At 34.2% G+C, this 60,671-nt stretch overlaps 5 protein-coding genes and 1 pseudogene across 25 annotated transcripts in view; 4 read left to right on the top strand and 2 right to left on the bottom strand.

Moving 5' to 3' along the window:
• The first annotated feature begins 13,122 nt into the window (after window positions 1-13,122).
• LOC149987370 (uncharacterized) lies at window positions 13,123-13,842 on the top strand. 2 transcript variants are annotated; one of them, XM_090244701.1, is made up of 3 exons: window positions 13,123-13,341; window positions 13,471-13,591; window positions 13,702-13,842. In XM_090244701.1, exons 1-3 carry the CDS (start codon window positions 13,209-13,211, stop codon window positions 13,706-13,708), a joined length of 261 nt encoding a protein of 86 aa, XP_090100827.1. In that variant the 5' UTR covers window positions 13,123-13,208; the 3' UTR covers window positions 13,709-13,842. The 2 variants fall into 2 exon arrangements, with proteins under 2 accessions (XP_090100827.1, XP_090100826.1); XM_090244700.1 differs by having other exon boundaries at window positions 13,471-13,568; window positions 13,702-13,841.
• Window positions 13,641-16,527, top strand: LOC112272808 (WD repeat-containing protein LWD1). Of its 6 annotated transcripts, XM_090244698.1 has the most exons (4): window positions 13,641-13,994; window positions 14,154-14,427; window positions 14,725-15,578; window positions 15,725-16,527. In XM_090244698.1, exons 3-4 carry the CDS (start codon window positions 14,736-14,738, stop codon window positions 15,884-15,886), a joined length of 1,005 nt encoding a protein of 334 aa, XP_090100824.1. In that variant the 5' UTR covers window positions 13,641-13,994; window positions 14,154-14,427; window positions 14,725-14,735; the 3' UTR covers window positions 15,887-16,527. The 6 variants fall into 6 exon arrangements, with proteins under 6 accessions (XP_090100824.1, XP_024356698.1, XP_024356702.1 ...); XM_024500930.3 differs by having other exon boundaries at window positions 13,650-14,427; window positions 14,717-15,578; XM_024500934.3 differs by having other exon boundaries at window positions 13,813-14,427.
• Window positions 16,528-19,228: 2,701 nt separating this feature from the next.
• Window positions 19,229-22,136, top strand: LOC112295862 (uncharacterized). 4 transcript variants are annotated; one of them, XM_024547879.3, is made up of 6 exons: window positions 19,229-19,331; window positions 20,197-20,246; window positions 20,587-20,692; window positions 21,132-21,190; window positions 21,368-21,453; window positions 21,696-22,136. In XM_024547879.3, exons 1-5 carry the CDS (start codon window positions 19,233-19,235, stop codon window positions 21,414-21,416), a joined length of 363 nt encoding a protein of 120 aa, XP_024403647.1. In that variant the 5' UTR covers window positions 19,229-19,232; the 3' UTR covers window positions 21,417-21,453; window positions 21,696-22,136. The 4 variants fall into 4 exon arrangements, with proteins under 4 accessions (XP_024403647.1, XP_024403646.1, XP_090100900.1 ...); XM_090244774.1 differs by lacking the exon at window positions 19,229-19,331 and adding an exon at window positions 19,336-19,489; XM_024547878.3 differs by lacking the exon at window positions 21,696-22,136 and having other exon boundaries at window positions 21,368-21,582.
• Window positions 22,137-24,521: 2,385 nt separating this feature from the next.
• LOC112295990 (pre-mRNA-processing protein 40A) lies at window positions 24,522-35,285 on the top strand. Of its 10 annotated transcripts, none has more exons than XR_016498432.1 (29): window positions 24,522-24,814; window positions 25,572-25,657; window positions 25,802-25,870; window positions 26,011-26,379; window positions 26,594-26,779; window positions 26,909-26,979; window positions 27,110-27,179; window positions 27,499-27,551; window positions 27,715-27,772; window positions 28,104-28,291; window positions 28,448-28,517; window positions 28,737-28,844; window positions 28,981-29,049; window positions 29,226-29,303; window positions 29,595-29,681; window positions 29,823-29,857; window positions 30,044-30,149; window positions 30,325-30,405; window positions 30,524-30,616; window positions 30,788-30,841; window positions 30,975-31,091; window positions 31,535-31,633; window positions 32,073-32,120; window positions 32,380-32,437; window positions 33,197-33,304; window positions 33,536-33,600; window positions 33,688-33,793; window positions 34,013-34,409; window positions 34,947-35,285. XR_016498432.1 is itself a non-coding variant. In XM_073529059.2 (29 exons), exons 1-29 carry the CDS (start codon window positions 24,736-24,738, stop codon window positions 35,067-35,069), a joined length of 3,132 nt encoding a protein of 1,043 aa, XP_073385160.1. In that variant the 5' UTR covers window positions 24,529-24,735; the 3' UTR covers window positions 35,070-35,285. The 10 variants fall into 10 exon arrangements, 7 of the variants coding, with proteins under 7 accessions (XP_073385160.1, XP_090100684.1, XP_024403826.1 ...); XR_016498433.1 differs by having other exon boundaries at window positions 24,529-24,814; window positions 34,013-34,364; XR_016498431.1 differs by having other exon boundaries at window positions 24,529-24,814; window positions 34,013-34,393.
• Window positions 35,286-45,597: 10,312 nt separating this feature from the next.
• On the bottom strand, window positions 45,598-55,998 carry LOC112296053 (histone-lysine N-methyltransferase SUVR5-like; annotated as a pseudogene). The gene is made up of 15 exons (XR_016498600.1): window positions 54,765-55,998; window positions 54,162-54,464; window positions 53,918-54,028; window positions 52,918-53,028; window positions 52,045-52,398; window positions 50,796-51,729; window positions 50,160-50,440; window positions 48,475-49,992; window positions 47,879-48,153; window positions 47,593-47,754; window positions 47,288-47,404; window positions 47,042-47,145; window positions 46,696-46,830; window positions 46,324-46,411; window positions 45,598-46,110 (listed from the first exon to the last, which is right to left on the bottom strand). The product of XR_016498600.1 is annotated as a histone-lysine N-methyltransferase SUVR5-like (transcript).
• Window positions 55,999-59,421: 3,423 nt separating this feature from the next.
• LOC112295826 (dnaJ protein homolog) overlaps window positions 59,422-60,671 on the bottom strand; it is a 3,208-nt gene continuing 1,958 nt past the window's right edge. For both annotated transcript variants that reach the window (XM_024547809.3, XM_073528822.2), the window contains exons 4-6: window positions 60,433-60,671; window positions 60,043-60,241; window positions 59,422-59,867 (exon numbers count right to left, since the gene is read on the bottom strand). The exon at window positions 60,433-60,671 is cut by the window's right edge and continues 38 nt beyond it. In XM_024547809.3, coding sequence (XP_024403577.1) covers window positions 59,557-59,867; window positions 60,043-60,241; window positions 60,433-60,671 — 749 coding nt within the window. In that variant the 3' untranslated portion in view covers window positions 59,422-59,556. The remainder of the gene's footprint in view (window positions 59,868-60,042; window positions 60,242-60,432) is intronic.

Genomic DNA, 60,671 nt, shown 5'->3' with positions numbered 1-60,671 from the left:
AATAATGGGGTTGCACTCCCTCAGCTACCTTGTCAGAACGAATACGTTCGTGCAAGTTGAGAGGGAAGCGAACATGCCATCCAGAAATTGCCCTATTTATACATACGCAAAGAATGCATTTTAAGACTTTAGAACCTTCATTGCTACCACTATTTGTGAGTGACAAACATCTAAAATTTGGATTCTCCTCATTCAGTGGAAATTGTTTCGTTTAAGTTTTTTTCACCCACTAAGATGGATATCCACCTCAAACCTTCCACAGTGAGTCACAATTTTGCTTCAGATGCCCATTCCCACTTGCAAGGCAACTTCCAGTTTAGAGGTCCACACAATACACAACATACCATAAGAAATGTGCTTCACAGGTTCGCAGATAATATTGAATGGTTTTCTGCGTGAGCACATGTCCGAATATCACATTTTAAGCGTGGCAGACAAGGTTGCGTGACTTCATAGCGATTGCTACTTATCTTGGGAAAATGATTTCCTGCTCCTAAATAGCCATGGAAAACGCGGCTTGTGAAAATCGACATAGATGTCAAGAAAGGAAGCTACGTCTGAAACTGTGCTGTCAAAACTTGGACGGCCTAATTTCGAATTAGTTGTTATATCGGCACCACTCCTGATCACAACCTTTTTCACCCACAAACCCACATAGAAGTGAACATGGAAATACCGCACACTAATGTGTTCCAAGAGCAACGCGCGTAGAGTTAAATCATCCGCTGACAGAAAATGGTTCTACTACAAAAATACCTCACTCACTCAAGTGACCCTTGCATCACTCGCCATAATGTGCCATTGTAAGCATGTCTCAACTCCAGGCTCATTCATGCACTACGTAGCATCTGTTCCAGAGCATTGTGAGACAATTGCGATTGCTCTCCTGGTTCACCAGTGAATCCTTCCGAGGTTCACCAAGGAGCACTCTAACGGGATGTTATCAACGTGGGTGGAGATCAATAGTTGCTACTGCGGTGTAACTTGAGAAAACTGCTGTTGAGTTGCTCCAAGTGGCACAAGCAACTCACTGGCATGCAAGGCTCAACAATGTTGTGCCCTAAACACGGCATTAAGAAAAGGAGGAAGAAGAAACATGCTGTGAAGCTCTCATAAACTCCGACAACACGCAGCTTGAAAACACTATTAGTGATAAGGTTTACAACCCTCGTTGATAACGTCTGCTCTTGACACATCAGCTTGCAGATTATATTCAGCTTGCGATGAACACTGTATGCTTTGTTCATTTTGTTTACTTATATATAATGAGAATCTAGTTCACTTTTTCATTAGTGTTGGTTGATTATACATCGTCAGCATGGTATTAAAACATAGGTAGAGAGTAGTAGATTTTGCAGGTGACCTTTTCTTCATGAAATAAGAGAGCTTGGTAAGCGCCGCTCCAACACTGAGAACTACAATGTACATATAACAGCTATAGATGATATTTAAGAAAGAGAAGCTTTGGCATCTAGTAGAGACTAAACGGACTCCAACTAGCTTTCCTACTACAATAGAGAGTCAACAGCATACAAAGCAACAACTAGCTGAGTTAAAGAGCATATCAAATTCAGTTAGAGTTTTGTTGGTTAAAGACAATCAAATCATGTCAATCTTTGAAAAGAAAGATCCAGTTGATGTTTGGTTATTGCTTCAACTCATGTACTAAGCAAGGGGTCAACAAAAAAACGTGTTTCTCAGTAGTCACCTATATAGTTTTAAAATGAACAAAGGGAGCTACATGGAAGATTATATCATTGAAATGTGAGAAATTTGAAACAAACTTAGAGCATTAGGAGAGATAATAGGAGACTCAACATCCATTAATGTTATATTTAACATGTTGTATAGAAATAATGATATGGTTGCAAAAAAGACATTACTTATGATAACACCATTATTTAAAGACATTGCAAGGAAGTTATTTAATTCAAGCCACCAACTTGGTGCTAAAAAATATCAATCTAATTGCAAAGATGTATTAATAATCTAATATCAAAGGTTTTTTAATTGAGGATGCAGACAAAGCTACTTCAAAAGTCAAAGTTTTTACAAGAGTTTTGATAATTTAAGACAATACTATCATTTTTTACCAATTACACTTCCACTTGGAGTAAGGCAAATGCAAGTTGTTAGATCAATGCATATATGCTATAACTATGGTAAACTTAGATATATTATAAGAAATTATATTAAGCTTATTCATAGCTATGATTATTTTACAAATTAAACTTAATATAGCTATCCACAATTCAAACTTCAATTCCATTATACAAATATGTTTTTACCTAAGTTATGATTTAGTGAATTGTAAAACAAAAATACATGGTTTATGGATAGAGGAGCAAATATATATATGTAATTAATAATTAAATTATTTTAAATCATTTGTCACAAATTTCATCAAAACAAATAATCAAGAGTGCTTGTGGTAAAAATCACCCAATTATACCTATTTGAAAATCTAATATTCAAATGGATTAAAGATTACATCAAGTTTTTCATATTCAATTTCTTTAAAGAAATCTTGTTAATGTAGGAAAAATAACAAAAAATGGTTATGTAATCATATTCTTGGATGATCAATGTTACAACTTGAATAGCATTGAACAACAAACAAACATTGCTATTGAGAAAAAAGATATACAAAATATTTTATATTGTTTTCAAAATAGGAATTAAAAGTGAGAAGTCTATTCAATAATGCAACTTTAGTACATATTATATGGATATTTACATTATATTAATTTAAAATATTTTTCAAGAACCAATAAAATATAAGGTTTAGTCTTATTTGAAATTAAATGTGAAACATATGAAGATTGCATAGCAAGGCAAAAACATAGAGAGTATTTTTTAAAGGCTTTTCAAAATCATTAAATCAAGATATCTAAACTTTTTTATTCTAACTTATTTATAGTGATAATTTTTTTTATTATTAGAATTATATTATCTAATTTTTTATATAAATAATTATTTTAAAAAATACTAGATCTATTTTTTTGCCAACAAATATCAGAGACATGAACTGCAAAAAAAAAAAAAAAAAAAAAAAAAAAATGACAATATTTTGTTATATATATATATATATATATATATATATATATATATATATGTAAAAGAAAGATAGATATAGAGTTAAAACTAGAATAACTATTTCCAAATGTAAAAGGACTAGAAGTCTTGAACTAAGATGAAACATATGAAAAACATTAAAAAAAGTGATCAAGACCTTAGTCTTGCTTCTATATATACTATCTACTAAAAAACTATGTGACAATGTTTTATAAACTATATGACATATGTCCAACTTGCAAATATATATTCAATTTAGAGAGTAAGTTTTTGACATATATGCTATATAGCCAATTATAATACAAGTGGCTTAATATGCAACATATGACCAAGATTGGCTAAGTTGTCAACCTATCAATTATTTATAAATTCATATAAAGTCTACATAGCCTTTATAAAGCTTTCTAATAAAATATCAATAATTTAGCTTATTTTTATTTATTTCTACCTAATTCTATTTATTTAAGTAAATATACTAGTGAATATGGCTATCTACTACAACAAAAGTGAAAATTTTTACAAATTTAAGGAATTTTAGTACGAAGTTGAAAATAAATTAGTAGAAAAATTGGCACACTTAAGAAAAATTATGGTGGATATTTTTTTTTAGGAAAATTCAGTAAATTTTACAAGTCAAATGGTATTGAAAATAAACGTACCATGATACATACATTGTAATAAAATGAAATTGTTGAATGTAAAAATTATGCAATAATAGAATAAATAAGAATTATAGCAATTATTTCTAACTTATTTAGCTACTTTTAGACTAAAACAATAAATATAGCCAAATATTTAGTCAATTTAAGTCTAATTAAAAATAAAATAGAAATATAATTAAATATTTATATCTTAAAAAATTATCTAAATGTAGCACACTTACACATCTTTGGATTGTTAGCTTGTATTAATATTACTAAAAAATAATAATATAAAGTCCATAAAATATATTATTTTATGATATAATATGAATAATAAAATATATTTCTTTTATAATCCAATTACAAAGAAAATTATTTATTCTCAAGATATTATTTTTAATAAGTTGAAAATAATATTTTATTGTATCAAATTATTTATAGAAAAGGTTTAAGAGCCACTATTATTTCTTAAGTCTATGCCTACTACAACAACATTAATAACATCTCATAATAAAGAAAAAAGAAGTATATTAGATATTACATCTATGTTACTAAGACCAAATATCTATGCACTTAGTATAGACTTCATATTATTGCAACTACTTTTATAATTGTCTTTATTACTTCCACCATTACTACCTTCTATACAATCGAGGCTAGTAACTCAAAAGTTGGTTTAAGCTTGCAAGCTTAACTTTCACTTCAAGAATTATTGTATGATGAATTTGAAAATTGATTAAAAATCCTAGACTTATATACAAGGAATGGAGCATCTTGGATGGTATAACTCAATTTATCAAGAAAAAAAAACCATTGTTTAAAAATAATATTTGGTATTTGATTCATCTTCTAAAAAGTAAAATTTTAATCTTAACTTATTTGCTTATTGAAGCAAAATATTATTTCTTAGGTATGATTAATAAACTTAAAATGTGGTTGACATTCTAATACTTCCTTGTTGTTGAGTTAAGAATAAGTTGCAATGTATTCCATCAGATCATTGGTGTATGAGTTTCAAGAAAGTTAAAGGTTTTTTTTAAACCAAATCTTGTTGCAATAAGATAAGATTTAAGTTTATTAATCATACCTAAGAAATAATATTTTGCTTCAATAACCATATCTTTATACATATCTTTATCAACCAAGCTTACAATGCACTCATGAAGTTTCCAATCTATAATACTTAATAAATAACAAAGGTCAATACATTATAATATTGATAATATATTAATCACAAGTGACAACTATATTAATATTAGAATATATAGACAAAAGATAATTGAACTAATAAAAAAAATAATCTTAGTGATTCTTATTTTTATTTCAAAGTAAAAATAGATCAGATTGTCAAAAGAATTTGGATACATCAAAAAATTATATTTAAAAGATATTAAGATATTTTAGAATAGAAAGTCACATTTCTATAAATGATCCAATGAAACCAAATATCATACTTTAATACAACATGCAATTACCAACAGTTGATATCAAATTCTATTAAGCACTAGTAGCTTGCATTCTCTTTAGAACAATCACAAGACTAAATATCAAGTACTTTATTGATTTAGTAGATAAGTTATTAAACACTCTTTAAGAATAATACTTATTTTTTACTTAAAATATTTTTAGACGTCTAATAAACACAACTAATTATGAAATCTTTTCTTCCAATGAAGATATAAAATATTATCATTATTTGCTAATATTGATTATGCCAAGGATTTTGATACTACATGCTCAATATAAGACATAATATATAAACTTGAAAAATCGTCTATTGATTGGTGTAATAAGCTATAGCCTACAATATCACTTTTATCCACAAAGACAAAATATAAAAGCATTAATTAAAGTAATTACTAATATTTTAAAATTCAAAATATTAATAAAATAATTATATATTAAAGAATAAGAGCCTATACCTATGTTTTGTGTTAACATGAGTACTATCAAACTAACCAACAATCTTATTATGCATTCTAAGATATAATATATAAATATAAAAAATTTCTATATCCATGAATAAGTTCAAGATGAAATTATTATAATAAACTATATATCCATCTTATTACAAAAAAAAATCCTTAAAAAATATTTATTAAAATAAAAATTCATCAAAAATAGATATAACTTTGATGTCAAAATATTACTTAATTTTTATCATCAATCAATTATGTAGAAGCAATTTTAATTTGCTTCATATATAGCTTTGCTCCTAACCTAGTCTTAAAGCTTTTAAAATTGGCACTATTGAAATAAGTGATATCTTTCTTTCAAATTGTCCAAGATAAGTATATTTTTGGTTGTCAATCTCTTCTTATTGTATAATAATTTCTTAAAGTTAAATATAAAACTTTAAAGTGATAACTAGAAGAAGAATAACTACATTCAACTTTAGATCTAAGAACAACCATATCAATCTCCTAATAATTGAAAACCTATGTGTTTTGAAACATTTATTTACTTTCTTTAAAATTATTCCTTTGATCAAATTGACTATGATAAACTTGCATCAATAACCAAGAAATTAATACATCAACGCAATAATTAAATGTTTTATGAAGGAATGTTTCTATTAAAGAAATGTCAAATACTTATTGTATGCTTGCATTCCTATACAAATACTAGAACTCATGAAGAGTATTATGTTGTGCTATCTTTGTTTACTTTTAAGATTTTAAATGCTTTTTTGTAAAAGGTTTGGGATCTATATAGAGCTTAGCTAAAATCATATTGATTTTGTAAAGACAATCAAAGAGTGTTCACATCAAAATCCATAAGTATAGCTCATGATGCAAAATTATAATGTTTAGGTAACAAATATTATTGTTTGGATCATGATATGGGTGGTTTTGGCACTTTCTATAGAATACAAAAAAGAGATTGGTAGAAAATTGCTTGTTGAGATTATATATATATATATATATATATATATATATCTTTTCTGTAGATATAAGATATACAGGTTTAATAATTCTTGGTTTATCTAATATTTGAATAATTTAGTTTATTTGTATTTTGTTTTCAAATTATTTACTCAATGTATACTATATAAAAATCTTTGAAACTTCTGGATTAGCAATTGCAAATTCATCATTTGTTGATATAAAATTAATCTAGAAGAACTAGACTAATTTGATTATTATTATTTTATTTGAAAAATTATGTTATAATTATTTAAAGTAAATGTTTTTTTCATTGATTAAAATTTTTATGAAAAATTTAAGTATATGATTAAAAGTACATTTAAAATTCATATTAAAAATAAATATATCAGCTCAATATGTAAGATTTTTAAAAAATATTACTTTTATAGGAGTTTGATATTTTACTTTGAACTTAAATTATTAGATATAACTATATATGAGCTAATTAGTACTTTGTTCAATTTACAAAATACGATATCTTTTATGCAATTTTTTTTATTATACTCTAAAATAAGTTCAAGTATGCAATTTTGCATCTTAAATTTGGTTAGTTCTCATAATTAAAAATAAAAAGTGACAGGTCATAAAGAATCTTATTAATAATTAAAATTTTAAGTTAGAAGGTATTATATTGATATGGTTAAAAAAAAAAAAAAAAAAAAAAAAAAAAAAATCTATTTTTTTTAAAGATACATTATAATCAATATTAAATACCTTAAATTTTGTTTTTGATTTATAAAAACTATTGATAATTTTATTTTTATTTTTTTTGATGCTTGGGATTAAATTTTGTAAATATATATTTAATAATAAATAATAATTTAATATATATTTATATTAAATATGTAAACAGTTTTAATTATACCAAATTCTAAATATTATATTTATTTGAGTTCTTTTAATTCCTAAAATGATGTTTTATTATTTATAAACAAAAGTTATAAAGTTAAAAATGTAAAATTGAATCTACACATAATATCTATGTTGCAAGATTTTAATACTTATATAGTGAAAAACTACTCTTTTAAAATTTAAACAAATAAATTTGGACAATCTATGTAAGTTATACAAAACGTATTAAAAGAAAATAAAAGAAAAGAAAAGACTTAATTTTTATTATTAATATGGTTCCTTTCATTTTTTATGATATTTTATTCTATTTTAATAAATATTTTATAATTACTTGATTCTTAAATCTAATTTTATACCTAAAAATAAAATAAAAAATTATTTAAAGTTTTATCAAAAAAAATCATATGTATTTCTTTCTAAATTATTCTCCAATATATTCAAATATATAAATTGAATGAAAAATTTCTTAAGTGTTAAAATTAATTAATTTATAGATAAAAAATTATACTTAAGTAATTGTTTCTAAACAATCATAGCTAAATTTTTTTATCTTGTTTTATTTTAATTCTATTTCAAAATTATTTTTATATTTTTATATTCTTATGTACTTCTATTTGAATCTATTTTTATAACTTAAAATATATGTAATTTAAGATACATATAATTGTTACAACTTAAATTGTAATATAAAGAATAATTTTAAACTATTACATAAATCTTAATAATAATTTATATAAATATTGATTGATTCTTATATTTCTTATATGCAATAATTTTTATATTTAATAAATTATATATGCATTTTATAATATTTTTTTAAAATAATCATTTCTAATAATTGAGACCAAAATAATATTTATGTACATTAGATTATAATAGCTTAAAAGACTATTTAGAATACACATACTGAATAATTTAAATAAATTAAGTAAATGGTTTGATAGTTTCAGTAAACTTTTTAGAAGAAAAAAAAAATTCTTATTAATTTTTCTTAATTATTTTATTTATTGAAAAATTTAAAACTTAACTCAAATTCAATAAGCTTCAAAAGTTTTAAACTTTATGTGTTGATGTTAATTTTAATCTAAAAACAAGAAGAATCCTGCAGTAGAGATCACAATGCAAAATATCATTTTCTATATTTAATAAGCTTCAAATTTTTTTAACTTTATGCAGTCATAATTTATGTGTTGTCATTAATTTTAATATAAAACAAAAAGAACCTTGCAATAGAGATCACAATGCAAAATATCATTTTCTATATTGATGTGAATTAGGTATTTTAATTATATATTTATTTCTTAGTTGTATATGTATTTTAATAATCATAAACAAAAAAAAGACTCAATTGGCAACAATCACATCAAAGTTAAATATTATTTTAAAATAGTTTTAGTGTCAATTTTTCTTTTATATAAAAATCTAATTTAAACTAAATTATTTTTATAATAATTCATATTCTAAAGTTCAGCTAATTTTTTTGGAGAAATTTTAAAAATTAAAAATTATCATTTTTAATTATAAATTTATTATATATATATATATATATATATATATATATTCTTTAAAGTATTGTATATTGCATGAAAAGTTTATCTTGCATAGAGGCAAGGATTATTTGTCACAATAGATTTTTAAGTTGTAAAGATCAAACTTTGCTAGTTTAGTAAAATTTTAGTAACAATATAATAACATAATTTTAAAAATAGATAAATATTAATATAAAATATATTATTTATTATTTTTAAATGCACTAATTATTTGAATAATTTAAATTGCTTTATAAACTGTAAATAAATTGAAATATTTAAGTAAACAAAGAGATAGAGTTTTATTAAAGGCACATACTCATAAGAGCATGTAAATAAAGATTTAATTTAATTACTTTTTTGCATGTAATTCATTATATATAAAAAAGTGTTTGAAGAAAAGTCTAATATTATAGAAATAAAGCTTATATACAATGAATTAAGGCCTTTAGAAAATTATTATAGGAAATATTTAATATTATAAAAAAATATTGTTGGAATATCTTTAACATTTGTATTATTACAATGAATGTTTTTCTTTTTTGTAAAAAGTCTCAAAGGCAACATTCTACAATTATTTTAACCCTAGCATGATACAAAGTCACTTAAAAATAACAACCACCATCTTGAATTAACCTAAATCATTGCTCCTACTTGTTCCTTGCATGACTTCTACACCACCTCAATTGCAACAAATTTATACAATTGCATAGCTAAAGAAGATTCTAAAAATAATAATGAAAAAAAAACTATTTAAAAATATACTCTACTAGCAATATATACATATATACATATATATAAATAAAAACAATTGTAATAGGATAAAGTAATTAATAAAATAAAATCAGCAAATAAAAAATAAAGTAAAGAATAGGTTTTAGTGATTGACAAAAGACAATTAATACTTGATGTCAAATTTCTTTTAAAACATATGCCTACAATCACATCTACATATGATAATGACATCATTGTTACTTGGCTTACATTAACTTGTGACAAAGGTTAAGACAAGTATGTACCAACATGCTAATCCATTGTAAGCAAGAATGTGGTTTTGATTTTAATGTTCTTTAAATAAATTTGCTTAAACTCCTCACATGAATGATTAGTTAGTTGGCTAGTCATAATCCTTGCATCTCTAACCTTGCTTACATGCTTGCTCTTCTCCAATTTCCAATTAATCATGTTTATGTTCATCAATTCAAACATTCATCTATACATCAACATAAATTTTATTTCTTTAATAACGACACATCAATGACTCGTTTGAATATGTTATTTGCAAAGCAAAGGTTGTCCATGAATGTATGCATATATATTTAAAAATGCACAACGCAAGTTGTGTGAGGATGATTTCTTCACAGTCACACTGCACCTCAGCCCCTCCCCGAAGTAAACTTTGGATTCCACAGCGATGCTACCGACCCACAAGCCCACCTCGATTGGCTTCAGCTCTGAGCCATTGAATGGGTCCGAATGTGCTTGCTCATCGTTCTCATGTGCACCCCTTGAAATTTCGGCGGACGCTGCAGAAAATGAGAAACCAGTGATCCAAGTCTCCTTATTCTCAATCCCTGAAGCCTTCGACTCCGGACCACCAGGTGCTCGATCTAATCTCAGCGTGGATCTGCGTGACCAACAACCAGCTCTCAGTTTCAAAGCATGGAAACCACTTGGGATCAAAAGCTCTTGAGCAGCAGCTTGGGAGGGGACCACGCCACGATTCATGGTCAGTGAGCGAACCGAATTCATGGCAGCTTCCTTCATTCAGATTCTGCTTTGACTGTCCCGACATACAACCAAGCTCCTGAAGACAATCCAAAGAGCTTTCTCGGATCGTCGCATGCTTTCTTAAGGAGAACGAACGGGTTTAATTGCGACACCGTGACTATCAGGATCTAACGAACAACTTGCGACATGAACGGCATTCTTGGCTCACATTTGTGTACCAGAAAAAGTGGTACTGATTGTGATATCGTTGCAGAGGGTGCGATGATCTGAAGCCGTGGTGGTGGTAGAGATGGAACCAGCATGAGTAGTGCGTGTGTATCTGCTTGGATGCTCAAGTGGAAGGGATCTGGTTGAATGTGTGACACATCATTCTTCCTGTCGAACACTTCCAGTGGTTTTATCATTCGTTATTGGGTACATGAAATGATTCCTTTTTCATGCGTAAGGGTTGTTTTTTTGAGACAATTTCAAATTGCTGTACTTTTCATGCTGAGAAGTTTATTCCTCTTTGTTTGATTACTTATTTTGATTATTGTAATTATTTTTTAAAATTGATGCCTTTTTTAATACAGTTTCTTTTTAAGTTCTCATTTACGCTGTATTTTGCATAAAAATACTCAGCAAACTGTTACAATTAGAGTTTAAAAGCACCTTCTTTTCCAAAAAAAAATGTCAAGATGTTTAAGTATGCAAAATTTCCAGTTTCAACGATAAATATAATTTTCGTCTCGTTATTTATTTATTTATTTATTTATATTTTTATATATATATATATAGGGAGAGAGAGAGAGAGAGAGAGAGAGAGAGAAAGATGCACTTCATATATATTTATTTTAACATTAGATCTCTGTGGAAACTTATCAGAAATCTAGGTTTTCGTTCTATCAAACTTATCAACAAAACATTTCAAAACTCATTTTCAAATACTATATTTTTTTTATTGTTTTTATTTTATGGGATTGTTTTGCATCCACTTATCAATCTCATGTTCCTAAAATAAGCACGAGTTAACAAGCACTGCAAAAGGGAAACGGCAAAAGAAAATAAAGCTCAGTGAACCTATTTCCCAAAGAGATAAAACACCGACTCCTCTGCAAGAAACGCAACAATCCTTCACCGAACTCACCCAAACCTTGCCCAAAAGACTATCCTGCTAACCAAGATTAGTGCTTCTAGGTACTTTCCAATCCGCCTTCCGTGTAATAATCGTGTTATTTTGTTATCTGGTCGCTTGCGCTGTCTCCCTGGATGAGCTTGTGGACCTCCAGAATCAACATCTGATTAGTAAGTCACTTGCATCTAATTATAGACCACTCTTCATGCCTGCGCCTAATGCATACCTTCATCTGCCTCTTTCTTCCAGTAGGTATTTTGAGTTGAAGCTTGGGAAGTAGTAATGAGGTTATGTTTTTGTTTTTGCCTTGTTTTGATTGCTCTTGTGGAGGCACTTAGTTGAGTTGATTGTTGAGAATTCATGTTGAGAAATCTGATCTCCTTCTAATGGCACTCATTGTCTGTTGTCTGTCCTCTACAAGAACGAGACCAAACCAGTTTCGCCTGATGAAAGTCTCTGATGTTGTGAAAGATATCCCGTTTTTTTGATGTAGAAAAGTACACAAAGTTCACCAATAACAATGACAGTCATGTATGAAAATTTGGATGCTTTTGGTGATCAATGCGTCATAATTTTTTTTGATTGCATTAATCCAAATTCATATCCATCTATCCATTTGTCTATACTCTTGTTAATGGAAGGTAATGAGGAATCTATTTTCCGTGCATTGCTTTTTGGAGTACCCTTTGACACTCTCTGGAAGGTGTACTTTCTCTCCAATATCTACTAATTCTTTCATTTCAAGGAAATTCTCGTTCATTATCGATGAATGATTGAAAATGACTATTGTCGTAAAACCAATCAAATTAAATGTTGAAATACTAACTCTTGTATAAATCTCCTTTTTAGAAATAAATGATCAAGTTTCAGTCTAAAAAAACATGAACTACTTAAAAAAGAAGCGAAAAAATCATTAGATGATTACAGAAACCAATTTGAACAAAATCAACCATAATCACTTTTAAAAAATACTCTACAATGTTAAACAGTAACAGTGCTACCTTATTAAAATATAATTACTTAAAGCACAAATATAACATAACAAAATAAAATCAGCATTTTGAAGCCATTGAGTTACGGGACACCCACTTTCAAGCGGCATTCTACATTTTCCTTGGATTGATGGCAGCATTTTTTGAACACGTGGAATGAATGTAAAGATATATACACACACAAATATATATATATATATATATATATATTCCAAAGAAAGGAATTCCTGTGTGAAGCTTTGACGACAAACACGTCGCGAGGGGAATTCGTCGTGAGCAGGAGAATTATCAGACACTACAATTGCAGCCGCGCCACCCATTCACACTCAGCAAAGTGAAGGGAGTGAATGAAAGCGAGGAAGCGAGGATTCATGCACATGATGGGGAGCCATTGCCGTGGGAGTCGCGCCCCACCATGTCGTGCCTTCACAGTCAGACAGTCAGAAGAGGGCACCAGAGCCACATCCACAGCCAGCACAGGTCCAGTCAGATACTCTGGTTTTGATTTTTTTTGTTTCTGTTTTTTGTTTGTTTTTTGTTTTTTTTTTCCTGATTTCCGATCCGATTATGACTAAATATCATGTAAAAATTGCTGCTGTCACTGCTCAGATTCGTCTCCGCTGTGGATTCGATGCATGCGAATTTCGCCGCCCGCCCTTGCTAACTTTAGCCACCTCTGCGACCAGCTCGTACTTTCGTCTCCGCACGTACGCAACCAATCACTCCGTCGGTGTGTGTGTTTGTCTCTTTCTCCCTTGTCTGTATTTACCCATTCTCTTTGTCTGCTTGATGAATGCCTACTCTTGCTTATGCTTACCGACAAGGCGTGGTGGTTTGCAGCTGCTGAGTTTCGAGGTTGGTACCCACCTCAGCTTCGGTGGTAGGAACGTGTTGCCGCACTGTGTAAGGGTGGGGACGTAGCTTGGAGGTGTTGGGAGTGCAGTTGTCTGAGGAGCTCGTGGGTGAGCTTGGCCAGGGTAGAATTCATTCGTAGGGCTTGACGTGCTGTCCACGGAGTTTGCCGCGGACCCAGTGTCGGTGTCTGATCGGAGATGGCGTGCACTAAGACTTTGTCAGACAGCGGCAATGGCACTGTCAGCGACTCGGTCTGAGTTGGCGAGCCTTCTGATTTTGTACGCCTCCCTCACACACTCTTCGAGCCTTCGCTTTCTCTTGATGAAGAAGAACACCGAGTCGTTTACACACGATGCAATTACTCTTGACGTGGCTAGTTCCTTAATCTGCTTCTGTGCGGTGAAATCAGTCGTCTCTTGTTGACGAGGTGGGCACAGGGTTTGCACTTTCTTGTGGGTCAACACGGAGAATTAGGCAGTTGGAGATACTGGCCACCTTTTATGCTTTTTTATTTGCTACGTCAGCAAGTGATCAGAAGTGCATGCATCGACTTGCTAGAGCTCAGGTACTCAAGTGATTGCAACTAGTTTGACCGCGACGAAGGCTGGGAATGCTTTTGGTGCCTGATTGGAACCGCCATGGTGTGCATGCGAGGATTGCTAACCCCTATCTGCTAAAACTTGAGGAATCTGTCTTCATCAAGGCCTTGAGGTACACCTTGTTGAGGGATACATACCAATTATTTCTGGAACGTGGGTCCAGTTCGGAGTTCGTGTTCTGTTAGCGAAGCATCTCTCTTTCAAGGGGTATCAGTTTCGTATGTTTGAACTCGTCATTGCATTAACTTTAAGGTGTGTGTGTGTGTTTTGTCGTCGTCGTAGTCGTCGTCGTCGTCGTCTTTATTCTGGTGTTTGCTGATATCTTTGAGGAACTATGGAGGGGAAATGTCTGGTGTTGAGTGAGACTTGTTCAGCGGTAATTTAACGCAGGGGCGAGGTAGAACTGCAGGTGAGGATAAGATGGACATGTACGCTCAAGAGGCCAAGCGAAAAGGGATTTACACTTACGACGCAGCATGGACGATCTACGGGATGAATTGGAGCGTGCGAAGGGATAGCAAGTTCCGTCTCGCTGTCGGAAGTTTTATTGAGGAGTACAGAAACATGGTGGAGATAGTGCAACTGGAAGACGAAACAGGAAAGTTTCAAGTCGATCCGAAGCTGTCGTTCGACCATCCATACCCGGCGACCAAAATCATGTTCATTCCGGACAAGGAGAGCGCGAAGCCCGACCTGATGGCCACAACAAGCGACAACCTCCGCATTTGGCAGATTCACGAGGATAAAGTTGAACTCAAGAGCCTGTTGAACAATCGACAAAATAGAGATTACTGCTCGCCCCTCACGTCGTTCGACTGGAACGAATTCGACATGCGGAGGCTGGGAACGAGCAGTATTGACACGACGTGCACCATCTGGGACATCGAGAGAGGCATTGTGGACACTCAACTCATCGCCCATGACAAGGAGGTTCACGATATCGCATGGGGTGGAATCGGCGTCTTCGCGTCTGTGTCGGCGGACGGCTCCGTCCGTGTCTTCGACCTCCGGGATAAGCAGCACTCCACCATTATTTACGAGAGCCCACAACCAGGCACACCGCTCCTCCGCCTGGGATGGAACAAAGACGACCCTCGCTTCATGGCTACAATACTAATGGATTCGTCGAAAGTGGTCATATTAGACATTAGGTATCCGACGGTCCCGGTCTCGGAGTTGCAGAGGCATCAAGCTTGTGTGAACGCCATAGCTTGGGCTCCACACAGCGCCTGCCATATATGCACAGCCGGTGATGATTCGCAGGTAATGACTCTACATCTGATCCCTCACGACTTCACTATATCTCTTCCACTCTTTCAAGATAGCTGCGAGTAAGCGTTAATTCAATCGATCACTCGCAAGCACGTCGTCTCAAATTCGTGATGCCGTTTAATATTGTTACATTGCAGGCTCTCATATGGGATATGTCAGCAAAGCCAGTGGACGGCGGATTGGACCCAATTCTGGCATACACCGCAGGAGGAGAGGTGAACCAGGTGCAGTGGTCTGCGTCGCATTCCGATTGGGTTGCCATAGCATTTGGAAACAAGCTCCAAGTCCTCCGCGTGTAGCTCGCCCCCTTCGCCACCCACCCACTTTGAAACCCTAATTTATCCTTACTGTCCACATTTTTGAAGAATCACAACACCGAATAGGACCTAACGATTAGTTTGAGAATGCAATACCTTCTTTGATTCTCACCTACAGCCCCGCCCTGTGGGTATTAGGGTTGTTACAATTTGCAGAGGACTGCCTGAATATGGTTTGTAGGCAAACACCAAATCGTTGTTTCCAATACTTCCCCGCACCAGGACCGTCTCGAAAGACATGTATAGGTGAAGTCTAATGGCTCGCACAACCCAGGTTGAGATGTAGATGAGGACTAAGTGACTAATTCTGAGCAATTTAGGGGGAGGTGTGTAGGATTCTAGCACTCTGACCTTGTAACAATGCCGCCCTGAACACTGACTGCAACCCTTGTAGAGCTGCTACCGTGACAATCTGTGAGGGAACCCTAACCCATGTCACCAGCATTCTGCTCCTCCATTGGAATACCCACATAGCCATTTTTGTGTGTTGTGCTCAAGAATGATTGTTGGGAGGGCGTAAGATGTATTGGAAAGTTGTCTTGACTACTGTATAACAAAAACAGACCAACATGGGAGGTAAAGGATTAGTCTTTAGAATATGATTATACCCACCGTTCAAAGTTCTTGGTTTCATCTCTTGGTACAACTATTTTTAATGGGTATTTCTTTTTAATGTTAATGACAATAGATGTTCAAGTCAATTTAGGAATGATAGCCGTATCCATTATCTAAGTTTCTTTGTTGTATAGGTGGTATTTTATTCAATGTTTTTTTAAAAAAATAAATTTTTTGCTTGTAGATGTTTGTAGTCTAAATATGATAAATAAACATACTTTTGGCTTCAAAAAAATACCATAATTTTATCATAAACATTGATTTTTTGCCTTATTGTTTTTTGCAAGAGCTATTAAATTTCGTTTGTATGTGTATTTGTTCTTCAATTTTTGGTTGTTATTATACATATATTAGTTGTCAATTATATAAAATAACAACTAATCTCAAAATATTATGGTTCTTAAAAGTAGCCATGTAGACTTCTTATTAGTTAGTAAATACAAAAGCAAAATTAAGACAATCATCAATATTATTAATGCTTTTTAGACACTTTAATCTTTGTTTAAGATTCTTTAGTCTATTATGCTCAAGAATAACCACCCTAGTATCTTCCTATCTTACAAATATACTTATTCTTTTACATCTTTTTCTTCTTATATATATATATATATATATATATATATATATGTACAAATAACAAATTTAAATATACATCTTTGCCATATACATTAAAGTATTAATATAATTTTATGATTTACATTTTTTAAGACGAAATTTTATAAACTAAAACAAACATCCTTTAATCTACAAAATCAAATTTAAAATATATATATAAACACATTTTGCCAATATTTTTTAAATTTATTTTGTATGTATACATAACTGATATTTTTAATTAAATGTAAATTTAAAATAAGATATTAATAATTCTTCATTAAAAATTCAAAATAGAACAATAAATATTACAAGTTTTGAAAATGTGGATAGTAAATATTTTAAAACTAGTTTTAAAAAATAGATATACTTAAAAAGTAATTGGATAAAATAATATTTTAAAAAATAAGTCAAAAAATTAAATTAAATATGTAGTAAAAAATAAATTATGCATATTACATACAACAAAAAGAACATAGTAATTCTAATTAAATAAATTTGAAGAAAATTTCAATCTTAATTAATTGTATAATACATGTTAAGTTGCCATTGCTATTATTGCCAAAAACAAACGTTATTTACTAAAAGAAAGAAATATATTAAACTTTAATTTATTAGTATAAAATTTTCTTTATGTTAATACTTTTATTTTTCTAATGAATTCTCATAAATCAAGATTTTTATTTTAAATTCAAATACAACTAAAAAATGTTCATAAAAATTAAATGCTTTTAAAGAATATATAATCTAGAAGTATCCTTTATAAGTATAGCACTTTTTAATATTTATTGTAGAAAGTACAAAAATTAATTATTTATTTATTTATTTACAATAATAAAATAAATAGGTAACTAAGTTAATTGTTAAAATATGTGTATTTTTAAAAATTAGTGAAAACGATTTCACCTATTATAATACTATTTTCAACAACTATCAAAAGCATAGTTAAATGAATAATGTCTTCAACAACTATCTTAAGTACTTATTTATTTATGAAACATACTGTGAATTTGAAGATAACATCTTTATGTATATGTTACTTCAAATAAAATAAATATAAGGATCTGAATAAAAATTATAAAGATCTTGCCTAAATTTGTTTGTGTCAGACCATTTATAAGTATTTTAAAGAACTTGTGATACTTGTAAGACTAGCATGTGGTAAAACAAATATAAAAATAAAAATAGAAACATTGTTAAATCAAGTAGTTGATAATCATGAGTTATAATGATTATGAGATTTCTAAATAAATACATGTAGCAATCAATAGTAAATATAGAACAAAAAGGGATGAAGATTTTGTCTTCTTTTATAAAGTAATGAAGTGTTTTGACCACTAAGATTTTTTAAAAGGTCTATTTTACTTAAGTAAATAGAAGTAGTTGGAAACATGTAGGTAGATAATAGGTAATAGATAGATAGTAGGTAGATAGAAAGTAGGTAGAAACATGTAGGTAGATAGTAGGTAGTTAATAGGTAGATAATATCTTCTTCAAGAAACATAGAATTTTAATATTTTCAACTCTCAATTATTTTGTAGAAATATTATCTTTATTTTAGAATAAATTGTAAGTTTTTACAAGAAAATATATCATATCAAGTAAAATAACACACACACACACACACATATATATATATATATATATATATATATATACATACATACATATACACATGTGTTTTTTTATTTACATGATTTATAACATTTTTTACTTATGTTATACTACTATAATTATATAATAACTTAAGCATATTTTAAAAAATTGTTGTCAACTTTTAATATATAGATTTTTTAAAATTTAAATAAAACTTAATATGCAATTTTTTTTGATGTCATAATACATAAAAATAAAAACAAAAAAACGAATGACTCAAAATGTTAAACAAATATGTTCCAGTTCATGCAAACCACAAAGGTTCGAATACAACATTGTCGGCATGTACACATGGCATCTACTTTGCCTCGACAGGGTATATCAGCGGAAAGGGAAAGGAGTCAGATACCCGGCATCTCAAACGACAGGTATAAACACGGGTATCAATAGAGGCACCAGCGGGTAACGGAGTCCTTGCATTCAAGCACCTGAGGCCTGTGAAGTGAGAGTTTTCGATGCTGTGATGATGGCTGCGATTTCCACTTTGATCGTGCTCATGCTCGCGCTTTGCGTCACCTGCGCCGATTTAGCTGCAGCTGCAGTTCATTACACAGGCATCTCGGTATTCAGCGCTTCCCATCAATTTTTGTGTCGAATGTTTGGGGCGCTTGAGCGTTTTGGGTTTGGTTTGGAGTGAGTTTTGGACTGCAGGTTCGGAGAGAGTGTGTGTTGCGCGTGCAATTGTAGTTTACAGACATCGGCTTGTGGATTAAAATGCAAGTGAGGTTTCATTTTCTTCTTTCACCTTTCGAGAATTGTGGGTTTCGATTTTGAACTTGTGAATAGTTCACTGGGAAATATCCCGGTGGCATGCAGCTGGTGGCTACCTATTCCACGCCTCCACCGCGAATTTACGCTCCAACTCCAATCTCGAAGGCTTCTCTTTATTTTCGATGTCATGTAGAATATTCTGGTGCTGCACACATCATGTGACGTGCCGATTTTTTTGTCTGTGCTTTTTTGATGAGATTTTAGCGGCATTCTGCAATTTCTTGCATTCGGGAACTACAAACCCTATTTCACGATCTAGTGAAAGTGGTGGCCAAGATCGTGGGATAAAATTGGATACTCTTGGCCAATCCCGTTCACATTTAAGTTTAACCTTGTTCACCGATTATTTCTAGTACTGTTTCTCGACCATCACATCTAATTAGCTGCTGTGTGAAATTGTTTTCAAATGATATTTTCAATGGTTATATGTTCATTAGATTATCGACATCTGCCAGCTGTTTTGACTTGAAGTCTCAGGGGATTTCTTATAACTAGATACCATACTTAAAAACCATCATGTGGTGTGATTTTGTCATGAGAATTCGATTAGAGTTGGTGTGGTGTTGGAACCTTACTTGGTCGCCTGTGTTTTGGTTGTTTATTGAACTTTTAGATCACTGTTAGTGTAAATCTTGAATGATCACTGTTCTGTGCAGGACAAGGAACTGGGAGAAAGAAAGGTGCGGTGCTATCAAGACATTGATAAGTACGAGAGTTTCTTTCCTACAAGCTGTTTATTCGATCTACCAGCATGGGTGTCGTTTTTGCACCGCTTTCTTATTTTTTGCTTGTATAATTTTATTTCTGGGAATGACATCTATTAGAGAACTTTATATTCTGTGCAAGCTGCAAGTAGCAACACCTCTATGCATTTCACAGAAAGTGTTGACAACAATTGCACAGTATGTCTAGAAGGCGCACTGGTTAGGTACTGTCTAAACAGTTTTAGCTTATATTCATTTATCAAAGATAACAGCCGTTCTCGGCCCAGAATTTCTTTTGGGTGTTTGATAGTGGCAATGACTATTGTGTTTGGGAATGAGCAGTGGGCTTTGGGGCAACTCGTGCAAAGCATCACCGACTGAAAAGGAGAATTGCGCATTGATTTGTGTTTCTCCCACCTGCTATGATTCTGTTTATGGCAGTGACCCTGTAAGCTTCCACTGCCTATGTGTGACATCAGATTCGAATTGCAATTGAACAGTTAGGGCATCTTCCGAGTTTATTAACTAGTAAGGATCATGCTAATTTTTTCGATTTGTTGAGGCCTGCAATCATGTACACCGGTACATGAGGGTTGATTAAGAACAGGGATTTTCAGCATGACATTTCGATCGGAGCTCTGGCATTAGAAGGCTGATATAGTTTGTTTGAAATATGCGTTGTATCTGCTTTACAACATATAAAGGTTGTGATTGTTTGTAATGCTTACAGGGATTCTGTGTGAGGAATCGTGAGATCTCTTGCTGAACTGTATTTAACTTTTTTGCATGAAATGTGATCTTAATCCAACATGATATAACTCATTCTTTGACTCGGTTGCATGTGCCCATGCGGATGACGGCTCTTTTTCTTTGTGGCCTCTATTCAGCTAGAGGAAGGCGAAGTAGATCTGAGAAGAGGGCGAGAATTCAAAGCTTGCATTCGTGGGTAATGTTATTGTATCCTGCTTCCCCTTGCTTGAAAGTCATTCTACATTTTGCAATAAAGCAGGTATTGTTCCTTGCATTTTTGAAGAATCATGAGTGTATATGCGGACCTTCAGGTTTCAAATCACACGTATTTTGTGGTTAATCTAAGGAGCAAAATGTTTGTTTTTTATTACAGGCAAATGCAGGGTGACAGACTGGCAAGAGCCAAGAGCATTGCGTTTTAATAGTAAGAGGATATTGGATACTTCAAATCACCTGCAGGTGCCTTCTCTGGTTTAAAAGATTAGAGTGTGCATTTGTGACATGTAAAATCGCATCCTATTATGCTGTATTTAGCTGGTCTTACACTTTTTGTGTTTGACCCTTGTTACAAGCTCACAGTTTCACCGATCTCTTTATGATGCTGTGCTTTTTTCACAGTTTTGAACTGACGTTACCTGTGCCTTTTGGTTACCTTGCATCCAACTGCTTTGAGTTATTTGTGATCTAATTCAACATTTCAGATCAGAATCTGTTGCGCGCAAGTATTCAACCATGTTTGAAACCATGAAAGGTACAATTAGCATCCAAAACTAGGAATTCTACGCCAACTCATGTGCAAGTCAACAATAATGAAATTCGACGTCGCCGTGTCCAAAGCATTGCAGCTGTTTAATTCAGTTCCTAAAACAAATTTCAGTGGGATCCCAGTGAAAAACTTCATGAGATTGAACAAGAATCTATTCTCTTGCAAAAAGTTCATGAGTTTTGTAAAGCAACTAGACGCATGGTTTTGAACAATAAATGTTTGAAGTTTAAGTAAATTTAGATTATTAGCATGTGGCGCTTATCAAAGAATAAATAGATAGAATTTCCAACGAATTTTCAACTTACAAAATTCAAGAAAAATATTGACTTTGAAATTATGTAATTGGATCAAAGAAAATTTTGAGTTTATTCGTAAATTTAATTGCCTGGTTTAATCCATGTGTGTGTGTGTGTATATATATATATATATATATATAGAAATATAAGGAATTGTCAAATCAACTCACCTGTTTGCTAAATTGATCCACCCATCATTATTATTAGTATGGTTGATTAATTTCAAGAATTAGTATGTTGAGGGTTGGGGGCAAATAAAAATGGGTGGTTTGATTTAGCAAATGGAATGGGTTGATTTAGCAATTTTCTTTATATGTTGATTTATGTCACATACTAATATTAAATGTTTCAGCAAGCAGGAAACATCTATTTAATATTTAAAATAATAATTGAAAATAGTAGAAATCCAAAAGATATTATATATATATATAACTATTATATCATATCATTATTTTAAGATTGTTTATTGTATGAAAGTAAAAAATTAAAAACCACAAAAGGCATTAATTAACTTATTTGATGAAAGGCTCAACATGATGAGTTAACTAGATATTTTATAAATCAAAAGTTAAAATCTTCATCTTTGACACACTAATTAAACATTTAATGAATTTGGCTAAGATAAAATATAATTGTTTTTTTAATATAATTTTTTGTGGAAAATATAAGTAAATAATTTTTTAATAAAGATATCCAACTTTTTCTTTTCTTTTCTTTTCAAAAATTAAGCAACCAAAACCAATGAAATTCTAGTATAATTTGGTTCTATACATCTAATTATTTTTGTAAAAATAGGGGAAAATATAAAAATAGACAAATAGATTATAACACAATGATCTAGGTAGGTTCAATTTTGTACTGTCTAGTAATATGGTCTCAATGAAAATCATATTTTTATCTTTTTCATTTCAAAAGTTAATTTTTTTCAGTTGGCTTGATTGATTAAATGACTTGGGGCATGCTTTTTGCAATACATATATATATATATATATATATATGTGTGTGTGTGCGTGTGTGTACTCATTATGTATTTTCAAATGTACATTGTAGATTATTCAGTGTAGAAATTAAATTGCTCAATTCCAGTGGCTTGGTTGTACATTATTCAAAATTCATTTCAAATTCTTATTGTATTATCTTATAATAAATAGAATTGGTGGATTGTATTTATATAAATAACCAAAAAAACAGAATAAAACAAAACAACAATGTGTGAGTACAGCAAATAGAAAAAATATATTAAGTGTCAAATATTACTTGGCAAAGTTGAGGTTTGTAAAAGTATAAATAAAAGGGGATATGACCCCTGGCGTAAATCATGAATTTTGACACTTGGTACTCAAATTGTATTATGTTTGATGCCTGTAAATTATATTCTATCCAAATTTTACTCCAAAGTATTCAAGTTTTGAATTTTTTATTGAATATATATATATATATATATATATATATATGTGTTCATACATGCATACATATATCAACTGAAAACTTTCATGAAAGTTTAGAATTAAAATAATGAAATGATGTTTCATTGAAGTCATTTGATTGGAATTGAATATTTATATACAGTATCTCCATTACATATATATATATATAGTGTTGTTGTAAAGTTCTTTTGAAATGATCTAGAAAGTTTGATTTCAACTTTTTTGCCAGATTCAAATTTGATAAAATGTGTGTATTTTTTATTTGTCATTTTAATCAGATATATATATATATATATATATATATACACACACACACACACACACATATATATATATATATATATTCAATGTAAGTATGATTAAACACTTAAGAATTCATTAAAGAATCTAAGAAATTGTTAAACAAGGTACACAAGTCTCTAAATCAGCAACATTTTCATGTATTTAAAGATAAAAAGAAGAAAAAGATTAATTTTATTTGTTTACAGGGTTTCCAAACTAAAATCCTTCAAAATAACAGAAATCAAACGCTATATGCAGTCATAGATTTCATCAGTATGAAATGCTCAAAAATATTAACCATGTTACAACCAGATATAAATGTGTAGTTTGACAAAAATATCAATAAATTACAAAATTCTGTACATATAGACACGTTACATACTTTAGAACTTTGATTATTTCAGAAAATGATAAATTTTTAAAATTATTTATATTTACCTTGTTACAAAATGGCCTTGAAGTAGAATTCAGGAAGGAAGGAAGGAAGGCAGGATAATGAATTCAAAAGGGGGAGATTCTTGCAGAGGAGCGCCCAGCCAACGAGGACCAGCGTGGCAGAGAAAAGAGATCCGACGTGGCATTAGTAACATTGGAGGAGGGTTTAGTAACAAACTACCGAGGAAACGCAGAGGAAGAAGCAAGAATGAAAGAAAGGGTGGAAAGAAGAAAGAAAGGGTGGAAAGAAGAAAGAAAGGAAAGGAAAGGAAGGAAATAGAAGGGAAGAGCAGGAAGAAAATTGAGAGGGAAAGAGGAGCATCGACGGGGGTCGCGCGTCGCATCACCGCACTTCCCTTTCGTTGTCTGTTGCTGTTGTTGTTTGTTGTTGCAGACAACGGGAGGTCGGACTCCGCCATAGCCAGTCAGTCCGTTCTCACTCTCTCCTCTCCCCCTCCCCCTCCCTCCCCTGTTGCCCTGTTGCCCTGTTGCCCTTCGCACCGGTGGATGCGTCACCTCTCGTGTACCTCTCTCCATGGCACAGCAGCAGCAGCAGGCCGGCCCTCCTGGCGCAGGCCGCGGTCGCGGTATGACACTCCCTGCTTGGATGACAGGTATAGTCCGTTTTCTTCTTTCCTTTTCAATTACGTTCCTAAGTAGGGTTTAGGGTTTGTCCTTGGGGATGGCATGGGAGAAGGCGTGATCCGAGCGCACGGTCGGGTTTTTTAAGCATTCAGTTTCTGGAGTTGCCCGGGAGCTTGTTTGAAGAAGGTGTTGAGGAGGTTAGCATGTGCGGGCCGCGTCTTGGTGTATTTTTCTGCGAGTTCAGCGTTTTTTCAGTTCGTTGTGTGATGCTGGTAGCGCTTGGCAGCATATATATATATATATATATATATATATATTTTCCGGATGATTTCCAGGGCACGCATTGGTGGCTGTAGAGCGGGAGAACTTTATAGCTCTGCTTTCTTTCAGGCAGAGATTCTGATCGTGTAGAGGATGTTGGAAGTCTTTGTTGGTCAATGTTGTGCAATTTCAGAACTATTAGTGTGCGTTGATTGGGGGACGTATTGAAGCATTTCTTCGGAGATGCCACTCTGATCAAAGTGGTGTCCATGATAGTGTAGACTTTTACTAATTTATTTCTCCAAAAAGCGATGGGGAGCATTTAAACTTCGTTACTTAGGGTGCTTTTTGGTGATCAATGGTAACACATTTTTTTTTACGTGTCAAAGCAGTGTGTGAGCATTCGACCATCATTTTCTGCTCGATATTCATTCTTTATTTCTTTGATTGTGGTTTTTGAGCACAAACGGAAAACTCACGATTGTTGCCCATGCAATGTATGGTCAATGGTGAGTTGGGAATCAGGTGGCCCACCGTCTCCAGGAATGCCGCCAGGCGGAGGTCCACCGCAAGGTCACCTTCAAACTAATCCAGGAGCTGTTGGAGCTATGGTTCGTATTTCCTGCTTTAATAACTACTTACCATGTGTTTCTCTCTGCTAAAAGTATATCGCTTTGGAAGTACGTGCCTTCAGTAGATAGACTGTTATTGACAGCCTGCTTTGTTTTTTTGTTTTTGTCTGTCTGTTTCAACAGCCTCCAAGGATGATGGGAATGGGTCCATCTGCACCGACCTCCACTTTCCAGAGTGCACCACAAATGCCGGTATGGTTCTTGCTGTCAGTACATTCTTTCTTAATGCTTCACTTCGCTGATACCAATTCCAAGGGTTGGATAAGCATATACCTCCTCGAATTGCAATTGTGTCTAAGTTTTTTTACCTCTTTTTTCGACCAAACTTGTAGTATCGGCCTGGAGGCCCTCCTCAACAGGGTCAGCAGTTCATGGGTCCTGGTGGTCAGCAATATCATCCTAGCGTGGGTATGGGTCCTCCACAACAGCTAGGCATGCCTCCTAATATGCAAGGGATGAACCCCCAACAACCTCAACAGTTTTCTACACGGCCACCAGCACAACAATCTCAGGGCCAACCATCATCACAAAGCTCGGGGATGCCATTTGGGGCGCAGCCAAGGCCTATATCTTCAACACCTCTACCTCCCCAGGCTCAGCAGCTGCAGCAGCAGCCTTCATCACAGCAACAGCAACAGCAACCTGTGCCGCCACCTTCTGGCCCAGGCAATCATGCATTGCAACCAGCATCTTCTTACCCTGTACGTAAACTGGACACAAAGTGGGACGCTGGCTGAGTTTTGAAATCTGCAGCTTCTATATGTATTTCCTCCCTCTTTTTTCGTTGTTTTTGCAGATTTTTTGTACTGTTAGGAAGTCTATGTGTGTCATATCGTAGCTGATGTACTTTGTGCGATTGGTGTCAATCATAATGGTTTTTTTTCTGATTTTGTTCAACCCTGTGTGGATGCGCAGCAGTTCTCGTCTACATCTTCCTTTTCGCAACCTGCAGTATCGTATGGCTTAGCTCCCCCTTACCAAGTTCCAACTCAAATGCAAATCCAGCAACCACAGCCTGGCAGTCAGCCGTGGTCTGGGGTTGGAGGGCAAACTAGCTCTCATTCTGCTTCATTGCAATCTGTACAACCTCCACCATCATCTGTAAGTTAAAGATCCTTCCAGCTAAATTTTATAACCTGCTTCGTCCTATTTAATCTTTGATGTGCGTGTTTTTGGAGTTTGGACTTTACAAGTTTCTATGCTTTAATATTCTGGTTTTATTTCTCGTAGGGGCTTTCGATTGCTGTTCCTTCACCTGGTGCGGCGGATTGGCAAGAACATGTAGCTCCTGATGGTCGTAGGTATGCATGTGCCGAATTTTTCATTCAGTTCGCATTTATTTGATTAAGTCACGTAGTCATCTAGACATGGATAAGTGTTCTCCTACTTTGTGAGCTGCTTTATAGATATTCCCCTCTGATGGTTTTTCAGATACTACTACAACAGAAGAACTAAGCAATCTAGTTGGGAAAAGCCGACTGAGCTAATGACTCCCATTGAGGTGAGAATGGCTCATGCATGTCTTACTTTGTGTAAATGCTCCTTAAGTTTTGCAGAGTCACGTCTTAAACTTTTCTCTCGATTTTGATAGTGGGATTTCTTGAGCATGGAGTTACCCAGACATTAGCTTATTAATACTGTACGATTTCTTTCAACTCAACTTTGGTTTGCCATGTGGGATGAATTTACAGTAGCATATTAGGGAACGAAACGTCTTCAATTAGTTTGAGATCAAAAGTAAGGTTTTGAGATCTACGGTGCATGTTCAAATTGACTTTCGCATCTATGATAATCCCCTTGAATTGCTGTCTCCTTCACAGCGTGCAGATGCCTCAACTCCATGGAAGGAATTCACAACAGCTGATGGCAGAAAGTAAGTGTGAATATTGTTGATATTCTATCTTGAATTTTGGGGAGTGCCACTAGAGACAACTGTCATTTTGCTTGCTGCTTGTGTTCTTGGTGGTATCTGGTCCGGCATCTTGATTGTGTAGTTGGGAGTAAATTTTCTAATATTTATACCCTGTTTGCGCCAGGTACTATTATAATAAGGTGACGAAGCAGTCAAAGTGGACTATGCCAGATGAGATGAAGGCATGCAACCCCTCTTTTCTTTGCTAAAATTCCTTTTATTCAAGAATCTGCATTCCTCTTTATTTTATTCTATTATTGTTTTATTTATCATTTGCTGCTGCATGTAGTTAGACAAAAGTAAAAATTGCAATCACACGGTTGTGGTTTCACAATTTCATTAGGAGTATGCTTAGGCAGTGTGACGTTTTGATTTAGCTAGCGTTCTGTAGTTGTCTTCAAATTTACCGAGAGCGCAGCTGCATACGTATATGTACTGGTAGTTGTGCTTTATGTCCAGGAAAAGACTAGGAGGGATCACTTGGTGATGTGTCTGTCTGCGGGATATGTGCAGCTTGCCCGGGAGCAAGTAGAGAAATCCGTGGGGCCCGTGTCCCAGGCTGCGGTACTTACTCCCCCAACATCGGTAAAACAGCCAGCCTCTGCAGCTTTGCCTCTCCCTCAGACAACAATTTCAAATGTAGCTGCTAACTCTTTGACGTCTGTTCTTCCGGGTGCTACAACGGCAAACGCGAAGTTGCAGTAATATTCGTCTACTCACTGACTCACAGAATACGGGTGATAAATAAATTGTGGTGTTATTTTGCGTAATATCATGTTCTTCAATTTCTGTTTGTTCTTTTGCTATTTGTTTTTCTTGTTGATATTCGCTCTGATCTTTTTTTCCACTTCAATCAGAGTGGCGGGTGATGCAAAGAAAGATCTGAAGGAAGAGGTCATGAACGGAACCTCTGCTCAAGATTTCGAGGTATGCACTCGTTTACGTATGAAAAGCTTCTACTGTATGTGGGATATGCTATGCCTTGAATTTTTCCTGACTGTACATAGCTGCCACGTCAAGGTTGCGGGCATCTCATGTCAAGTTATTTTATTTTATTTTATTTTGTGTGTGTGTGTGTAGTTTTATGTTTTCTCGGCACAAAGATAAAATATCTTATGTTCGCTAATTGCTAACAAGGTGTTGCAGGAGGCAAAGAAGGTCATGCTAGTTACCAGCAAAATTAACATCTCTCCCGTCTTAGAAGAGAAACCCTCTCTTGTTTCCGAGGAGCCACAAACCTATGCCAGCAAGACTGTAAGCTTTGATATTTTACCACCCTCTGGGCTGCTGATAAGCTACATCTAATGTCTTTATGTAGTATTTTTGTGATCTTGATGCACTTAGACATAGTTCTGTGCCATCTTGATAGAAGGTATATGTTTGTTGGCAGGAGGCCAAGAATGCATTTAAGGAACTACTTGAGTCGGTCCATGTCGAGGCAGACTGGACATGGGAACAGGTTTATCTTCTACTTGCAACTAACACCTTGTCCTTTTTGTACATGTACTTTTAATGTGTGTTCTATGACCAAATTTATTGAGTTCTTCCATACGTGGATCCATGAACTATTCATATCTTCAGATAATATAAATACATGCTCTATGATGTAATTCACTCATCTGTTTGATTTTCCAGGCTATGCGAGTTATTATCAATGACAAAAGATATGGTGCTCTGAAAACACTTGGAGAGCGCAAGCAGGCTTTTAATGAGGCAAGTACTTTCACAAAATATCTTTTTTGAGCGTTTGCATTTATTCATGAGCACATTGAATCAGGTGTAGAGCCTTCAATCATTGCGGCTAACTGTACGTTCTACTCACGCCATGTGTTACCCTAAAGTTTCGCTTAAGTATGTGCTGTTGCTCCTGTAGAACTGTTTGTATTGTCTCCTAAAGCAACATATGTAGATGTTATTCGTCAACCATATCATCTAGAATATTTTTTAAAGTGATAAACGATCATCTTGGTCATTAATGATTAGTGCCTCCGCATGCTCGTGCAGTATCTAGCTCATCGGAAAAAACAGGAGAGTGAAGAGAAACGTGCGAAGCAAAAAATTGCAAGAGAACAATTTCGTGCAATGCTGGAGGTATCTTTTCTATGCCCAGTCTATCCTTCACCTTATAAGATCTTTGTGCAGGGAAAATTTTATCAGCTAATTAATAAGCAAACAATGACTGTTCAATCTGATTGGTAATTAATTAGCAAACAATACCGTGTATTTTGTCAGGAATCTAAGGACTTGACATCATCTATGCGGTGGAGGTATGTCTTCTATTATGTATGTTTAGATTTGAAGTAGATTTTATTCCTGGTTGAACATGTTTTGATAACCCTGCTCTTTTATCTGGATGCAATTTTGCCGTTTGGGGTTTATTTGTGAAGATTTGAACGGAGTTGAAAGCTACGTATCGATCTCTATTTTGCTTTGGTTGATCCTTCATATTGCAGCAAAGCTTTTTCAATCTTTGAAGATGATCCGCGGTTTCTAGCCGTTGAGAGGGACCGGGAGCGGGAGGAGCTTTACGAAGATTACATGGTGGACTTAGAGCGCAAGGTATATTTTTTAAAGTTGGTTAAGCAAGACTATTTAGTAGTTGTTCACGATCAGGTGACATAAATTAGGAATCAACAGATTTAGTACAATGCTGGATGGTCATGTGTTGCTATCAAACCAAATTATATTCTACGTAAATTCACTCTAACAAAAGCTTGGTTTTGGTACTTGTCAGGAGCGTGAGAAGGCCCGGGAGGAAAGAAAGAAGTACATAGCTGAGTACAGAAGCTACCTAGAAAACTGTGGCTTCATTAAGGTGCATATGTGTGCTCTTGATTTCCCTCTAAGGTCATTTGTAAACAGTTCGAGTCTTATATCTTAGTTTTAAATGTTGGTAAATGAAAGCTAATATCATCCTGTTGGAAAATGAATAGGCAACCACTCAATGGAGAAAGGTGCAAGATCGTCTTGAGGATGATGAGCGCTGCTCTCGGTTAGACAAATTGGATCGATTGGAGGTTTTCCAGGTGTTTACCTTGCAGCATATTATTCAATAACCATGATATTGCATGTACTCGGGTAGTTGCTGTACTGTGCGCTAGTTTTATTAGATTTTTCTGTATGGAGTGAAATTTCTAAAGAATGGACAATTCGATTGGGAATATTTTTCTAATTACAATTTGAGTATATGCTGGCAGGAATACATTCGAGATCTTGAGAAGGAAGAAGATGAAGCGAAGAGATTACAAAAGGTTCTACCCTGGACTTATACCAGAGAACTAGGTCATAACATCGTTTGTGACCGAACTTGAATTGATGTGAATTTCTGAGTTCAGTTATCCGTACATTCTTGAAATGTTTTGGTCTTTCTTTTCATATTGTCAGGATCAACTGCGTCGCAAAGAGCGAAAACATCGTGATGAATTCAGAAAGTTGATGGATGAGCACAAGGCAGCGGGGATTCTTACTGCAAAGACTGTGTGGCGAGATTACTTGACGAAGGTGCTGTGATTAGAACAATTATACCATCATGCCCATGTATCTTTGCGTTGGATATTTTGAAACGTGTACTCCCCTTTGTTCAAGTGATTTATGTATAGTCTCGGCATGAAGTTTAGGATACTCATTTGGAATTTCTATTTGAAATTTTTTCACGGAGCAGCTTCCTTAAAGCACTGCACATGCAATGGATACGAACATTTTGTGTCTACGAGTAGAACTGTTTTCATGAACTTAATTTGAGGATAATTCAACTTGAAAGAATCGATTTTCAATTCCATGAGCGTTCTGTATACTCCGTTAAACTTTGCTATCGACTTTTTCAGTTCTGAAGGACTTGAAACGGATTTTTTTACTTTCAAATCAACTTATTTTAAAGATCAAAAGAAATGAATGTCAGTTTCTTTGGGTTTTTGTTCTCACGAAATTGCTTTGTAATTGCACAGGTGAAGGACAACAGTGCTTATCAAGCTGTAGCCTCAAATACTTCTGGCACCACTCCCAAAGAGTTGTTTGAGGATGTCGTTGAAGAGCTTGTTAAGCAGGTATTGTGGTCTGGTGAATGGAGTAAGAAGTGCATTCGCGTTTGCTTATGATTTTATTTTACGCTTGGAATGTTCCAAGCGTTAAGTTTCTTACATCCTTATCAACATTTACTGCGGAATTTCGCTTAGTACAATGTATGGTGTGATCTATGCGATACAAGCAAGAAGCATAAGTACATTTGAATCTGTTGTGATTTCATATATGTCGCAAGCTCAATTTGAAATCGAAGCATTTTAAAACAATTTTGGAGCATGGATTTTGTCCATGTGGGAAGGAAATTCGAGATCCGTATCAGAATATTGAATCTGAGAGTTCTTACAGCTGCAGCATATCATTAACATATCTTAGTGGTTCTAAATGTGAACATTCCCATTCTGTACTTCAGAGTAGGTACTTGTTATTACTTCTTTTACTTACGATTAGATTCGTATGGTGCAGTATCACGACGACAAGGCGAGGGTTAAGGACGTCATGAAAGCTGGAAAGGTATGAGTTTATTTTATCAAATCTTCTTTTTGAGTCCATGACTAGTTGATACTCATGTATAGCATTTTCGCGGGAGATGATTTTTAAAAATTTATTTTTTCCGTTGAAGCCTCTGAACGTTTTATATTTGCCATATCCGTTTCGAACTTAGTATTCGTCTTTTTGTAAATCGCATGTATAATTGTTAACATCGTTAGCTCCTTCTTTTCAACCTAGAACCACATGCTGAGGATTGTGAGAAATGAATGTTGGTATACAGATAAGCGTGGGAGGAACATGGACGTTCGACAAATTCAAGGCTGCATATGCTGAAGCAGGTGACTTGGCGGCGATAGCTGTACCAAACCTTAAGGTTAGTGACAACTTTATGTATTTGTGGTTAGAGTAATTGCCCTTTGCTATACACCAGAATTGTGGTGTGTACCAAAGGTGGCATCCAATCCGTATAGAAAATTACTGCTGGAGCGGTATTGTGCGGTGTTTTGGCTACCTCCATCTTGAGTGCGGATGCTGACCAGTTCTGGCTTCAAAAGGTATACTATGGTGGGTATCTGGCTCTTAAGTTCTTTTTCCCCTGTACCCCTCATGTGGATATCATGCCTTGGTCTATGTGGTTCTACGAGATGGCCTGTTATCATAGGAAATTTCTTCTTCTAAAACGTTGCTTTCAATTTAGTGAAGGAATTGACTGAAGAGTAGTTTGATAGGTTTGAAGACATGTTTACGTGAATGCTCATGGAAGTAGTATATTATTTACGTTGACGTAATGCTTTCAAGTCCTGTAGATTGTGTGTAGTTTATGGTTGTTTGATGATGTGTTCAGTTATTTTTGCTCCGGCACTTATCCGTAGACAAGGACGAGAGAGAGAGAGCGAGAGAGAGAGAGAGAGAGAGGTTGAATTATTTTAAGGGTCTTCATCGTGAGGTTCCAAGATAAGCATGTGAAATGAACTTTGATGCCGTCAATCTTTTTGATGTGACTCTTTTTGATGCTGTAAAAACTAGTCTAAGTTCATTTGGATGCATGAAGGCTAACATGCTGTGATCTGTACTTGGGGGTTTCGACTTGGGTTCAGCTTGTTTTTGAGGATTATGTTGAGAGAGCTAAGGAGAAGGAGGAGAAAGAAGCTAAGAAACGGCGTAGGATGGCGGACGATTTCACAAATTTGTTGCGGTCTACCAAGGTATGTGCGTATTAATGAAGAATATTACAGTTGGTTGATCCTAATGTGCTGAACAAGACCGACCTTTTTTTGTTTAGATACAAAGCACTCATGTTACACAAGAAAGAGTCGCTGATTTCTGTTTTGGAGGGGTGGACTACCCTATTCAATCTTTATTTATTTATTTATTTATTTATTTTATTTTTTTTATCAGTCGCCCTGTAGTGACCTATCATATCTGCACATATGCAGGCTGTGACATTATCATCAAAATGGGAAGACGTAAGGCCTCTCATAGAAGACTCTCAAGAATATAGGTGAAATCCTTTGCCTACACTTACTTACAAAGACTCTTTGGAGTTTGTCTCTGTTAGCTGACTTGGGTTCTCATTTTCGATATTCAGGGCTCTGCCGGATGATGGACAGCGCAAGAAATTATTTGAGGATTATGTAATACACTTGGTTCGTAAAGCCAAGGAGAAGGATAAGAAAAGAGAAAAGGAAGAAAAGGTCGGTTTGATTTCACGTCATTTTCACGATTTATCATGTGTCTTTGTGACACTTCAAAGTGTTCGTAAAGGACATTCTTGTGCTGAGTGTGAGAAACGTTTCTTGTTGCGATTTTATTAATGCAGCGGTCTAGTTCTTATTTCTTCAGATCTATTCTTTTAATTGTTTTCTCCATCTTGTTCGCAATGAGGGGCTTCACAAATTGTTAACCAACTGCAGGTCAAGAAGGAGAAGGAGAAGGAGAAAGAAAAAGAGAAGGAAAAGGAGAAAGACAAAGACAAAGACAAAGACAGAGAAAAGAGGAAAGAGAAAGAGAAAGAGAAAGAAAAGGAAAAGGAAAAGGAAAAGGAAAAGTCTAGTCATGAAAAGATTAGCTTACATGTTGACGAGATGGAAGGAGTGACGAATCATTCATCTCACAAGGATGAGAGGAGAAAGGACAAAGATCGTGATAAGGATAAGGAACGTGAAAAGAAGCACAGAAAAAGACATCGAAGTGTAAGCAGCGAAGAGATAGCGACTGATAAAGATCGTGATGAGAAAGACAGTTCCAGGAAATCACGCCGCCATGGTAGTGATCATAAAAAATCCTCAAGAAAGGTAGATATGTTTGATTGTAAGTGTCTATATGACATAAATCTACGCCCATCTTGGAGTCAAAAGTTTAGCAGATTTATATCTAATGCTTTATTAATCACCATGAGGTAGCGCCTGAGATAGTTCATCTTGTTTAGTACTAATCCTACCCCAATCACGTTTCGTGGATAGTAATTTTCATCAACATAGTACTTATGATTGGATTAGGTTTCTACACTTGTCAATTAACATGGTAGTAACGTCACATAGATTGTTTTCTATCTGGGTTTTTTAATTCAAGTAGCATACTTCCATTGGATTTCTATAGCTGAGATTAATTATTTTAGATCTGGTTACAAGCTAAACGCATGAATTCAAAATGCCGTTTCTAAATATTTTCAATGTTGGGTTCTCGAATGATAGTCTAGCTCAGTTTGTCTCGTATACTTGTTTGAAACAAACAAAAATATATTTCAAACAGTTTGACTATTTGTTAGGGCGGGACGGATGTTGTTACTTGGTTCAGTATAATTAAGCTCTTTTAGGAACTGAGGACTATTCTACCTGTTTTGTGCAGCATGAATCAGAATCTGAAGGAGATACAAAGCAGAAGCGACACAGGCGGGATGGTGGGAGGAGAAATGGAGGACCTGACGAGTTGGAGGATGGAGAACTTGGCGAGGATGGCGAAATTCAATAGACCCTACGTCAGTATGATTGTGTATTTTCTTGAGCCCCTGCCTTAGAACTGTTGGGTAATCACTATTGGTGGTCCAAGAGAAGCTGTAATGAACTGTTGCTTGCTCCCCTCTTTTTCTGCTTGCTTGGGAGTTCAATGTTTTGCAACATTCTCAAAGTTTTCATGTACATCTTTGGCCCATTGAATTCTGAAGACTTACTCAACTTTGCATCTGGACTCGATGTTTCATACCTTGACCGTTGATGTAGACAGATATTAGTATCTTATCTAAGGGAGTAGTCGAAAACTTTTCTGAAAATTTATGTCTCGCACACATTGAACAAACGTTTACTTTAAAGACCTGTTAAAAGTGTTGATTTATCTATCTCCATCTTTTTGTGAGTCACTCGTGATTGCCATAGGGGGTGAAGATGAACACGTGCAGCTCATAAGTGAAGTATCTTCTTATCTGCATATTGGACGTGGCACTGGAATTGTGGCTATTTCTGATAGTTCTATTTCTAGTTTGCTAGTTTACCTGCATAAAGTCTTGTCTACGCTCTTAGATGCGAGTTGAACGCTTTGCATCGTTATATTTGATATTTGTTTGCTTACGATTTAGTTCCTGGTTTTACTTGTGTATGTCCAGTAATCGGCCTTGAAGAGGTGAGTAGAAATTGTCTTTTCTCATTGCTATGTATTGGCAGAGGAGTATGAGCATTTAAATTTTAAGTTTTTGGTTAGTTCGCAGTTAGTCCATCTGTGATTTTCAATTGCAGGGTACAGATGATATCAATTGATTGTGTTGTAAAATTCCTGAGAAGTCACAGATGGCTATTTGACATCATTCTAATTAGAAGTAGTTCATCTCTAGTTTTATTTGCTACTGATACTTGGAAGAACAGAAACATAGTTCCGGCTCAAATCGAATGGAGCTTGACGGTGTACTAAGGTGCCATTTGACGTCAGACAGTCACTCCTAATGTTAGCCTCACCTTAACAGGAGGCGAGCTCCCTTGCTAGGTTTGATCTTTTGATGTTTATTTAAGTTGCCATTCTATTGGAATTCTGTTTTACATGAGATAGTGTATATTTCTGTCCTTATATTTATATGCTAGTGGAAGCACTTGATATTTTATCAGTAGGTCGTATCAAATTGATTTCTCGTCTACAAATTGTGAGGTTTGTGTGGTAACATTCCTTTGACAATGATGATTTTGGACTTTATTCCAGCCGAGTTAACATTTAAGTTCATCCTACATTAAAGTTTCTATTGTAATGGGTAAGTTGATATTATAGCAATGATAATTGAACTATCAGTATGCAAGTGTCTCACAGATTTTGGTAAGATAGTGTAGATATTGGTCTTTTTACGTTGCAGGAGCCTTTTTGGAGAATCATCATAGCATTAAGGAATCTAGTGGCATATGTTATATATACTGTACGATTGTGCAACTTGTCAACGTTGTGATGTTGACTGTTATATCTGATGTGTCACGTGTGTAAATTTTGGATGGTGTATTTCGAGGACTTTTCCAATTGTAAAATACGTTGGGTGTGACTTTTTGCATGTTAAGAAGTGGTTATTTGCCCTGTTAACCATGATGACTGCCGCTTAGTCTAACTGTAATTGTACACACTTTGCATAGTGTACGTATACCTTTTGTTCTTATAATTTATTTAATCCTTCATACCTCTTCTGTACAGCCCTATGACATTTTGCATTGAGGTGTTCATTGCGCAGCTGCATACCTTGGTATACGTAATGTAAACTTTCAAATGCATTGCGAAACTGGTAATTTAGATTGTCATTTAGATTAAGATTCGTAGATTTATCATTATCTGTATGAACTATTGGTTTGAGGGCTAGATTACTACTGCAGCGCTATACCATCTTCACAACGTGGTTGGGGTGGACACCAACGGTATGTAGATTTTAAATCATGACTACAAACATTCTCCCCAATGGCACCTCATGTAATCCATGCATTCAGCATGGAGCGCCAAGACAGAAGCCAGTGGGTGAGAATGGACATATGCCTTCTGTGATAAAAAAATAAAAAGTATATATACATATATATATATATATATATATATAAACGAGCTTTTCACCTCCTATGCATGAGTAAACAAGACAAACACAACATCAAAATAATGCAGCAGTATATCACTACCCACAATATATCAACAAAGCTAGGAGGTACAAATGATTGACAATAGCATTACTTGCACAAGGTAGCACATAGGCCCCACTTTGGTGCAGACACACCAATTGGCCAGAGGGGCTGAGCTATTTGATTACAATCATAAGCAATCTATGTACTAGATTGCTAACTTGGAAGGGGAGATTGAAGTGACACTTTTCTTCCCTTCCAACCCTAGATAGACTTGACCTAAACTCTAGACTTGTCCTTAACTCCAAACTCAACTAGATCAAAGAGACATCTTTTTCATAAGAGATAAGATTTTAAATTCTAACTTAGAATCTAAGGTCTAATAAGACATTGTAATAAGCTTTTATTGCAGTTGGTTTTTAAATTATTTTTTTATTAGTTAATATTCCAATAATTCTATTATATTTTTAGATGCCATTAAACATAATCTACGTAAGATCATAAATTGAACTATATCATTTATTCTTGCATTACAACTTAAGATTAATTTGCAAAAACTAAGTGCCACCTAATACCTTGGAATCTCCAAATAGAACAAGTAGAATTTTTTTAGAATAATAAGTAAGCTCTTTAAAATATTTTTTTGGAATTTATTTTAAATTCTAAATAATAAATAACTTTTTGATATAAATAAGATATAAAAAACTAAACTTTAAGTATTTTACTAGATTAAAATTTAATAGGATTTTTTAATTTATCAACTATATTATTTTAAAATTTGTTGTATATTTTTATTATAGTTTAGAATAGTTTCTTTAAATCCATGAATGATATTTGTAGCCTTCTAAAAAAATCTTTATGGATTAAAAATAAAACCAATATATTAAGTTTTTAAGATAGTCAAAGATGTCAAGTTATCAAATTCTTTTAGCAATGATGTCAAGATTGAGCACTCTTATATGGACAAGATAATCAAATATGTGAGGTTGTTCAATTGAGTTGGCAATGATGACAAGCTTAAGTAATTTAATATGTTGAAGGTAGTCAAAGATGCAAGGTTGCCTAATTTATTTGACAATGATGTCAAACTTGACTATTCCCACATATATAAGATAGTCAAAGATGTGAAGTTACCCAATTCATTTGGCAATAATGTCAAGCTTGACCATCTCTATATAGATTAGGTAGTCAAAGATGTGAGGTTGTCTAATTCATTTCGTAACAATCTCAAGTTTAAGTATCTCCATATCTTTAAGGTAGTCAAAGATTTGAGATTGTCCAATTCATTTGGCAATGATATCAAACTTGAGCACCGTCTAATATTAAAGGTAGTCAAAGATGTGAGATTGCCTAATTTATTTGGCAATAATATCAAGCTTGTGCACTACTCTATATTTAAGGTAGTAAAAGATGTGATACTCAACCTAACACTTTTTATATATGTAAATATGTATGTTTGTGATACAATATTAACGCTTATAGTTTTTACTACCTTCCTATATTTTACCTATGCTTTGCTACTATATCTTTCAATTAGGCTCTTCTATAATAGAATCCATATTCTTATCCTTCATCATATAGTTGTATTACAATACAATACTGCAATAACATAAACCCATGACTTAACATTTTATTGTGTTGTCTGTAAGGCTTGCATTCCTTCAAACAAGATTGAAAAAAAATTCTTTAATCCAATTTAAACAACTAACAAATTGAACCATTGCAAAAATCAATAGAGTCGATTTACTAAAATGATCAAACTTCACTCCTTACAAACTTTCAAAATTCATATTCAAAACATACAACTTGCATTTGAGTCACTTTTGTAGGATTATATGTTTCATTATATGTAAAATTGAGGACTTTGAATGTGAAAAAATATTTGCATTTAGCAACACTTGAAATATATGACTATAGCCTAAGCACTATAAAATCCACCACTTTTGAGTACCTTTTATATATTTGTATATTAATCAAAGAATCAAAATTTAATTCCAAAAATATAAAAAAGAACATAGATATTAGATATTATAGTTCAATAAAATTATAAACAAAAGATTGAAATAAGAAAGAGCTAGAGGAGATGAAAAAGAAGAAGAAGGAAAACCATCAATGTACGAGTGAAAGTCCATATACAACACTAACCTCAAAGTAAAGATACTTAGATTGTTACAACCAAGGCAAATCTATAGTATACTATTAGAGAGTGAGATTTAATTTAATGAAAAGATAAAATGTAAATAGCTAAGTAATAATTATTGTTAATGTGATTTTGATTAGATTCTATGATTAAATTTTGAAATAAATATATTTCTTTCTAACATATGATCCTTCTTTACATTGTAATTATGTAGAATTACACTAAATATATTTGAATGTGTCCTTCATATTTGTAATTTATTAGAAATGTTTAGTGATTAAAATTATATTGAGGTATTTTTGCAATAAATTATTTCTAGTACCAAATTGATTTTATGTACTTATTTTTGTATAATAACTATGTGAAATTATAGTCATAAAAAAATTGAATTACTTAAATTAATTATTAGTTTTTTTCTATGAAAAATCTATAACTTATATGAGATTTAATTGCTTGAAATTTAATAGGTTTTATAACATTTTATTTGCATTAAAAAGACTTCTATAATTTCCATATAAAAATATTAAGACAATATTTCTTATGGATTATTAAAATGTAAAATGATGATTTATATTAAAAAAATAGATATTAAAATATAGGTATAATATTTTATTACAAATAAAGATTTTGAAATGTAAATTCATTCTTATTTCATGTATAATGCATTTTAACTATGTATTTTAAGAATATATCTTAAAAAATAATTATCAATAATTTAGAATAAATAGATGTAAAAGAATAGATGTGATATTTGCTACATGTTTTAAATTTAAGATGGTTTTTAAAAGTAAAATATTATAGATATTACAAATCTATATTTTATAAGAATTTAATTTAGAATTTTGATTCTTTATGAATTATATTCACAAATTTTATAATTATACTTTAAATTTAAAAATCTAAATACAATAAGTACCAAATTCTAAAGTATAAATGGAATATCCAATAATTCTTAATAAAAAATAAATTAAAAACTTAATTATTGGAAGTTTAAAGATATATTATTATTTTTCAAAAAATAAATAGATTTTTTTTTTGATTTTTTTAATGAATTATTTATTAAATGAAACATATATGGTGCCACAAGAAACAATTATTCCTAGAATAAAAAAAAACAAGGAAAAAATACAACTTAGATCTTACAAAGAATCTCTATAGATTCTAGTGTTCTATAATAGTCTGGTCTATGGATCTTATTGTTGCAAAACATTACAAAAAAATTAAAAATATATGACTAAATAAGTGTCTTCATTTACTTTGACACATTATGGCATGTCTTTTTAAAAAATATATTGATTAAAAATAATATAGATAGATGCATATATACTTTCTTTTTTAAAAAAATTAAAAATGGATATTTAAAAAATTTCCAGAAGCAAAAATGGCTTAAATGCTCAAAAAGGATTAAAACTTAAAAAACATAAATTCTCTCTATTAGATGAAAATTCCAAAATTGCTTGTATTCATGATATTCTCAAATATAATCTCATAGAATGGCAAGACCAACAATTAACAAAATAACCTCCATTGATATATAATTAAAAATACTACTTAAGCTAACTTTAGATTTTATTAATTTATTACAGCTTAATATATTTAATTTAGAAATATATAATTTAAAAAATTAGATGTAAGATTCGTAGTAGCAAGGGTATAATTTAAGATCAATAGTACTAAAAATTGATTGGCTTGAGGATTCTAAAAGAGTCATGATTGCTAAAACGGATACTTCTGAATACTTCAGGCATTTTTCTTTGATAACAAGAAATTCAAGGTCAATTAATACTCTTCAACAACTAAATATCAAATATTTTTTTTGGTTAAATTTCACATAACAAAACACCACCTTAAATCTAATATTTTTTTAATTAAAATTTTAGATTGTTATAAGTTTTTAAAAAATAGAGTAATGATTTATTTCTTTCAAATTTATAGATTTTAATAGAAAACTTAACAATAAATACATAGAATAGAGGATGAATTTTCTTTAACTATGGTGATTGCCATTGATATGTATAAAAACCAATCTACTTTTTTAATAATAAAGAATAAAATTCTTTGATAATCCAACTTATTACAAGGTCTATTAATTTTAATATTAAAATAAAATAATCATACTTTATATCAAAATTATAACCATACTTTTTATTGTTATAGATGAATAACCATACTTTATATTGTTATAGGTGAATAACCATACTTTATATTGTTATAGGTGAATAACCATACTTTATATTATTATAGTTGAATAATCATACTTTATATCAAAATATATTTATTAAAATCCATTAAATAAGATGACCAAAATTTTCTTACATTTACATCCATGCCAATCAAAATAGTTTAAAAAAAGACTCCAAAGTTTTGTTACATCCAAAAAAATCCTACTACTAAAAATTCATATTGTACTTACAATACATATTATTCACCTTTATCTTTTTAAAATATTAAAAAATCATAGACAAGTAAGAATATCACAAATACAAATTTAACAAACCATTCAAGTATCTAAGTTCAAAACCACAAGATAGAAAGAAAGAAAGAAAGAAAAGAACAATAGGAATAAAGTTAAAACTTACTTTATTCCTACAACTAATGCACACACCAATTGAAATCTCTAAATATTTAGATTCTTCAACCAATGTTTGAAGCTTGTTGTTACATCCATTGATTGGCAAGTTGTGCCAAAATGATGTCATATCTAGTAAAGAATTGCAATTTGGCTATCTAAAACTTCATGAAGTATTGGCACCAAAAGTCCTTTTGATTTAAAGGAGAATTTAAGATGGTGTATACATTGGTTATAGGAAATAGTGTTGTGGATGTAGTGTGTAGAGACTAAATAAGATTTAAAAATTTGATATGATCAATTCTAAAGAAAACTTGATAGTACTAAAAGGCTTGAAACATTGGTTTGGAAATCCAAACATTTAGAGGTTTGAATTGGTAGAATAGTGAAATTATCTTTTAGATTTGGTATATGGAGATTGTTGCTAAATTAGTAGAATTGACAACTTGATGAAACACTTGGGTGTTGGATTGAATTGCTAGGTTGTCTTTATTGCAAAGGAGATTGAAGATTGGGTGTAGTAAAGATGAGAGGGATGCAATGCATGAAAAACCCCTAATTTAGTTTGTAAGTAGATGTGGTTTTAAGCAAAGGAGTTATAGTAAATAAGAGGCAAAGGTGTATGTGCAATGGTAGAAGATAGTGTTGATCCTTGTTTCACTATTTACTGGCATGAGTGGCAAAGAAATGGAGAGGATAAATGAGATGTATGCCCGAGCATAAATATATGGAGAAAGGAAGTTTTGGTACTTGTGCCAAGTAGGAATCAAACCTATGACTTTTTGTTTAGAAAAATGATGCTCTATTTACTAAGCTACAAGTGCAAGAAGCATCTTGAGCATGGCCAATCATGGATTTGAATTGTGGTCCCTCTAGCATGTACGAGACTAGTATGATAACTATCTACAACAACCATACTACAACCAATCCTGATCACTTCCCATGTTCTCCAGCTATGGCCACACCACTTGGTCTATTAAATTTAGTTCTTCTACAAAAATATATATATTAAGACCATATTTTTTCAACTCTAATTCAACTTATTAAAATAAGTAGAAGCTCTCAACCTTTAATTTTTTATAAAAAAATAAAGTCTCTAGAACTTGAATAGAATTAGAAAGAATCCACCATAATTTGACTTATTTAATACAAGGTGATAGTAGTCAATCTTTTGAAATAAAATTAGGCCTATAAATTGATTATAATTATATATTTTGTATATTAAAAATTGTATAATTAATATTTTATATTTTTAAGAATTTAAATTATGGCAAAGAGTTTAGGAGTATGAAATAAGTCTCTTTTATCAAATTATTTCTATTAGCTTGCAAAAGAACAACTTTTTTTAATCTTCTAACAAAAATAATTAATAAAAAAAACCATTCTTGTTTAAATACGTAAAGGTTATATGATCTTTGATTGTAAAAATTATTTTTTAGATTTTACAAGACCAAAGAAATACTAAAATATTAAAAATATAATTTTGACATAATATTGAATAAAATCTATGTATTTTTTCTTGCCATTATATCAAATATATTAGAATTTTCTATAAACTTTAGAATTGTTGTAATAATAAGCTTCAACCTTTTAGTATGTCTTGCAAAAGTAACTCATTTTTTGATTTAATCTTGTTTGAGATATTGTAAATGTAGTGTATATTCAATGGCGAAGTATTATTACTTTTTCAGCAATAGAATATAAAAATGATAGTGCAAAAATGACTCTAAGGATTAATTTTGGTATTTGCTAGCAAACATAGTCACTACTTTATATAATTTATGTGAGTTTGTTGCAATCTTTAACATGAGTGAGAAAAAACAAGGATGACAACTACTTTATAGAAGACCTCAATCTTAAGAAATATTCTTAAATATTTTTGTTAAAACTTTATAATGCAATTTTGGTATAGATTGCAAATTCTACATCCAAGCCAATTAGATATATGGTATGAAGATAATGAGACAAAATTATTGCTACTCAATAGCGATGTAAATTCTATTCTTTATATTATAAAAATTCTTTATTAAACTATCTAAAAGCATGTATAAGTTTTTAGCCAAATTTTTAGTATAACTAAGTAATTTAAGTTTAGCATTGTTTAAAATTATTAAAGATAGAAAATAAGATGTATCACTTCTTATGTTATAATTATATATAAAATTTTTACAAAAGTATTCTAAAATAATTACTTACATTAATAAGCACATAACAATTTTATTGTACAAACAAAAACACACAAAAAACAAGTAATGAAATTTGAGCTTTTGGATTATAATGTAGTGACATATTTACATATGTTTTATTGTATCTTTACATTAAAGTTTAAATGATACTAATAAAAATCCATTCTAAACTAAAAAATTGTTTAATAATTACAAGTATCTTCAAAATAACAATTCTAGCAATATTCACTTTTGTAGATGATAGAAAAGATCTTAGCAACAAATATACAAGTTTCATTCTTTTAAATATATTAGAATTTGCAATTAGTAATTAAAATAATGTTTAATTATAATATACGTTCAAATCAATTTAAAATATAAATAAATAAATATATATATATATATATATATATATATATAAAATTAAAATTCTAATATAATTTATTTTAAATCCAAGTTAGATTTTGTAATAAATTATCTCTAAAAAAATCATATTATACATATAAGTAGTATGCTACTTACTTTTTTATAATTTTGATTATTAAAGTACTTATAAAAAATATTATCAACAAAAGTATATAACATACAAAATAACTTTATGTCATTGTGATATGCATAACAAACACCTATCAATATATCTTGAATAATGTTTATAATTTTATTTTTAAAATTAATATTTACTCCCAAAGTTTTACTATTTCTACCTAACATTATGTCTCACCTACCACATCACCATTGTTGTTGTTGTTTTATGACTTGTTCTACGGTAATTTTGTTTTGATCATTGTCCCAATGAGGCAACCTTTTATATTTGTTGGCAACAAGGTCCAATACTTGTGCCTTTACTACAACTCACTAGGCAAAGGTTTTAGGAGAGCCCAAATTTTTCTTCTAAAATGTCCAAATAAAGTTGCTTTTGAAGTGAAACAAGTCACAAAAAAAATATATATATATATTAATAAATAACAATGGCATTATAACATGTACCACACAATTTTGTGTGTAAAGATTAAAACTCTGAATGGAAATATCAATTCCTTTTTATTTAATTCTATATATATTCCAATAAATGAGACTTAGGTTCAAACTTTTTTTTAAAAACAAACAATGAAGAAAAGAAAATCTTTTGGTAGGTTTACCTTGTCAATCAATATAGTTAGAACACCATGGCTGGTTCTTGTGGATTTCAATACAGCAAGCATAAGACAGATGAATTTCTGGCAATATGTTATAATATCTAATTTATACTTTGTGCTTTGGAAAGCTGTGTTTTTGGAATTGAACCAAGATGAATCCATGTAAAAATCTGGAACTGCCAAAGAGAGCTACGAGAAAATCTCATTGATGTATCTTCAATAAACAACTATTTCAAGGACAGGAAGTAAAAAAATAGTTCACGTTAATTTTAGGAAATGACAACATATGTTGGAATCAAGTTGAATCATTCCAGCCTATGTAGTGTTTTCCACTATATAATGTATCATTCAGGTGTGAAAAGCACTACCATCAAACTGTATGCAACGCTAAATAGACAAACCCCTGGAAAGTGTGAACTGGGTAATTAGAGCACAATTCTGCAAGCATACAGTGCAACATATATTGTCATTTACTTGGGATCTCACATAAGCGAAGAAATTCTACTCGGGCACTATCTAGTTAATTGTACTTCAACAATATTGAAGTGCGGCACTTGGAGATGATTAATGCAATAGCACGGCATGGTTACTGACACAGTCCATAGTATTTACCTACAAACGAAAGTTTCTCTTCCTAAATCCTACCACATCTGAATTCGATCAACCAAAAATAATTACTTACTTGCGCGTTAAAGATAGACGAAACAAACTAAATCTCAGAATTTTCGATGGCTTGTTTTTAACTCAGGGAACAGAATTTTCAGCCAAAATAATTTAGATGCGAGTCTTGAAGCCGTCCAGTCTTCAGCATTTTTGTAGAACTAAGGTTTTCAGTAAAGCCTACCGCGCCATTTTGAAGACCCGCATTGACAAGGACAACCCTTTCCAGGAAGTAGTTTATACCTAAAGTCATATGCAAGCTCCTCCCCCGGTGCAATCTAAGACAAAAAACAAGAACAAGATTCAGAACGCTGCAGTTTGAAGCTGATTCAAGATGAGCTAGAAGATATTAGAACTTGGTCAACTCAAATCGACACACAAAGAAAAGTAGGTCCTTTCTTTAACTATACTGTCGGTTCACTTGATTATGCACAATTTAAACATCCAACGCCTCGCCCGTATCATAATGCCAGTACAGAAGCACAACTTACATCGCGTTTGGCGAAAAAACCAATATGTGCTAATTGACAGTCCAGACTTTCAACAAGAACCTCGTAGTTGATCAAGTTTGGTTCACAACTGCATTCAACAAAACACATTCAGAAGGTTGATTCACATATACAAAGGATCTGCTGTTATCAATGCGTTTCCTAGACTCATTTTACATAAGACTGCATCAATTCGTGACATGCTAAACGGAAAACTTGAGCCATTTCAAGGGTTGAAAGGCGGTTTTGGTGAGCACCAAGTCATGACTCTGATTATTATATCATTATTTGTGAACAAATTTAAAAGGCTATTAGAATAGAACTTGATTTTCTTAAGGGGTATTAAAATAACTCGACAAACTTACAACAACTCACCCATGATTGATAAATCGAGCAACGTTTCCATATTTAGTTGCATCAATTACAAAGGGCTTTGAAATAGACTTTACACCGACTACATCCAGATGTGCATCAATGTTGTACAAATAACTACAACCCACTTGATCATATCTGGTGCATATAAATCCATTAGTACTTCCACGAGGTCCTCTTTGTCAATTCTCTCAAAGACACAAATAAATCATCGAGCACAAGTGCCCTACATAAACACAATTACAAGGAAGTAAGAACCACTAAAATTGACAGCGAAGGTATGAAATCATTTTGGTAGTATCACGTGCTACTGTAACCACAAGGTTGGACAGTATTTGTTGACAATCACCTCTTTCCTCTTTTATTTGCCTCTGAATCGTTGAGGACCTCTCCTACATACTCACACACAAATGTACCCCTTGAAATGGCCTCAGCTGCTCGCACACCCCAGCCCTGCACCAAACCAAACCCGTCACAATAACCCGAACCCCTCAACCCTTTGTCGATCAATCTGGCTCCAGTATTTAGTCCGATTTATTAATATTGAAATTGTTTATCCAATCGCACAGAAACGACTGTAAGCAGAGAACATTACCTTGTGTGGACTTATGAAAACTTCGAGTTTCAAATGAACACCCTTTTGTAGGACACGATTGCGGCACGGATCTTTACACTGACAGCTGGAATTGCACTCATAAACCATATATCCCACCTGCCAAATGCATGCTGATCATAGACAACAAAGGAGAAGCGCATGGGGTCTGCACTAGCTAACATTCAGCATATGTGAATACAAAGGACTGGTATTAGCATCTGAAATTCCAGCCAATGTTGTTCTGAACATGCTACGAAATATGATTCTCACATCAAAAATGAAGTATCAAAGGAAATGAAACTTACATCAAGAATAATGCGGCCGAATTCATCATAAGGAAATTGGCCTCTAATGAATTTCCCATCAATAGTGAAGGCTTCAGTATTATCAGTGTCAAACATGGACATATGGTCGCAGGTGGACGCCGAGCACTCATCTTCAGTGCATGAGCATCCCACTTGAGAGTTCTGTACAACCAATGCCGAATTCGTCCGTCAAAAAAGATACAAACTTCTCCTTATGGTACCTCAGTCCTCGCAAGAGATGCACTCAAACAGACAGGGACACTGCACAAGGGATGGAGACACAAACCTTCGTATCCAGACCTAATGAAGGGTCAAGGTGCCTTTGAGTTATGTACACAAAGTTATTCCAGGGTTAATTGTTTGCTGGAGATGTCAAGCTTCCACCATCCGTACACAACGAACACGTGAAAGGCTTCATTACATCTCCATCCATCACACAACGAATAGGTACTTTCTCCAATCCATTACTTAAGTCTCCAGATGGGAGCACACTGTTTAAAAAAGCATTCTTGCTTGAAGGCAACAGATCTAGTGCACCCACTGCATGACCCTTCCCATCACCTGAATGAACAACACAAGCTCTAAATGGTTTCCTAATGAAAATGCTGTCAACATCTCATTCCCCCCAGTGCGCCAAACCCCACACCGTTCCATCCATACACTGCATGCCACAAGGTGCTCCAAGGCATGCATATGCTAGAGATAACTAGCAGACGATGAAAAGATATCCACCATAGAAAACTAGTGGTCTCAATGATGACACTTATTGGTTGAAATCATTGTGCAAGGTTGTGACCCTTCGAGCAGACCCAATAAATAGATAACCCAGCTCCATAAATAATATAATAAATGACAAAAGCAATTGAGAAATCTGCACATTACCTGCACAAGCATTTGAAGATGATTTTGCAAGTGCACTCCGATCAATTTCCAAACTTGGCACTGGTTGTATTGCACCATAAGTCTTGCAGCCATCCGGGCACAAATATTTGTCTTGGTGCCAACGAATCTCTAATTTTGCTTCACTACAAAGATGTACAGCCTTCACAAATAGCCTTGGTGGCAGATACGCATACCTCTTGCCAAGTTCATTAAAAAACCAATCCTTACAGCAGGTACTGCGAGCAACCTCCAACAACTCTTTGCTGTTGGGACGCGATTCAACAATTCACCTTGTAATGGGCCAATTATTCCATCATTGGTTAGGGTGTAAATCCCTGTCTGACACTCTCCACGGCCATTGGCTATAAATGCCTGCTTGACGGCGGAATGTTCAACTTGATGATGTTGGGCCAAGTCTGGCAACAAAGCGAACCTCATTCCACAAAATCGGCACTTAAACCTATTCGCATCTGTGGTCGTGACACGAGCAGGGGCTGGGGTTAGTGTACCACTAATACCGGCAAGCTTCGCTAATCTTCGTGCACTTTCTGCTTTTCTATCCCTCTTACGAAGAGACCGTTTCTTCTTCTGTTCCTTCAAAACTTGCTTTACGGCTCTCATGCGTTGCAAAATTGCTTCTGCTCCACCTGATCGCTTTTTCATAGAAACAGATCTCCCTCTACTTGCATTTTTGGCTTTAGCTCTTGCACGATATCTCCATTTCTTCCCATTATCATCCCTGTCACCTCCTTTCCCTGTAGGAACAGGATGCCAGTCACCCCTCGTTTCTTCGTGTTTCGTCTTTCTCGTTTGCACAGATGGCATGCCGTTGGTGGGAAACTGATCTTTAACAAGTTCATCCGTTTTGTCTTTATGTTTAGTTCGATGATGGCGTCCCAGGTCCGGAAGAACTGGAAACTTCATTGGACAGTACCGACAACTGTATTTATACGTGTCCTTAGCCGGCATCACGTCAACCCTCTTAGAATCGTTTGCGGTCACCATACTGTTCATTGCATCAAAATTCCTTTTCGTACCAGAGCGCAAAAGCTCCGGACCCCTATGTAAAATTTGTTTGTGTTGTTTGACTTCCCACAATGTATTGAAAGTTTCGCAATAAAAACTACGTTTTTGGCCCATGCGTGGCTTCAGCGTGGATTTCACTCGCCTTGCAAAGTCGGGGTTACTCCACTGATTGTGGTGCTGATCCTCCACATGCTGCCATAAGTGATCAAAGTCCAAGTACTCCTTGTCACACATCAAACACACTGACCAAGCTTGCGAGGACATTGAAACATTTGGATGAGTTTTTTTCAAATGTCTCGTAACACTTGTTTTATTCCTGAACATCGCATTACTCTTGTCACAAATACGACAGAGTAGACATTTTTCAAACAGTCTCGCCTCCCGCTTGTGCTGCTCCTTCCAATGCTTTCCGAGCACACATAACTGCTCAAAGTTCTGACCACATAAAGAACATAAATACCTAGTATCGCGGCAAGCTCCTTTGTCTCCAATCTGCGGAGAAATAAATCAAAACTATCAGAAAGATTTAAAAATAAAAAAAATAAAAAATAAAAACCTGGCTTGAAGCATCCAGTCTTGGAATGTGAATAGATACGACAAGAATGAAGTACTATCAATCACATGATCCTGCAGAGAGTTCTACAAATCATGAAACAAACCTGTACAGGAGACGGTGTCGACTGCCAAGCACTAGCATCATTTGATACTGTTTTCACCTCTGGCTTCCAAAATTCTCCAGAATGAGAACCAGACAAACCAACATCCCAAATAATATTTGAGCTTTTTCTGCTGACTAAACCACCTTCCAACACGATCTTAGCTAGTCTATCCTTTTCTGATGCGAGTATTTTCAGCAACATCTCTCCAGAGAGTAAGTCCTTTGCAAATTCATCAATAATAGAGTCTATCATCTGATTGCACTGTGCTCCATCGTTTCCTTCTGGAAGCACATACTAAAATATCAGTCGCCGCCACAGAATAGTCAATTTCAACGTTCTGCCAGGATCTCAAAGCTTTATAAACAATTTTAATAAAGCAAATGTACATATAGTATAAGTCTTCACCTAGAACGCGACTATTGATCACATCATGGACCGAAGCAAAGAACGGTAAGGGCTAACTGTTATTCAAAAAAGATTAACCCAAATCAAGGTAACACAAAAGGAAAAAAATCGCAAAAGGGTTAAGAGATCCAACAAAAATATCCGGTGAAATGCATACTCTCAACAAGTTTGAATCTATCACAATGCAGCATCCAAGCTTTCAGGATACAACTCCGTTCAGTGGATACAGACCTTCACGCAGGGACAATCCTTCATTCATGTATTGGCAGAGCAGTTCTCGTGCTTTGATAAAGCTCCTCTTTTCCCTCACGCTCATATTAGCAACAAGTCTGCTTAAATTCTTGTCATTGATCGGGTCCGTCGAAAGCCCACTAATTTTAGAACCTCCATTGCCATTAGAAGCTGCACCTTTTAGATGTTTTTGAGTTCGCCGATCAGATAGTTGGGGGTTGAGTTGCTCTATTTTCACCACCGCACCATCATCTTTTACTGGTGTAGCGAAAGTGTTACCTCCTACTTGATCTGGGGTCTTCTCAGCATGATCGGTAGAGTAGTTTTGGACATTCTTCATCGAGTGCGTAGGCAGAGTACCCTGTACAGTAACACCAGCGCACCGCAAATGCTTTGCCATCACAACTTTATCATTTTCTCACTTCAAACCGTCTTTTCTGGCACTCAACAGGAATCTATCACAATCCTCCGACTTAGGCGGTCGGCAATCAGCATGCATTACACAATGATAGCTTCCCTCAACAACAGAATTCGCACAACGTCGGTTCTCTAGCCAATAACGTGCCATGCACAAATTACTGGGCTCCAAAGAAGAATCAGCAACGAAAAGGCTTTTGGACAAGCCTTGATGCTTTTCACAATACATCCCTTTCATTGCCTGCCGAGGGCACCTTCTCTTCTTATTTTTGAGATAAGCTGAGCAACCCCAGGCATCTGATTTAAACTTCCATTTCCAAGTCTTTGACGACGAGTTTAAAAAACCATCGTGGCATAACTTAACACCACTTCCTTGGCCCGTCAACTGCAATTCTGAGGCTACAACTTTGGTTTCAGATGTGTGATCAACAACAAACTCTGATTTTGTAGCATCCACAGAAAAAGCTAGTGTTTGAAAACAAAGAGCAACAAGCTCTGATGCAGCTGGACAATATTCCTGTGCCCAGAACCACATTCTACTTTTTCAGCACTTACATGTTTGTGCTAGAATGTATTAGTGCATCGCCTTGTTAAATCTTGAAGATTGTGTGGAAATTCAATGAGTCGGAAATTGTTTTTAAAACATTTATATGCAACTTCACGTGCTGTTTTACTTGGAGCAGCTATGGTGAAAGACATGAATAAAATAAATAAAATAAATAAATAAAATAAAATAAAATAAAATAAAATAACTGTCAGGTTTGAACCCAAATGCATGAATTATAGTTAAGTGATGCTTAATGAACTCTAAGAAAGTGAATTAGGCACAAACCATGGCAGCAGACGATGAGGGGCCCGCGTCGTTACGCGTCTCAACTTTGACTTGCTTTCTAGTAGTCACGCGTGTAGCAGAAGCCAGATGTTGTGATTGGACACTTCTATCCTTTGGTTTGCGACCACGCTTGGCTCCGGTGTATTGTTTCTCTTGGGCTGGACTTGGAGTTATCGATAAAGAGGAAAAAGGTCTGGACGTCTTGTCAGCTGGCACAGGAATGTCATCCTCAGGTAACGTCAGCTCGTCAAAAGCCGGGCCTTTCCAGTCTGTCCAACCTGGATCAAGCACAGGTTGCTCAGGAGCCTCCCAAAGAGTTGCTGCCTCATCCCAAAGGATAACTCTTATACATTCCTGTCAAAAGTGAAGGGAAAAAAATTCAAATAAAGGACAAATAATAGGAAGTGGGTGTGGATCTCATGCACGAAACTCTATTAGGCCCAATATTACCTTCAATGGTGGACAAATAATAAGGCAATAGCTAAATATGCACTCACTGACACTCAACATAGCAGCAAACAAGTTTATTTTGAACACAACAGCCAGGGATGAAGTGAAAAAAATAATGTGAATCCAAACGGTAAGGTCTAAAAATGTTTCGCATTCTCCTTGTAACGCCTTAAAAAATTATCATTCCATAAAAAGTTTGATGACCTTGACAATGTGATTGACTAACACAACCATTATGCACACGTAAATCAGATCTTCATTTTGGTCTTCTCGTTCTAAACCCATAATTCTACTAAGGAAATTTGGAGTATATGCTGAAACCGATAACCAGTGGATTCACTGGAAACATCTAAGCAAGAACTAAAGACTCTCAGTACGCTTGACACAAAAACAAAAACAAAAACACCAAAAAAAGCCACAAACCTTTGTCAGTTTCTCAACAGCTGCCGCTGTACCAGCTTTAATACATTCTTCTGTCCATGCGCTCAGACGTTTCTTAACCCAAGACTGTCGTACGTAAACTGGCTCAACCACCTGCACACAACTCCATGTAAACTATGCTGCAATATGATTTTACGTTCTTGGAAAACTTGAAATAGCAAGACCTGTGCAAACATCATACTATTCAGACGTACCTAACAGTTATAATCTCTTTCACAAGAATTCAACACACGATGTATCATATAGAATACTGGGGCAGAATGTGGTATCATTTTTATTTTCACGCACATATATGACGAGTAACCATTGATGCAAAATAGTCCAGATCCAGAGTGTGTTCGCCAAAGGGAGGTAGCGCAACTAAAGGTATGTTTTAGACAATCATGAGAAGTGGAAGGGTCAATTTAGTAATTTCAGAGATTTCGTCTTAGGCCTGCACCCTTTCTAGTCGGTTCCTTTTAAAAGACTAAACGCTATCACTAGTTCGTTCCTGAGCGCGTCCAACATCTCTAACTTCTGAAGTATACAAGGTGGGCACATTTATGTCGCAATACCATGAATTGTGCAACAGTGTTACCGCTACGATTGACTTATCCAGGTTAGAGCAAGGGCATGTCGAAAACAAACATTACTGAATAGTGGGTTTAAATGAGGAATGCATCGATAAATCTTTGTTGCATGTTTCTGTGACAATACGCTATGCTATGCATGCCGGTCATACCTCTTTGCTGAGTGCTCCTAACCACTGTACAACTGGTTACACCAACTACGTTCGGCCGAAAGTCCCACAGCCAATATAGAATAACTGCTACTAGGTTTTGTATTTCGATGCAAAGGTTAGTGTGAAATGAAAAAAAATTATAAGAGTTTCTTACTGACTCCATGAAGCATTACAAATCCATTTTGAAGGGAGGAAAAAAAAAAAAAAAAAAAAAAAAAAAAAAAATGGTCAAATGCAACAAAGGGTCATTGAAGTGCTTACAGCATGTATACGAACTAACAGTGACCCCAGTTCTGAGTACTTGGTTGCTTCAGTTGCCTCCCTAGCAAACTCTTTCCAAGCACTTACATATCGTGCTCTTTCAACCACCCCCTGTTCCAGCAAACTAGATATTAGAACCTGCATGAAAATCTGTAAAAAGGGTGTTGGAATGTCAGTATTTTGGTAAAAGTGTAATTCAAGTGACAATTACGTAAGGTGCACGTGGTATACTGAAGAAAATCACCAATATGTGGAGTCGGTCGCTTATATCAAGCATTTCCCACCCCAAACTCAAAAATGTACGTCGTCTTGGTGCCCCGGTATCGACCACCAGACGAAGCCAATCACTATGAAGTCCTGTTACCAGAGGCTCCGGATTTTGGCTGATATCGCATATATTTTGTGCATCTATCCAAATATATGTTCGGTTGGTGAGCAGATAAATGGGAACGTATTCTTTTTTCCTATACGTAGGCATAGCCTTCAAAGTTGCTACTCTGCAGTCTTCCACTCTAACCTGGATGGCTGCCTGCCATTTTCCTCTCCACTGCAATAAGAAAATACCTATATCAGACTTAAAGGAGAACAATATGCAGAATTTTATGATGAAAACGAAGGTAGAAAACTCAGTCATAACTCGGTAACCTGCTTTCATGCTCAATAAATTCATGATGGAACAGGTGAGGAAGGTGATCGACCAAGCATTTCATTGTATAGAGTATGCACTATTATATAATACTCGCGAGACAAAATTCACAACTTAAATTTATCGGCGGCAACCTTGATGCTTCCTCTAACACTGAAAGTAAAGAAATGTTAACTCGTAACGCTTAAATACAGCTCGTACCTTTATCCACACAGCCTTCCCAGATTCCTGATGCTTTAAGCTAGTATGGTCCTTCTTGGACGAGGCGTCCTTCTGGAGGGAATTAACAGCAAGCTCCAAAACTTGAGCATTCTCAAGAGTAACCAAAGCAGGCTCCAAGGTCACAGAGCAAGCAGTGTTCTCTGGAGGAGTAGCTAGAACAGGGACCAGGGGTTTAAGGGGTACAGAATCCTGTTCAAGAGAAACAGGCTCTTGTGTCCTAGGAGCAACAATACCAGAGAGTTCCTGTGTGACATGATCAATCGTTGAGCTGCCAAGTTCATGCCCATTTTCTAAAGCGATAACCATGCTCATCAGCGGCAAAACCTCTTTCCCTACTCCAGCCCCGTGATTCGAGTCAACCTCATGTCTGTTGTGCGTTCCATAAGCAACAGGAAAGACCACACGATCCTGGACTGATTCCAGAGAAGCTTCAGTTTGCAACCCAGCCCCTTGTAAAAAGTTAAGTTGGTCATCAGTGGCAGGTAATGCGAAATTACCCACCAGATGATCATCAAGGTTATGTTCAAAGGCCATCAACTCCTCCTGCTCTTCCACAGTGAAATTGGATTCGCCTCCCGCCTCGGGGATATCAAATAAGAGCTTGAGCAGAGACATGGTGTCAGCCTCTTCAAATCCCAAGCTCACCAGTCCCCACTCTAACTTATGCCCTAACTCTTCTCATACCCCCAATGCAGGTGCAAACTCTGCACCTCCACGACAATTCTCTCTACGAAAACCTCACATCAGACACTCGAATCCACTGCTCACGCCATCTTCCACCACTGCATCACTCTCCCACCTAAATACCCGTCCTCTTTCACAACAGAAAAGAAACAATCAAAACAATAGTAATTAAGATCGATCAATGCCACCGTGCCTCCCTCCCCGCTCACCACATCGCCGAGTTAATTGCTCGCCCCATTTTCATCTCCAAATTATGCAGGTGAGGAAGGAGAGACATCTTGCGAACATCGTCTCACCGCTCCAAGGCTTTCGCCCATGCATCAGAAAACCATGTGGAAGGAAAAAAAAGAAAAACTACAGGCGTTGGAAGACAGCAACGAATACGCTGTTTCGATTTGATAGTCTACCACAAACCTGCGCCCACGAGCGATTGCATCGACATGGGATGCAGTAGAAAACCCTAGCAAGTATTCTCAACCATCACTGGGACCTCCGTGTCAAGGGTGAGCTTCACAACTGGTGACGGAGGAAGAGTCCCGGGTTGGCGCACTGGACTCAGAAGCTGGACTCATTTGAGTTCGTCTTGCTTTGGCGGGTATCTAAATCCTGGGATCCGGTTCTCTGTCGCATGCTACCGGGTATTTTCACTTTTGCTTCTGATCCGGGCTTCAACTCGGGTCTCAGCGCCACGTTCCCAAAAAGTTGATGCGGTTCCCAAAAGTTTGATGTTCTCCTTGTCATGATTGGTATCACTTCATGGTTTTTTGCCTCAATAGTTTGCTACAATGCTCAAAATTCTTGTTGGCTTTTTTCTGGAATACATATTACTATTGCATACAAAAAAAATTAAAAATACAATAACTAAACCAAATGCCACCCATGTGAAGAAATTTTTTGAATGCTTCATTGTTGGTTTGAAAATGACATTATCTCTTAAAGATAAAAAAATAATCACAAGGGAACATTGAAAATCCTTTAAGGAAAACTGAAAATCCATTTTCGTTTTCATCAAGACAAGACTAGCAGAAATAAAACACGTGCTTCCAACATACTTCTCAACATTTTGATTGAATTTAAAGCATTTCCAACACTTTTTCTTTTTTTTTTTTTCCTCAAAGTTCGAAACAAAAACAGAATTGAAAGCTTCCATAAATAGCAATTGTGATAAAATTTCCAGGAAAAGAAGTTAATTTTTCCAAAATTCAAATCATGATTGATGTTTGAGAAGCATTTAGTGTGAAAAGATTCGAGAACTTTCGGGGTCAAAATATTTCATTTTTTGCGCTTCAATTATATTTCATTAAAAATTAAAAACTTCAGTCTTTTAATGCACTAATATTCAGTGGTTTCGATGAATTATACTAACCAGGTAATAATTTTCAACTAAATAGTAGGATTTTTCAACCTGGAATTTGCAATAATTTTTTTTTGTCTAGTGATACAATTTGCATTGTTCAATAAATCCTGATTAATCCCCCTCAGGATGATATAACATACGCTTGTCAAAAACTTCAGTGCGACTGATTGAGCAAAATATCCATTTTATTTCTTTAAGCAACAACGCCAAGTATTCCAAAAGTATTCCAAAAAGCTCTCTAGTTGGAGACGGTCTGACACAGATGTCAACTCGGCATGCAGCCAAGTAAGCTTCCATGTCATCAGCTGACTTGGCGAAATACCCATCCAGGTCACAGCATTGCCGACACTGAAGGTGCATCGGCGAATGCCATCACCGATCACGTTGATTTCGAACCCGATTTAGTGCTGTCGCATTATTGTAGCCGATTCTGTGTCTCCTCCGACTTCAATCCCTCGCTTCATTTTGGCTCATTATCATTAAGATTGCAGCTCTGCACAGCTTTTCCCCGAGACTCACTAAGAATGGGAAAAAGTCGCGTTGCTGATGGTTCCGAGGGTTGCAAGGTATTCCGAGTAATTTTTTGATGTCACGATTGGATAGGCCGCAAACTTGATCGTCACTAGCCTCCAGACATTTTCGTGAACCCGATCTGCCTGATTGTTTGCAACAGTTAAGAGAATAATAATGCCTCGGTGTGCAGTTGTCTATTGGTTCGGAATCTGAAGTAGAAAATTTCAATATTCGATCCATGAAAACAGCCACCGTCGGTGAGAGTTCTGACAGCCCAGTAAGCTTTGAACAAAGGATGACTGCTATTAAGGTACAAGACCCATTTCTGATAACTTAAGCATTTCATTATGTTCAGTGTAAAAATAAAAATAAATAAAAACAAAAACACTCATGTAAGAAAATAGAAATGAGGAGGTTCCAAGTGTTTTTACACAATTTGGCTCAAAAACATAATTTATATAAATATTTTAGCACAAGATTCTCTTCAATCCATTTTTGACATATAGGTCAACCTAATTCTGATCAGTGGTGGGTTACAAAATCAATAATTCAACTTTTACAAACTAAGAAGTGTGGCACATTTTAACAAATCTACACAATTCTTTATTATTTTGGTATAACACAACACACTTACATAATTTATTTTTATTTTTGTTTTTAAAATGTATAGTAGAATGCATCTAAACAACCTATTTTCTATCTTGATGCAACGAAATATATTTATGCATAATATAATATATTCTTACACATTGTAATTCTTGCACATACATTATGTCTAAAGAAACTCAAATTCAACATCTTTCTTAGGATAAACCCTTTCCTTCTATATGCACTTATTAGTGATGTATTTCCTAATTAGCTTGTTTAAGAAACTAAGTCAATTATACTTAATTATTTTGTTTTTTTAATTTTTCTTTTCTTTTGAAGGCTATCTTTATGCAAATAACAAATAAAATCTTCTGAATTCTATCATATAAAATATTGAAATGAAGTGAAATTAGTGTTATCAAATCCACTCACATTTACCTCATAGCTTTTTATTCTTTTTCTTTGTACTTAAAAAGATAAGGTGAGAGAATACAATTTTTAAATTGTTTGATTGTTTGAAATTTGAAAAGCCTCATTAAATTGACTTTATACTTAGAAAAGTAAGTCTAAAGGTTCTAAGAGGAAAAGATGAAGTTGAATGTTGTTCTTTTTTTTTACATGACTTAAATAGTGTTGTTTCCCAAAATTACTATTGGGTCTATTTCAAGAGATTGTTTTTGGGAACAATAGAAAAAGCCATGCCAAAAAATACTTCATAATTCAAACTTCATAATTTTTATTTTATTTTATTTTATTTTTTGTATTCTTCAAACTTTTTAGATGTATTTAGACTTGCAATAAAAAAGATAAAAACTCACATATTTAGACTCACATATTTAGACTTGCAATAAAAAAATAAAAATAAAATTGATCCATTTCTTTATGTCTTTTCACTTTATTCTCTATCCAAAGGCCAAGGCATCCAAAGGACTTTTTTTTTTTTCACTAAACAAAGAATCTTGATAAAACTTCCAAACCATAACCTTTTAAACTGGGCTTCTAAATGTAAAGTCCCCTTGAAAAAAATTGATGTCTGTATTTTGCAAATGATATGACCTCAAGAATGTTGCATGGTTCCAATAATGTCCCAATAATGTGTAATGTACACAATGTGATCTTCCTTCAAGCAGTATGATAACGTGTGCTGGAATAAAACGTAGAGAGAGCTCAAGCAATATCCACATGGAAGAGAGAGAATGCTTGTTAAATTTGATTAACAATGATCAGTAAATGTTATCTCGCAGTGAATCCATGTAATTTATTGTCCTCTGCCCATTCAACTCACACCAAGCCTACTTGTAAGATTTTACATTTTTTCATGGCAGACAAGTACACCCCCATTCTGTTCCAGAATCAATAAATAAATAAAACCATACCCACACAAAAAGCAAGAGTGGGGACTAAGCTAATAATAAAATGTGAAAAAGTTTAAGATTGAGATTAAGATTGAGGGGCACTCCTTCAGTGGAAGACTTTTGCTGCACTCAGTCCCTGTTTCACTTAAAAGAGTTCTCAAATATTTACTGAAGTGATCGATACAAAAAAAGTGTAAGAATCAAAAACATTGCTACTTTTGTACCATCAAGTTTAACATCTAAAGAAGAAAAAGAAAAAGAAATTCAGAAGAGCCTACTGTTGATTACACTGGACGCGAGGTCCTTCATCCTCAAGCTTTGTCTCTTCTTGTTGCTCCTCCTCCTTTCTCATCTTGTCCTCAATGTTTACATCGATCATAGTTGTTTCCTCACACTCGTCTAATTCCATGTCCGTGAACATCACAGCTGCTCTGGGTGGTAGAATATCCTCAATTGCATCGCATCGATCCATTGTCAGTGACCCGGACTTGGGGAAGTCCACAGTGAAGTGCAAGTATAACCTACCCTTCTCAAAAGGTCTTTGATAGTGCGGCATACCCTCGTCGTTGATAGCCTTAAATTGACCTGCGTGCCATGAAGACAAAAACAAGTCCATCAACCAACTCACCAGTGAGGAACCTCAATTTGGTCAGTGAAAATCCATCCGTGATTAATGAGACTCCACATCACATATTGCAACCCACAAGACCCTCATCGCCACTTTCAATACAAGTACATCCTCGTTCCTGTAAATCAGTACCTGGCTTCACAATTTCACCGGGTTTTGATTTGATCAGAAGCTGCCTTCCATCCAAGTGTGTCAGAGAAAACTGGAAACCGCACAAAGCTTCTGTCAGGCTCAGTGTGCGCTCCAGAAACAGGTCGTCTCCTTTCCTTTTGAACTCCGGATGCTCCTTCAGTTGTAAAACGAACACAACATCTTCTGTTGCTTTCTTGTGCTATATCCAACACAACAAAGACAATCACGTGTCACCATTGCATGTTCGCAATGCAATGCCCCTAACACGCGTATCGTCAACTTCTCCTACACATAAAACTCCCATCAACATAACTTACTCCCACCTTCTCCAGAGTCAAACATTACATTCAACCCCACATAGCCGCAAATACATCCTACAGCATTACATACCGCCTCGTTATACCCGCCTTGCAACGTAATCTTCTGCCCATGCTTCATGCCCTTGTCCACAACTACCTCCCACACTTTCTTCTCGTGCAACAGCTTCTGACCCTTGCACTGTCCACATTTGTCCTCCTCTCTGATAGTCTCTCCTGAGCCTCCGCAGCCAGAGCAAACACTCTGTATCTGCTGAATCATATTGGGACCCAGCTGGCGTATCAAATTCGTCCTGCCTGAACCTAGACACT

This window comes from Physcomitrium patens, chromosome 19 (assembly GCF_059467195.1).
Source record: "Physcomitrium patens ecotype Gransden chromosome 19, ASM5946719v1, whole genome shotgun sequence".
Lineage (NCBI taxonomy): Eukaryota > Viridiplantae > Streptophyta > Bryopsida > Funariales > Funariaceae > Physcomitrium > Physcomitrium patens.
Note: the sequence above shows the minus strand (reverse complement) of the source record. Positions and strands in the feature narration are given on the sequence as shown.

Coding starts and splice junctions, on each gene's coding strand:
- LOC112295862 (XM_024547879.3), top strand. CDS start 19,233: ATGATGGCTGCGATTTCCACTTTGATCGTGCTCATGCTCGCGCTTTGC. Junction 19,332..20,196: donor TTCATTACACAGGCATCTCG/GTATTCAGCGCT, acceptor TGTTCTGTGCAG/GACAAGGAACTGGGAGAAAG. Junction 20,247..20,586: donor TGCTATCAAGACATTGATAA/GTACGAGAGTTT, acceptor GGGAATGAGCAG/TGGGCTTTGGGGCAACTCGT.
- LOC112295990 (XM_024548057.3), top strand. CDS start 24,736: ATGGCACAGCAGCAGCAGCAGGCCGGCCCTCCTGGCGCAGGCCGCGGT. Junction 28,292..28,447: donor ACGGCAAACGCGAAGTTGCA/GTAATATTCGTC, acceptor CACTTCAATCAG/AGTGGCGGGTGATGCAAAGA. Junction 30,842..30,974: donor AAGCGAAGAGATTACAAAAG/GTTCTACCCTGG, acceptor TCATATTGTCAG/GATCAACTGCGTCGCAAAGA.
- LOC112272808 (XM_024500930.3), top strand. CDS start 14,327: ATGCTTTTGGTGCCTGATTGGAACCGCCATGGTGTGCATGCGAGGATT. Junction 14,428..14,716: donor GTCTTCATCAAGGCCTTGAG/GTACACCTTGTT, acceptor GGGGCGAGGTAG/AACTGCAGGTGAGGATAAGA. Junction 15,579..15,724: donor CAGCCGGTGATGATTCGCAG/GTAATGACTCTA, acceptor GTTACATTGCAG/GCTCTCATATGGGATATGTC.
- LOC149987370 (XM_090244700.1), top strand. CDS start 13,209: ATGAAAGCGAGGAAGCGAGGATTCATGCACATGATGGGGAGCCATTGC. Junction 13,342..13,470: donor CACATCCACAGCCAGCACAG/GTCCAGTCAGAT, acceptor GTCACTGCTCAG/ATTCGTCTCCGCTGTGGATT. Junction 13,569..13,701: donor TCGTACTTTCGTCTCCGCAC/GTACGCAACCAA, acceptor GGTGGTTTGCAG/CTGCTGAGTTTCGAGGTTGG.